The sequence below is a fragment of the Lethenteron reissneri genome, chromosome 10 (genome assembly GCF_015708825.2).
Source record: "Lethenteron reissneri isolate LAM-NWPU_2019-01 chromosome 10, ASM1570882v1, whole genome shotgun sequence".
Lineage (NCBI taxonomy): Eukaryota > Metazoa > Chordata > Hyperoartia > Petromyzontiformes > Petromyzontidae > Lethenteron > Lethenteron reissneri.
The window spans coordinates 8,107,743-8,172,387 of NC_083788.1; the positions used below are offsets into that span (position 1 = coordinate 8,107,743).

At 44.8% G+C, this 64,645-nt stretch overlaps 4 protein-coding genes across 4 annotated transcripts; all 4 read left to right on the top strand.

Annotated features, from left to right (window-relative positions):
- The first annotated feature begins 3,258 nt into the window (after positions 1–3,258).
- LOC133340764 (globin) lies at positions 3,259–4,695 on the top strand. The gene is made up of 3 exons (XM_061549148.1): positions 3,259–3,426; positions 3,764–3,995; positions 4,409–4,695. The coding sequence occupies exons 1-3, from the start codon at positions 3,305–3,307 to the stop codon at positions 4,505–4,507; spliced, it is 453 nt and encodes a 150-aa protein (XP_061405132.1). The 5' UTR covers positions 3,259–3,304; the 3' UTR covers positions 4,508–4,695.
- An 8,788-nt stretch (positions 4,696–13,483) lies between these two features.
- LOC133340765 (globin) lies at positions 13,484–14,938 on the top strand. Its single transcript, XM_061549149.1, has 3 exons — positions 13,484–13,668; positions 14,006–14,237; positions 14,652–14,938. Exons 1-3 carry the CDS (start codon positions 13,547–13,549, stop codon positions 14,748–14,750), a joined length of 453 nt encoding a protein of 150 aa, XP_061405133.1. The 5' UTR covers positions 13,484–13,546; the 3' UTR covers positions 14,751–14,938.
- A 3,472-nt stretch (positions 14,939–18,410) lies between these two features.
- LOC133340766 (globin-like) lies at positions 18,411–20,167 on the top strand. The gene is made up of 3 exons (XM_061549150.1): positions 18,411–18,602; positions 18,936–19,167; positions 19,862–20,167. The coding sequence occupies exons 1-3, from the start codon at positions 18,481–18,483 to the stop codon at positions 19,958–19,960; spliced, it is 453 nt and encodes a 150-aa protein (XP_061405134.1). The 5' UTR covers positions 18,411–18,480; the 3' UTR covers positions 19,961–20,167.
- Positions 20,168–27,479: 7,312 nt separating this feature from the next.
- LOC133340926 (elastase-1-like) lies at positions 27,480–49,659 on the top strand. The gene is made up of 8 exons (XM_061549427.1): positions 27,480–27,620; positions 27,855–27,946; positions 28,087–28,190; positions 29,558–29,686; positions 32,511–32,647; positions 39,064–39,206; positions 45,673–45,822; positions 48,090–49,659. The coding sequence occupies exons 1-8, from the start codon at positions 27,581–27,583 to the stop codon at positions 48,105–48,107; spliced, it is 813 nt and encodes a 270-aa protein (XP_061405411.1). The 5' UTR covers positions 27,480–27,580; the 3' UTR covers positions 48,108–49,659.
- The last annotated feature ends 14,986 nt before the right edge of the window (positions 49,660–64,645 follow it).

Genomic DNA, 64,645 nt, shown 5'->3' on the forward strand with positions numbered 1-64,645 from the left:
AGACGAAGGCGGTTTTCAGTGGGAAAGGTTTAGTGATTCAAGATACAACGATAGACTTCAAAAGAGGACAGATGGCCTCCTTGTACTCAATCCGGGCAGAAACAGGGAATGAGTGAAGCGTTTTCAATGAAGCAGAGGAGTCTGTAAGTTTCACCCTGTACCCAAGACAGAACGCAACATATTTTTTTGCAGTTACTTGAGCTTGGCAATGTTTTTTTGTGGATGTCTGTGTGAGTAGTTGAAGCAGGAACCTATGATACTGTAAGGACTTGAGTTATAGCGTGCCACGCATTCTCTTCCACTGTTGCTATGCCAGCGAGCAGAGTACAGTGGGGTGTATGTGAGGACACGGTTGTTGTTGTGGCATTAGGTGAGAGGGTCGTTAAGTGTTGAGACAGGTGTTTGGGGTAGCCGGGGGGGACACAGGCCAGCGATTGGCTAAGAGGGTAATTGGTTATTAGCTGGCGTCACTCTGGCGGCAATAACAAGGTCACGTGAGACTGGGGGGGCCAGGAGGTGAGTAATAAGCGGGGGGTTGAGATAATTAATGGGGATTAATTGGTGTGGGGATATAAGCCACAGCGCGACGGAGAGAGGGGCTTCTTGTCTTGGTCGGCGTCTTGGATGGAGCTACACGGACGGTGCCCGGGGAATCGCAGAGCAGGCAGTGACGGTAGTAGAGCAGAGAGAGAGTGGGTTAGCGGCGACAGACGGAGTAGAGTATAGAGAGACAGTGATAGCGAGTACGCAGTGTGCGAACAGGGGTAGCCATGCATCTGAAGGATGCAGTGTAGAGTAGCAGTGGAGTCGACAGACCTAGCGAGAGAGAGAGACGCGGAGGAGACGCGGCGCGGCGAGAGAGAGACGCGGAGCGACGCGGAGTGAGGGCGCGGAGCGACGCGGAGCGGAGTGAGGGCACGGAGGGACGCGGAGCGGTGGCGCGGCGGAGGTGGACTCTTAAGCAGAAAATAAAGAAAACAGAAAGACAGCCGAGTACGAGTCCTACAATACAATGGGCAAAAGTATTGGCTACACTGGTGGAAAGCAATGACAGGATGTCCCAGAAAGCTTTGAGATAACAATCACACGACCCGATTGTAATGTGTAACATAGTTTAAGGTCAGATTGCTTGAGTAAAACGTGTGTCGTACACTCTCCTCTACCCGACATAGCGAACGAATTTCTAAAATGGTAGCGTGAAGAAACATGCCAACTTATTATGCCATCATATGTGCTTCAGCACAGTGGTATGGGAGTGCAATCAACAACATTTAACATGCAATCTGACAAAAACATATTTTGGATCTGATTGTCATTTACTTAGTTGTCCATTTAAAGACATTGGTCATATTTAATAAACAAGGATGTTCAGAGTGGGTCAAGGACTGATGGAGGAGCCAGCAATGGATTAAGTTTATGAAGTGAAGTGACACTGAAACGTTGCCTGGTGCCCGTTATAAGTATTTTAGAATTTGGATTCAAGGTGTACCTCGATATACGTTTGGGTTGCATTCTTGAAGGTCTGAATGTAAACTGAAAAATCGTACGTGAAAATATATTTTCCCATAAGGTCCCATTGTGCAACCTAAGAAGAATTCTTAAGAAAATATTTTGTGACCTAAAACCTAAAAAAAATAACACTTTTCAACATAACTTAGATATTTCCATGCATAAATATGGAAAATAATTACTCTGAGGTGATTAAAAACAAATAGGGTGCATGGTAATATACTCACCTGAAATTGTGGTGCATGACCTGTGTGACGATGTTGCAGTGAGTGGTCGAGGCTTACTGGGAGGGTGAGGGAGGGGTAGTCAGAGAGTCTGCGTCTCCCTGTTGGAGAGGAGGTATAGTACATACAATCCAAAGTATGTTGGAAAGTGCAATAGTTTAAACTATAGTTTCAACTCCACCCTTGGCTTGAAAACAAGTTGTTCTGCTACGAAACGATGTATTACTAATGAACCCCAATGATCCGATCGAAATTAGTGATTTCGATCAGATAATTGGGGGGGGGCACGTGCCACCCCCCCCCCCCCCCACTGGCTCCGCCAGTGCTTGCAGATATTATAATACCCATCAACATTTTGAACAGCACGATGACTTTTCACAAACCCTATATCTGGAACTACCTACAATGTAATTTAACACAAATTTTAAAGAACCAAGAGGAACATGAAACTCTCATTTATCCAATTCACAACATATGTCAATGTTGACTCACAATAACATAACACTGGTGGATTTTTTAGTAATGGACAATATAAAATAAGGGTTAGGGTTAAAAATAATATAATGAGAAAATATGAGACTCATCAGAGCAGAAAATATGAAGATGACTTCTATTTGGTTATATGAATCCACTAACATTTGATTACATTGCCATGAAATACTAAATTTATGTAGGAAGAAACAATATTCTTTGTTTCTTTCGGTTAAGTCACGTTTAAAGATAAAATAATAAATTAAAATAATAGCATTTTATCTTTAGACGTGACTTAACCGAAAGAAACAAAGAATAATTCCTGCAGTCACGAAAGCTCCAAAATTAAGAAAGTAACAATATATTTTTTAAAGCCTTTGTATTTTTACAATTATTTTGCCACTATATATCTTATCAGAATTTCGCAGAAGAGAGTCCCATTACAACATCTGTTGTTTCTTCACTCATCGCTGACAGTGCAAATTGGGCCATAACCATATTGCATTAAAACTTGAAATCATAAAAATATTGTAAAACAAATAATCCTGTAACCTGTTCATAGATATTAATGGTCATCATAAAAAAAGAAAAAGTGTACTCGCATTTAATTAATGAACATTTTATTTCCGGTTATGTATCAAAATTGTACTTAGTAAAATTTGTGGAAAAAAAGTTCAATGTTTCATACCATATTTTCAGAATGTCGCAGAAGACAGCCCCATTACAACATATGTTGTTTCTTCACTCAAAACTGACGGTGCATATTGGCCCATAACCATATTGCAATAAACTACTATTTATAAAATATTGTTTAAATTATCCTGTTTCCTGTCAATATATAATGAAAATCATAAAAATGTAAAATGCATACGAGCATTTAATCCATGATAAGTTCAGATTATGTTATAAAATGTATTTCGTATTTAATGTCATCGTTCTTTATGTTGTTGCTGCAATCATTTCACATTATCTGCATCATCATGTATGATATTGGGAAAACGCTGATAAAATGGATATATAAGGAGGTTCTCAGATGAGTGGCTCATTACTTCAGACTCCCTTTGCAGGATCATCGCCGATCACCTCCAAAAGCAATCATCATGCCTATCGTCGACTCTGGAAGCGTTGCGCCTCTGAGCGCTGCTGAGAAGACCAAAATCCGCAGCGCGTGGGCCCCCGTGTACACCAATTATGAGACCTCTGGTGTGGACATCCTGGTGAAGTAAGGCAATCTTTCATTACGTAAAATGAACACCTTCAATTCATACATTTCATAATATAAAAACAGCAATCGTGTTGCGACGGATAGTGGGAACGAAAAGCAATTGTGCTGTTTTAATTGTGACTATTCTATATAGGGTACACGAATTATTCTAAAACTAAATATAAAAAATAAAAATACGTCGAAGTCGCGTAAAAATTACTTGGATTTTTGTCATTACCATGTCCCCCAATAAATTGCGTCTTCTGCTGCACAAACAATATTTTGTTTATGGTTAACTGTCTGGCCCACTTGACAAATCCATTTAAATCACATAATGTTCCTTCCTTCAAAACAGGTTCTTCACCAGCAACCCTGCTGCTCAGGAATTCTTCCCCAAGTTCAAGGGGATGACTTCGGCTGATCAGCTCAAGAAATCCGCGGACGTGCGCTGGCACGCCGAGAGGATCATCAACGCCGTCAACGATGCCGTGGCGTCCATGGATGACACCGAGAAGATGAGCTTGAAGCTAAAGGATCTGAGTGGCAAGCACGCCAAAAGCTTCCAGGTGGACCCCCAGTACTTCAAGGTAACGCATGCAGTGAACATAACGATCACTACTGGTTGGCTCTTGGGTGACTACTGGCTACAGCTGTTAGCAATATTGGTACAGGGTCACTAAAGAAGATACATCTCAATCCCTTTTACATAGTGCGTTTGCATCCACCAAAAACTTAATAAAGAGTAGTTCCATAAAATGTATTCTACTCAGTAGGTATGTAAGGATCCTCCACTCCCCTATTTGAATCATTTTCACGATTGAGTTTGCAATTTCATTCAATAATACGTTTTATGGCTTAGTGGTGGCAGGGATCATGGAAAGCCATTTTGCACAAAGTACAGTAATTTTTAAAGAAAGTTTACATTCACTATTAGATGCTTGTGTAATTAAGGATAACCTATTTTCATTGCCAAATTGAATTTTCTCTGATGTCTTTCTAGGTCCTGGCCGCGGTCATTGCTGACACCGTTGCCGCAGGCGATGCGGGCTTCGAGAAGCTCCTGAGCATGATTTGCATCCTGCTCAGGTCCGCCTACTAAACCAACGTGCACGGCCACTCCTGCAAGACTGCTATGCAACTGCCTTTGCCACATGATTTGCACCAGTTTCTATTGACAGAGATAACGAATGTCTTGGAGAATGAAGCATCTTTCCGAGTTGTTTTTGTCAATGACAATAAAATGAATGTAACTTCCCAATGAAAATCAATAAAACTTCCATGCATCCAGATTTTGGAATGTGTGCAATTATTAAGAAGTTGTTATAATGAATGAAATGTGTGACTTGCGTTGTGTGGATGCTGCTATGGTGTAATGGTTGACAGATCTCTCAGTGGCAGTGTCAAAGGAGCAAAGTTTGAGTGACACTTTACCAGAGATGTCAACGGTGGCTTGGCTGTTGCGTGTGCAGGCAGGGCAACTAAGCTGGTGCCCATAGTCTGGAATAATTGAGGCAGCAGGCTACGAAGTGGGCATGGGAGGAAATTGAACAAGGGGCACCTCGGTCTCGCCTAGGCATACTATGCCTTTGAACAAATATAAGCTAACATTTTTCAAAACTGGTCCGTTAATGCCCATTTGTTATTGAATTTTAACGCATTTCTTGTCGTTAAAAAAATGTTTATAGCTTGGGGCCATGCCAGTCGTGAGAATTAACTATTTTTTTAGAGACAATAACACATTCAAGCCTATTTTGAGTCGCCGAGGTGGCGACTCAAAAAAAAACTCCTAAGAGATTTAACTCCACTGACTTTGCAAATAACTCCTCTGCAGAAACAATTCTGGACTTGGGTCTGTGCCACCGTGGGGCATTACTGGTCATGCGTCATTTCCAAAAAAAATTGTAAGAGATACAATTGTAATAACCCGACAACAGCAGCATTTCAAGAAAGGGATCAGGGAGATGCAAGGTTCTTTCGGTAAAGTCACGTAGGTAGATAAAATATAATAGATCACGACGATTCGATCGCAACGCAAGCGACCGTCTTCAGAGAGAGAAAACCAAAGAGTACAGATTCCTGCAGTCACAAAAGCTTCAAATCAAGATAGATAAAAGGCAAATTAAACGAAACAGCAGTGAATCGGCAGAGGGGCAGTGAATGTGCAGGTGATCAGGTGACATCAACCCACGGTGGATTAACACAGAGAAGAACTAGACATGGTGTAGATGATTAAGTAATAATAATCGACCATTTATAACACACGTAATTTTGCGAATGGACAAAGAAGTTTACATGCGAATTTCAGGCGCGGAACTCAGCTCATACTTAGTGGGTGACTGAATGCTACGTATGTGAAGGGGAATGGAGGTTCCAGATGAATGGAGTTACCCTGGAGAAGTGTCGGAAAATAAGGTTGAGGGATGCGCTACAAAGACGAAGGCGGTTTTCAGTGGGAAAGGTTAAGTGATTCAAGATACAACGATAGACTTCAAAAGAGGACAGATGGCCTCCTTGTACTCAATCCGGGCAGAAACAGGGAATGAGTGAAGCGTTTTCAATGAAGCAGAGGAGTCTGTAAGTTTCACCCTGTACCCAAGACAGAACGCAACATATTTTTTTGCAGTTACTTGAGCTTGGCAATGTTTTTTGTGGATGTCTGTGTGAGTAGTTGAAGCAGGAACCTATGATACTGTAAGGACTTGAGTTATAGCGTGCTACGCATTCTCTTTCACTGTTGCTATGCCAGCGAGCAGAGTACAGTGGGGTGTATGTGAGGACACGGTTGTTGTTGTGGCATTAGGTGAGAGGGTCGTTAAGTGTTGAGACAGGTGTTTGGGGTAGCCGGGGGGACACAGGCCAGCGATTGGCTAAGAGGGTAATTGGTTATTAGCTGGCGTCACTCTGGCGGCAATAACAAGGTCACGTGAGACTGGGGGGGCCAGGAGGTGAGTATAGGCCGTAAGGTGAACAAGGAAAAAGTGGCTAGAAAATGATTTTCGTTCCCACACCTGGGAACTACTTTTTAAATGAATTTTTTCATAGACAAAACCATTTTCGACTTCATGTTAAAAGTTCTCCACAAAATACCCTGCAGTTATTTTTCAAAATCCATAAATGTATATAATTGTGAATTGGAAAAAACGAAAATCTTATGCTGCTGGTTTTGTTTGTAACTTAATTTATATACATTTTAGCAACACCAAATATCTCTCAAACTGACACTTATATATGTACCTAAACACTTGAGACAGGTTTTGGTGCATTATATACTCAAGTGTGAATGTAGACCATGAAATATGGCAAATTTGTAGAAAATATGCTTCAACTTCACGGATTGGCACTAAGCAAAATTAAACATAAACATTTTAAATTTAGCAAAACTGTGATGTTTTGTACATCAACATTTTCAGTAGGTACTGTGTAATCACAGAAAGATACAAATATAAGCACACTTTGGCCCAAGTTGGCTGAAATGACTCGAAATGCTACACTGTCCCCTTGTTTTGGAATGCTGCCAAAAAAAATTACAATTCTACCACAGATTCTTTACAGCTCAAAATCACCTTAAATTATAAGACAGCGCATATTTACTCATCGGTATCATCCCTATCACTATCAGAGCCATCATCCCATGTAGGTCTTCTGTTTCCTGTGAAACATTTGCACAATTTTGGCACCGACATAAATCAGTACAAGACAGTCTTGCAGACATACAGGAACATCTTCCAGTCTCACATTTGCTATGCTTGCAACTGCAGTGGACCGCCTGCAACACACTTTCAGGGGCAGGATTTCTAGTCATCCAGGTCACTGTTAACTCACCATCCTCGAGGTGCCATCCATTGCCGACGAGTGAAGGGGCACACATTATACCTTTCAGAGAATGTCTCATTATGGCTGCTTGGTAGTTTGCCCTTTTGCAGTGTTGGTACAGGGCGTCACTTGTAAGGGGCATGGATAGTTCTAGAAAAGCTGACGATGCCATACAGAATGCTTTGTATCTTGCATCGTTCACATTTTCGGCAGATGACTGCCCATACAGGTGGCACACATGTGCAAAGTAGCTCAAGGGTAGACTGGTCTAGGTTAAAACTGCTACCCAGATTTGTAAAAGCAGTCAGATATTCCTCTTTCTCACAAGCAACAGAAAATGCCTTCCTTTTGCCTTTGCCATAAAAGGCACTTGTAGAGTCACAACCTGAGAAGGTATGGATCCCAATAAGTGCCAAACAGACACTTGTGCCAAGAGCTGACGACACCTTAGCTAAGTCAATGAGCCTTGTTTTGTTGCCAACCCCCGTGAAAAAATACAACCTACATGGTAAATCTGGCTGCAGACTTAAAGCAATCACTGCCACATCAGCATCAGGGCTCTTGATGACTACAGTTTGATGTTCCTGTGCAGCATGTTGTGCATGTAAAAACACCCTGGTGTCACATTCCTCATGATCACATGTCAGATCTTCAACAGCACTGAGAGTATGTAAATCCTCCATTACAGTCACGCAGTGACACAGGTCTCCATGTGCTATGTACAAGCTTAAGTCCTTTCCCACAGTGGTAAGATCAGCCTCTCGCCACACAACATAGAGGAATTCTGCCAGTGCTTCTTTGTTTGTTCCATCTGATATAAACTTTTTCCATTGTGTTGATGTCTTATGATCCCGTCCATAAATTTTCACCAGTTGTGTACCACCACCAGCTCTACGTGACCGTTCTAGGTTTTTAATACTCATTTTTGGATACTGGTCAATCACAAAGTTTATCCGTGTACAGTTTGTTTCAGAGAAAGTTTGACTATGTACTGCAGTATGGTCTCTGCAAGCTCTCCAAAGGTACTTGGTATTGACCGAATGGCTTGAATGACTGCCATGCCATCAAAGAAAATAGCTCCACTGATCACTCCATTGATGGATCCTGGGGCAACAACTTTGGACTCAATGAGTATGTCTTGCAGTCCTGCATCTCCAAACCTTTTTCCTAGAATGCTCAGGTAGGACATGCATGTGTGAAATTCACCTAGTCTAATCACTTTACGCTGAGTAAAGTCATCATCTTTCCAGCAGATTTGCTGAGCTTTGGCATATATAGCTTTGTCAAAAACTAACACTATATGGTCCAGTTCTAGCTGATTATGAATTTGGACACTTCGCTTCAGAATTGTGTTTACTGTTGACATCTCTGTTGGTGAAGCCTCAATGACTGGAAGATAATACAGTGCTGACTTTTGCAGAGTGCCATCACCTTGAAGTAATGTATGTAAACCTGTCCAGCTTGGTATTGTGCATCTTTCAGCATCTATGGACTTTACAAAAACATATGCCAGTTCAGTTTGTACAGCAGACACCGTGTTCAATTTGTATGTGTCCGCCTGTAATGGAACACTTTCCTGATGAAACAAGTTATGTGGTCCTTGTCTATTAGACTGATGGTACTGTTCGACAGGGATGCTAGGGGGTACTTTCAATGAGGGTTTTCCCTTCTGTAGTGGTTGTCTGTTTGTTGTTGACACAGGTTCAACTACAGAACTTTGCAGCATAATCCCATTTGTGTGGTGGGTAGTTTTACGACCTGACAGTGTCTCCTCCGCAAAGTCAATATTGTCCCACACAAGTACTGTAGGAACCTTCTTTGAGAATCCCTTTGGTATTTTGTCTCTGCCTCTACTAGTTGAAGTTGGGCAAGGCTAGTGTCTAGACTGACAACTGTGTCCCATGCTGCACAATGTCCTAGTCTATTTAGAAGTGACACAAATTGTGATGAACCTGTTAAATGGCGAACCGTTAGACCAAGACACAATGATTTAGGGGTCTGCCTCCGACCCTTAGATGCAAGATACACAATGTCTTGACAGATACATATCACTTTTAGGTTCAAATCATCTGGAATATCAACATAATGGGCCAGTGTCGGTTCCTCAGTTGCACCAATAATCCAGGAAATCAGATTGTACAGTTCAATTGGAACGACAGATTTTGCCTCGCTCACATTTAGATCATCTGATGTGGGTGGCCACGGGCATTTCATACCGGGAGAGTCACACAGAAGCATCTTTAATATTAATGCCGCACTGTAAAGTGTCCTCGTGTCCTCTGCAGTATTGATGGAGGCCATTGAACTTGGTCTTTGTGGACCAGCTTTTGCACTAGCCCTGTTTTCACAGTCACTTTCGCTAGTTACCTCAGTTGACTCTGTTGTTTCTGTACCTGATGGATGAGGTAGCCTGTCTATCAGCTTATCTGCAGACAATGTCTCAACGAAAACCATCTCACTTATGTTGCGCTTCTTGGGGTAGTGAAACACCAGCTGGGGGAAATCACGGGCCAACCTCCTACTTTTGAAATGTGAAAATGTGAGGGAATTATTAATTAATATTTATTAATATAAAATATTACTAACTCACTGTTCTTCTGAGGTCACAGTAACTGATGCACGAGACTTTGTCAAGAACCTGGTGTACTGTCTATAACAGGCCTTGTGGTATCGCACCTCCAGAGACACAGTCTTTGTCTCGAATATGCACAAGAATGCTAGTGTCTTCCTTCATCTCAGCAGCTTTCAGCAAATTGCCTGTAAATAAATAAATACTAATTAAACTAATAAAAAACTGTGTTAAGAGTTAAACAATATTGAGTGTTCTGGCTGTAGCTGTATGCAAAACAATGCAAATCTGTCTCTGACTGTAAAATAAACATTACATAAATTATGTAATTGTAATTGAAAGTTATCCATGGTACCCAGCTTAAGGGAATAAAAGTTCAAACGTGTGTGTTTGTGTGTGTTTTGTTTTTACCTACGTGCTGACGTTTCTGCCTGTGAAAGATGGTCCTTCTGGCGTTTGCCTCCCACAGTAATGTACTTGTCCGTTTTCTTACAAATTATGCACAAGGCAGAAAGCACAGGACCAGCACAAGCTACTGGCAGGCCGGTCCTGGACCTAAGTTTTTTTGCGGGACATTGTCAAACTCGATTTCTAGACAATGTTTGTATGTTTCTGCTATTCTCCGATTCTCACCTGACAAAAAAAGCCTCCGTTTGACGCAGTTTATGAATGTATCCCACCGTGTGCGTGTAAAATCCTTTGTTTCTTCTTTCTTTATGGACATGAGATGTATGTAGCATTGTTTAAAATACTTTTTACAGACTTTTGAAGGAGGTCTGGCCGTAATTTCCTCTTCTTCACTACTCGATGTTGACAACAAGGGCGCAGACATCTTGGACTAATGTTTACCTCTCGTCCCAAAAAGCAGCCACCTTATTGGTCTAGCGGGAAGCACGTGACGCAAAGCCTAATCACTGACGATTAAAATATGATTACGCGAGGAAAGAAATATTTCCGAATTTAAACAGTAATAAAAAATAAACTGCAGGATTAGACATGGAGAACTTTTATTTTCACGGCCAAAAGCAATAGATCTTTTTTTTTGGAATGAAAAGAATGTAGTGCCCCATATATGGGAACGGGATTAAACGTAAAACGTCTTCACCTTACGGCCTAGTAATAAGCGGGGGGTTGAGATAATTAATGGGGATTAATTGGTGTGGGGATATAAGCCACAGCGCGACGGAGAGAGGGGCTTCTTGTCTTGGTCGGCGTCTTGGATGGAGCTGCACGGACGGTGCCCGGGGAATCGCAGAGCAGGCAGTGACGGTAGTAGAGCAGAGAGAGAGTGGGTTAGCGGCGACAGACGGAGTAGAGTATAGAGAGACAGTGATAGCGAGTACGCAGTGTGCGAACAGGGGTAGCCATGCATCTGAAGGATGCAGTGTAGAGTAGCAGTGGAGTCGACAGACCTAGCGAGAGAGAGAGACGCGGAGGAGACGCGGCGCGGCGAGAGAGAGACGCGGAGCGACGCGGAGTGAGGGCGCGGAGCGACGTGGAGCGGAGTGAGGGCACGGAGGGACGCGGAGCGGTGGCGCGGCGGAGGTGGACTCTTAAGCAGAAAATAAAGAAAACAGAAAGACAGCCGAGTACGAGTCCTACAATACAATGGGCAAAAGTATTGGCTACAGTGGTGGAAAGCAATGACAGGATGTCCCAGAAAGCTTTGAGATAATCACACGACCCGATTGTAATGTGTAACATAGTTTAAGGTCAGATTGCTTGAGTAAAACGTGTGTCGTACACTCTCCTCTACCCGACATAGCGAACGAATTTCTAAAATGGTAGCGTGAAGAAACATGCCAACTTATTATGCCATCATATGTGCTTCAGCACAGTGGTATGGGAGTGCAATCAACAACATTTAACATGCAATCTGACAAAAACATATTTTGGATCTGATTGTCATTTACTTAGTTGTCCATTTAAAGACATTGGTCATATTTAATAAACAAGGATGTTCAGAGTGGGTCAAGGACTGATGGAGGAGCCAGCAATGGATTAAGTTTATGAAGTGAAGTGACACTGAAACGTTGCCTGGTGCCCGGTAAGAGTATTTTAGAATTTGGATTCAAGGCGTACCTCGATATACGTTTGGGTTGCATTCTTGAAGGTCTGAATGTAAACTGAAAAATCGTACGTGAAAATATATTTTCCCATAAGGTCCCATTGTGCAACCTAAGAAGAATTCTTAAGAAAATATTTTGTGACCTAAAACCTAAAAAAAATAACACTTTTCAACATAACTTAGATATTTCCATGCATAAATATGGAAAATAATTACTAAAGAGGTGATTAAAAACAAATAGGGTGCATGGTAATATACTCACCTGAAATTGTGGTGCATGACCTGTGTGACGATGTTGCAGTGAGTGGTCGAGGCTTACTAGGAGGGTGAGGGAGGGGTAGTCAGAGAGTCTGCGTCTCCCTGTTGGAGAGGAGGTATAGTACATACAATCCAAAGTATGTTGGAAAGTGCAATAGTTTAAACTATAGTTTCAACTCCACCCTTGGCTTGAAAACAAGTTGTTCTGCTACGAAACGATGTTTTACTAATGAACCCCAATGATCCGATCGAAATTAGTGATTTCGATCAGATAATTGGGGGGGGCACGTGCCACCCCCCCCTCCCCCCCCCCACTGGTTTCGCCAGTGCTTGCAGATATTATAATACCCATCAACATTTTGAACAGCACGATGACTTTTCACAAACCCTATATCTGGAACTACCTACAATGTAATTTAACACAAATTTTAAAGAACCAAGAGGGAACATGAAACTCTCATTTATCCAATTCACAACATATGTCAATGTTGACTCACAATAACATAACACTGGTGGATTTTTTTAGTAATGGACAATATAAAATAAGGGTTAGGGTTAAAAATAATATAATGAGAAAATATGAGACTCATCAGAGCAGAAAATATGAAGATGACTTCTATTTGGTTATATGAATCCACTAACATTTGATTACATTGTCATGAAATACTAAATTTATGTAGGAAGTAATAATATATTTTTGAAAGCCTTTGTATTTTTACAATTATTTTGCCACTATATATCTTATCAGAATTTCGCAGAAGAGAGTCCCATTACAACATCTGTTGTTTCTTCACTCATCGCTGACAGTGCAAATTGGGCCATAACCATATTGCATTAAAACTTGAAATCATAAAAATATTGTAAAAAAAATAATCCTGTAACCTGTTCATAGATATTAATGGTCATCATAAAAAAAGAAAAAGTGTACTCGCATTTAATTAATGAACATTTTATTTCCGGTTATGTATCAAAATTGTACTTAGTAAAATTTGTGGAAAAAAAGTTCAATGTTTCATACCATATTTTCAGAATGTCGCAGAAGACAGCCCCATTACAACATATGTTGTTTCTTCACTCAAAACTGACGGTGCATATTGGCCCATAACCATATTGCAATAAACTACTATTTATAAAATATTGTTTAAATTATCCTGTTTCCTGTCAATATATAATGAAAATCATAAAAATGTAAAATGCATACGAGCATTTAATTCATGATAAATTCAGATTATGTTATAAAATGTATTTCGTATTTAATGTCATCGTTCTTTATGTTGTTGCTGCAATCATTTCACATTATCTGCATCATCATGTATGATATTGGGAAAACGCTGATAAAATGGATATATAAGGAGGTTCTCAGATGAGTGGCTCATTACTTCAGACTCCCTTTGCAGGATCATCGCCGATCACCTCCAAAAGCAATCACCATGCCTATCGTCGACTCTGGAAGCGTTGCGCCTCTGAGCGCTGCTGAGAAGACCAAAATCCGCAGTGCGTGGGCCCCCGTGTACACCAATTATGAGACCTCTGGTGTGGACATCCTGGTGAAGTAAGGCAATCTTTCATTACGTAAAATGAACACCTTCAATTCATACATTTCATAATATAAAAACAGCAATCGTGTTGCGACGGACAGTGGGAACGGAAAGCAATTGTGCTGTTTTAATTGTGACTATTCTATATAGGGTACACGAATTATTCTAAAACTAAATATAAAAAATAAAAATACGTCGAAGTCGCGTAAAAATTACTTGGATTTTTGTCATTACCATGTCCCCCAATAAATTGCGTCTTCTGCTGCACAAACAATATTTTGTTTATGGTTAACTGTCTGGCCCACTTGACAAATCCATTTAAATCACATAATGTTCCTTCCTTCAAAACAGGTTCTTCACCAGCAACCCTGCTGCTCAGGAATTCTTCCCCAAGTTCAAGGGGATGACTTCGGCTGATCAGCTCAAGAAATCCGCGGACGTGCGCTGGCACGCCGAGAGGATCATCAACGCCGTCAACGATGCCGTGGCGTCCATGGATGACACCGAGAAGATGAGCTTGAAGCTAAAGGATCTGAGTGGCAAGCACGCCAAAAGCTTCCAGGTGGACCCCCAGTACTTCAAGGTAACGCATGCAGTGAACATAACGATCACTACTGGTTGGCTCTTGGGTGACTACTGGCTACAGCTGTTAGCAATATTGGTACAGGGTCACTAAAGAAGATACATCTCAATCCCTTTTACATAGTGCGTTTGCATCCACCAAAAACTTAATAAAGAGTAGTTCCATAAAAATGTATTCTACTCAGTAGGTCTGTAAGGATCCTCCACTCCCCTATTTGAATCATTTTCACGATTGAGTTTGCAATTTCATTCAATAATACGTTTTATGGCTTAGTGGTGGCAGGGATCATGGAAAGCCATTTTGCACAAAGTACAGTAATTTTTAAAGAAAGTTTACATTCACTATTAGATGCTTGTGTAATTAAGGATAACCTATTTTCATTGCCAAATTGAATTTTCTCTGATGTCTTTCTAGGTCCTGGCCGCGGTCATTGCTGACACCGTTGCCGCAGGCGATGCGGGCTTCGAGAAGCTCCTGAGCATGATTTGCATCCTGCTCAGGTCCGCCTACTAAACCAACGTGCACGGCCACTCCTGCAAGACTGCTATGCAACTGCCTTTGCCACATGATTTGCACCAGTTTCTATTGACAGAGATAACGAATGTCTTGGAGAATGAAGCATCTTTCCGAGTTGTTTTTGTCAATGACAATAAAATGAATGTAACTTCCCAATGAAAATCAATAAAACTTCCATGCATCCAGATTTTGGAATGTGTGCAATTATTAAGAAGTTGTTATAATGAATGAAATGTGTGACTTGCGTTGTGTGGATGCTGCTATGGTGTAATGGTTGACAGATCTCTCAGTGGCAGTGTCAAAGGAGCAAAGTTTGAGTGACACTTTACCAGAGATGTCAACGGTGGCTTGGCTGTTGCGTGTGCAGGCAGGGCAACTAAGCTGGTGCCCATAGTCTGGAATAATTGAGGCAGCAGGCTACGAAGTGGGCATGGGAGGAAATTGAACAAGGGGCACCTCGGTCTCGCCTAGGCATACTATGCCTTTGAACAAATATAAGCTAACATTTTTCAAAACTGGTCCGTTAATGTCCATTTGTTATTGAATTTTAACGCATTTCTTGTCGTTAAAAAAATGTTTATAGCTTGGGGCCATGCCAGTCGTGAGAATTAACTATTTTTTTAGAGACAATAACACATTCAAGCCTATTTTGAGTCGCCGAGGTGGCGACTCAAAAAAAAACTCTAAGAGATTTAACCCCACTGACTTTGCAAATAACTCCTCTGCAGAAACAATTCTGGACTTGGGTCTGTGCCACCGTGGGGCATTACTGGTCATGCATCATTTCCAAAAAAAATTGTAAGAGATACAATTGTAATAACCCGACAACAGCAGCATTTCAAGAAAGGGATCAGGGAGATGCAAGGTTCTTTCGGTAAAGTCACGTAGGTAGATAAAATATAATAGATCACGACGATTCGATCGCAACGCAAGCGACCATCTTCAGAGAGAGAAAACCAAAGAGTACAGATTCCTGCAGTCACAAAAGCTTCAAATCAAGATAGATAAAAGGCAAATTAAACGAAACAGCAGTGAATCGGCAGAGGGGCAGTGAATGTGCAGGTGATCAGGTGACATCAACCCACGGTGGATTAACACAGAGAAGAACTAGACATGGTGTAGATGATTAAGTAATAATAATCGACCATTTATAACACACGTAATTTTGCGAATGGACAAAGAAGTTTACATGCGAATTTCAGGCGCGGAACCCAGCTCATACTCAGTGGGTGACTGAATGCTTCGTATGTGAAGGGGAATGGAGGTTCCAGATGAATGGAGTTACCCTGGAGACGTGTTGGAAAATAAGGTTTAGGGATGCGCTACAAAGACGAAGGCGGTTTTCAGAGGGAAAAGTTTAGTGATTCAAGATACGACGATAGACTTGAATAGAGGACAGATGGCCTCCTTGTACTCAATCCGGGCAGAAACAGGGAACGAGTGAAGTGTTTCCAACGAAGCAGAGGAGTCTGTAAGTTTTCACCCTGTACCCAAGACAGAACGCAACATATTTTTTTGCAGTTACTTGAGCTTGGCAATGTTTTTTTGTGGATGTCTGTGTGAGTAGTTGAAGCAGGAACCTATGATACAATGGGCAAAAGTATTGGCTACAGTGGTGGAGAGCAATGACAGGATGTCCCAGAAAGCTTTGAGATAACAATCACACAACCCGATTGTAATGTGTAACATAGTTTAAGGTCAGATTGCTTGAGTAAAACGTGTGTCGTACACCCTCCTCTACCCGACATAGCGAACGACTTTCTAAAATGGTAACGTGAAGAAACATGCCAACTTATTATGCCATCATATGTGCTTCAGCACAGTGGTATGGGAGTGCAATCAACAACATTTAACATGCAATTTGACAAAAACATATTTTGGACCTGATTGTCATTTACTTAGTTGTCCATTTAAAGACATTGGTCATATTTCATACACAAGTTTGTTCAGAGTGGGTGAAGGAAATATGGAGGAGCCAACAATAAATTAAGTTTATGAAGTGAAGTGACACTGAAACGTTGCCTGGTGCCCGGTAAGAGTATTTCAGAATGAGGATCCAAGGCGTACCTCGAAACACGTTTGGGTTGCATTCTTGAAAGTCTGAATGTAAACTGAAAAATCGTACATGAAAATATATTTTCCCATAAGGTCCCATTGTGCAACCTAAGAAGTATTCGTAAGAAAATATTTTGTGACCTAAAACCTGAAAAAATAACACTTTTCAACATAACTAAAATATTTCCATGCATAAAAATGGAGAATAATAACTAGAGAGCTGATTAAAACAAATAGGGTGCATGGCAATATACTCACCTGAAATTGTGGTACATGACCTGTGTGACGATGTTGCAGTGAGTGGTCGAGGCTTACTGGGAGGGTGAGGGAGGGGTAGTCGGAGAGTCTGCGTCTCCCTGTTGTGGAGTACGTATAGTACATACACTCCAAAGTATGTTTGAAAGTACAATAGTTTAAACTATAGTTTCAACTACACCCTTGGCTTGTAAACATGTTGTTCTGCTACGAAACGATTTATTACTAATGAACCCCAATGATCCGATCGAAACCCCTAATTTGGGGGGGCACGGGCACGTGCCACCCCCCCCTCCCCCCCCACTGGTTTCGCCAGTGCTTGCAGATATTATAATACCCATCAACATTTTGAACAGCACGATGACTTTGCACAAACCCTATATCTGGAACTACCTACAATGTAATTTAACACAAATTTTAAAGAACCAAGAGGCAACATGAAACTCTCATTTATTCAATTCACAACATATGTCAATGTTGACTCACAATAACATAACACTCTGGTGGATATTTTAGTTATGGACAATATAAAATAAGGGTTAGGGTTAAATATAAAATAATGAGAAAATATGAGACTCATCGGAGCAGAAAATATGAAGATTACTTCAATTTGGTTATATGAATCCACTAACATTTGATTACATTGTTATAAAATACTAAATGTATGTAGGAAGTAACAATATTTTTAAAGCCTTTGTATTTTTACAATTATTTAGCCACTATATATCTTATCAGAATTTCGCAGAAGAGAGTCCCATTACAACATCTGTTGTTTCTTCACTCAATGCTGACAGTGCAAATTGGCCCATAACCATATTGCAATAAAACTTGAAATCATAAAAATATTGTAAAAAAACATCCTGTAACCTGTTCATAGATATTAATAGTCATCATAAAAAGGGAAAAAGCGTACTCGCATTTAACTAATGAACATTTTATTTCCGGTTATGTATCAAAATTGTACTTAGTAAAATTTGTGAAAAAAAGTTCAATGTTTCATACCATATTTTCAGAATGTCGCAGAAGACAGCCCCATTACAACATATGTTGTTTCTTCACTCAAAACTGACGGTGCATATTGGCCAATAACCATATTGCAATGAACTTCAATTTACTAAAATATTGTTTAAATTATCCTGTATCCTTTCAATATATATAATGAAAATCATAAAAATGTAAAATGCATACTAGCATTTAATTCATGAATAGTTCATATTTTGTTATAAAATGTATTTGGTATTTAATTTCATCGTTTGTTTTGTTGTTGCTGCAATCATTTCACATTATTTGCATCATCATGTATGATATTGGGAAAACGCTGATAAAACGGATATATAAGGAGGTTCTCAGATGAGTGGCTCATCACTTCAGACTCCCTTTGCAGGATCATCGCCGATCACCTCCAAAAGCAATCACCATGCCTATCGTCGACTCTGGAAGCGTTGCGCCTCTGAGCGCTGCTGAGAAGACCAAAATCCGCAGCGCGTGGGCCCCCGTGTACTCCAATTATGAGACCTCCGGTGTGGACATCCTGGTGAAGTAAGGCAATCTTTCATTACGTAAAATGAACACCTTCAATTCATACATTTCATATTAAAATAGCAATCGTGTTGAGATGGACAGTGGGAACGAAAAGCAATTGTGCTGTTTTCATTGTGATTACTCTATATAGGGTACACGAATTATTCTGAAAATAAATATTAAAATAAAAATATGTCGAAGTCGCGTAAAAATTACTTGGATTTTTGTCATTACCATTTTCCCCAATAGATTGCGTCTTCTGCTGCACAAACAATATTTTGTTTATGGTTAACTGTCTGGCCCACTTGACAAATCCATTTAAATCACATAATGTTCCTTCCTTAAAAACAGGTTCTTCACCAGCAACCCTGCTGCTCAGGCATTCTTCCCCAAGTTCAAGGGGATGACTTCGGCTGATCAGCTCAAGAAATCCGCGGACGTGCGCTGGCACGCCGAGAGGATCATCAACGCCGTCAACGATGCCGTGGCGTCCATGGATGACACCGAGAAGATGAGCTTGAAGCTACAGGATCTGAGTGGCAAGCACGCCAAAAGCTTCCAGGTGGACCCCCAGTACTTCAAGGTAACGCATGCAGTGAACATAACGATCACTACTGGTTGGCTCTTTGGTGACTACTGGCTACAGCTGTTAGCAATATTGGTACAGGGTCACTAAAGAAGATACATCTCAATCCCTCTTACATAGTGTGTTTGGATCCAACTAAAACTGATATAGAGTATATTCTTGGTTCTTTCGGTAAAGTCACGTAGAAGGGAAATAATACAAAAATAAAACAATACAATTCTCACGACGTTTGGATTGCAACACAAGCAAAATTTATTACTGTGGTTTTCACACCTGATGATGATTGCTTGTCTTGCAATCGAAACGTCGTGAGAATGTTATTGTTGTATTTGTATTATTTTATTATTTACCTTCTACTTGACTTTACCGAAAGAACCAAGAATATGAATCCCTGCAGTCACGAAAGCTTTAAATCGAAAATTGACATAGAGTAGTTACGTAAAAAATTATTCTACTCAGTAGGTCTGTAAGGATCCTCCACTCTCCCCTATTTGATTCATTTTCACGATTCAGTTTGCGATTCTATTCAATAATAAGTTTTATGGCCTAGTGGCAGCAGGGATCATGGATAGCCATTTTGCACAAAGTAGAGAAGTTGAAAAAAAAGTTTAACATTCACTATTAGATGCTTGTGTAATGAAAGATAACCTATTTTAATTGCCAAATCTAATTTTCTCTGATGTCTTTCCAGGTCCTGGCCGCGGTCATTGCTGACACCGTTGCCGCAGGCGATGCCGGCTTCGAGAAGCTCCTGAGCATGATTTGCATCCTGCTCAGGTCCGCCTACTAAACCAACGTGCACGGCCATTTCTGCAAGCACGCCACTGTCATGCTTTCGCCACATGATTTGCACCAGGTGCTGTAGACAGAGAAAAAGAATATATTTGAGAATTAAGCATCGTTCTAAGTTCTTTGTTTTTATCAATGACAATGCTGGTATTAATAAAATGAATGTATCTTTCCAATGAAAAAATAATAAAACCTCCCTGCATCCAGATTTTGTAATGTTTGCAATTTTTCGTGGTATTGTTACAATCAATAAAACTAATGTCCTTTGTTGCGTGGATGCTACCATGCTGAAATGGTTAGCATAAATTGGACTTGAAATTCAGATGCCACCGATTATATCTCCTGGCTCAGAAGTTGATATAATGGGGAAGCTTATTGAATCCCCCAAACTCTGTTCATCCAACAGCAAAAATGGGTACACTACAGTTAATCGATAGACAGGTCGTGTTTGTTTGGGGGTTAAGTGTAGCTACATCCACCTCTTCAAAGATATCTTGCCATCCTGGAAGAGGACGAAATCCCCTCTTAGAAGGGCTCTCTAGAGCTCGCTGTACAATAGACCCTTTCGCCAGTATTGGCGTGATGAATTTTCATGCACGACAATGCTATTTTTTGTAAATAAATTAATCCAACATCACACCAGCCATTATTTTTTATACATGTAATCCATGGTGAAATGGTGGTGCAGTATTCAGCATCTGCTGGCACACATTTATTTGCCAATGAAAAACGTGTCATTTGCCAATATTGTCATTTTAGAAAGACTTGGCATATGCGGGTCCATCTGGAAAACTGGCACAGTAAAAACTGTTGGTCAATGTATCTCCATTGACCTAGACTATTGTGACATTTCTAGACACTTGCAAAAATATCAAGGGCCAAATTGTGGAAGCCAATAGTTGTGTTTTTGGGTAAGAGGAACAAACTACTTATTTAAATCTCCAGTACAGACAGTCCCCGGATTATGGAAGACCCGACTAACGGAAATCTGACTATGCGGAAATGTTGCGTTAGTTACATAAATGCAACTAGTGCAGCGCGGTGAGGTTGCGGATGAATACCGCGGAGCGAGGCGTAAGGTGGCCCCCGCCTTACACCCTGCCTTACATCTCGCTCCACAAAAATGATGCGTTCACCGAGACCAAGGTTCACTGGGATTAAGGTAAATGTAATGTTTTGTAGCGTTATGTAATTATTTTCCTTTAGTAGCATTATGTAATTGTTTGTTTTCTATGCGTAGAACTATATTTTTGCCATGTTTCTATTGCTAGTTTTCTTCATTTTACTATATGTACTGTGTGCATCTGTGTGTGTGTGCGTGCAGGTTAAGGCCACGTTAACGTGCACAAAGCCTGGCAAAAGCGCCGTAGTGACGTCACCACCACTTAGTAGCGAATTGCGGTTGTTGTGAGACATTGGTGGCTTCATTCGAGTGTAATTCCACGACCATATAGGCACGTGGAGTTCCTGCCGTTGCTCAGAAGTTCGTCTGGTCACACCTTACCCATTGGTACAATATAAATGATCATATTATTTCGGTCTTTCGGGAAAGTCACGTAGATAGGTTCAAAGAAAATAACAAAATGAACCTATCTACGAAAGACCCAAAACATATGAATTCCTGCAGTCATGAAAGCTTTAAGTCAAGATAAATTATATTCATATTCTTAGGTTTTTTCGGTAAAGTCACGTAGGTAAAACATTAAAATTAGTAAAAGTAAAATAAAATAAAAATCACGACGTTTCGGAAGCAACACAAGCTTCCGTCTTCAGGTGGAACCGTCACAGCCCGACAGCTGTATCAAGTAAATGAGAGATTACAGGAGATACCACTCCGTATATATAATGGTTGAGGGGGGGGGAAGGGGCAGGGATGGCCCACTCTTTATTATTATGGTAAGGTGCGGTTTGAGACTATGAATAGACTGCATAACAAAAGACTGAGCCTTTATTATAGTTATAGTGCATGTATGGCATCAGTAATACACAAATGTGAATGCTGGCACTTTGATCCTGGCAGAGATGCGCGTCAACGCAGACGCAGCTAACTGGGTACAAGTCAGAGCCTGGCTGCACCGCGACAGTCCCCATGCTCGCTAACAATGCAACGGGCCAGCTCACGTACGCCAAAGCGTTCAGTGATAAGCACTACGGGAAATTTATGGGTGAGCCCCGACAGAGATAGTATGTGTATGAATACAAATGCCATGCATATATGATAATGTGAACAAATTTGAGTGTGGATTCAGATGTGATCATTGGTGTTTGAATGCTGTAGAAACAGAAGTGCCAGCCTCTTGCCAGGCAAAAGCGAAACCCGATCAGTGTCAATCAAGGCTGGCTAAGATAAAGGGGGTAACACAATATGGGTGCAATGGTCCTGCCAAGCTCTGCCTCTTTTAAGTCTGTAAACAACAACAACCGCCATTCGCCACTAAGTGGAGGTGACGTCACCACGACGCTTGTGCCAGACCATGTGCACCTTGAGGCCACGTGAAGTGTTAAACGCCCGCTGGCAGGAGGTCACGGGGCAGACCCAGGTGCCACGGGTCGACTGACTGAGATGACCGAGATGTGCCCCCTACTGTGCAACTTGCTGTGCTTCAGCTACCCGGCGCTCCGCTCGTTGTTGTGAGCGTCGCTCCTCCGCCCTCCGTTGTTGTTGGAGAGCGACTGCCTCCAACTGCCCAGTAGCGTCCTTCACGAGCCTCCTCCACAGAGGCCGATCTTGACACCGCTTGTACCAGTCATCGGCAAGTCCACTCAGCTCCACGTCCTCCTGTACCACATCACTCCATCTCTTCTCTAGCCCGTGCCGCGCCCGTTTAGCCCCCTCGATCCGGCCGAACAAAAGCTGTTTAGGCATGCGGTGGCTGGGCATGCGGGCTACATGACCCAGCCAACGCAGCCTTGCCTGCCGGAGGAGCTCACCGATGGGACTTTGCCCAGATCCTTCAAGGATTTGTGAGCTCCTCACACAATCCAGCCTGGTTAAACCCAGGATGGATTGTAGGCAGGCCAGCCTAAATGTTTTCAACCGGCGAAGATGCTCCATTAGGGGGGTCCACGTTTCGCAAGCGTAAAGAAGGGAGGGAATGACTTTGGCCGAGAAAACCTGAAGCTTCGTGCGGAGCGACAGACCAGGTAGCTTCCACACAGCATTATGCAACCGATGAAATGATATTGCCGCTCAACTGATTCGGAGTGAGACCTCTGCTGTTAAACTGGAGCCGGTCATAAGCACACTGCCCAGGTATTGGAAACTCTCCACTCTCTCCATTACTGCCCCATCACCAATTGGGAGTTGTGGGGGTGGAGTAGAGTGTCCGATGGTACAAAATACCCAGGCAGGTGCTTGGTTTTGGTGGGGCTGATGGTAAGGCCCCACCTCTTAGTGGCACGCTCCAGTCTCAGCAGCAGCATCTCCAACTCCTCCTCTGAATGAGCAGCTATTACCAAATCATCGGCATACATAACGTGGTTGACCAATAGGGAGCCATCCCTTGATCGCACCCAGGCATCGATCAGCCTCCCATTATATCTGTACCAAATGGAAATTCCCCCGGTACAGCTATTGAAGGCTTCACGGACTGCGTGGTCAAAATAGATGTTAAATAATGTGGGAGCCAGAGGACATCCTTGTTGCACCCCAAGGTATACAGGGAAAGGCTCTGACTCCCGGCCACGTAGTTTTACCCGGGCCCGCTCACCATCATGAAGGTCCTTAATGATCGTGAGCAGAGGGCCAGGGACTCCGAAAGCACGAAGAACAACCCAGAGCCCAAGTCTGTAAAGCACATATTGCCACATGCATCTAGCCATCCACTCATTAATAAATAAAATATGATGACTGTGTGGAAGATGTTAATTGAAGGGATCTCAAATGTAGCTTCAATATCTGCTTTCACGGCTGCACTGTAATACAAAAGATTGCACCACTCTGCAAGATAGCCTAATGAATACTTAATTTCACGACATGATGCCAACCCAGAACAGGGAGTCCTTGATTCAAGTCGATTTTATCAACGCTGTTTCGTTATATCGTCACCAATACAATAGGGAATGTTCCCTGATAAAGTCGCGACCGCGACGTCCGCTTTTACGTCATCGCTGCTAAGAACGGTAACTTTGTGGGGCAGAGAGCATAGCTTGTCGCGCGAAGCGCAACGTGCCACAGTCCCATCATCCTTTGTGTCCCATCTCAGTATTTGTTCCGCTAGATCAGCAGTGGCCAACTCGCGTCTCCCAAGCCAAATGCGGCTTTATAGAAGGGGCATAACGTAGAACATATACTATCACAGTATTAAAGAATGTCTCCCGTGCTGTGCTAAAAACTGTCAATATTGACTTATATATTAACTGGACTCTTTGCAGAAGTAATGGGCACTTATTGGCTCTTGGTTTGTTGCAGTTTGGTCACCCCTGCACGACGTCATATTGTTGCGTGCAAACCGCGATTTGGAAAACGTTAATGCCTCTGAACTACGAGCCAGAAAGTGGCATTGGTGGATCTGGTCAAAAGAAAACCAGGAAAACTACAAATTTGGAATGTTAATTAAAAAGCAACGTTAACAGAAGCTGAAGCATTGGCTTCTGGTTGCTGAACGAATACATTACAAGGTCGCACCCATTACATACGAAGTGCTTACCACAAATGAACCACAACACCTTGCTGATCTCATCAAAGAGCATAAACCATCATGCAAACTCCCGTCATTCTCGCAGCGGCTTTTGGCTAGCCATCGAAAGATAGTCACTGCATCGCCCGCTTTCAGAAGCGCTTCTGCGGACCGTCTGGAACACTGGAGCTATGCACTCTTAAATCTCCATTCATAAAAAATTTCTTTAGAAGTGCTTTTTGTGTTTATTTTATCCTTCCCCTGCACCTCCGATTAGTACGGTTGGCGGTGTACGGTGTGAAAGAAGCTCTACATACATGTGGTTGGAACAGCTGTGGAGTGAAGATATTTCTCGAAAAAGGACTGCTGACAGATGTTATTTTGTTTGTACACCTGTGATGCCGCCGCCACGAAGCCGTTCAGCAGGCGCCCTAGCTACGACCTCGCCACCACCAAGCGACGGAGCCAACCCCGCGTCCCCCTCATCTCACCTCACATGAACACACCCGCACGCATTTCCCCCCCCCCCCCCCCATAGAGCTCCGAGGGGAGGTCACCTGGCCGACCGGTTTTAATCCGAGAAGCCCTTATCGGGATAACTTTCACGGTTTCCGGTGACCAGGGAATTGGACGACCTCCTCCGATGCTACTGCGCGGTGCTGCGACCGGCATTAAGATTGCAAGGTCGCAGCGAGGGGCCACTCGGCCACCGCGGGTGAAACGCACCACACACACCCCACACACGCAAGTATCGACTTGGCAGTATGAATAATCAGGAGAGCGGAGGCACGCGGGGAGCCCGTACACAAATTCCCACGGCGAGCCTTTGTGATGGACGCCGCCGCAGAATGTGCATAACCAAGGCACCCGGCATAAGAAAGCGATTGAATAGCATATGCCCCACACACATGGCAGGAGAGAGAGCGAAGAGTACGTGGGAAGGGGGGAGGGGCCTGAGTCCGGGAATTAGGATAAAAGGGAGCGTAGCAAGGTAGAGAGATCTCAGTTCGCTTCAAGAGGCCCGCGTTCAAGTCGGCTCCCAGCTCTGCCCTCCGGACGTCCGCGTGACGTGTCCAGACGAGCATCGAGGAAAAGTCACAGGACGCCGAATACTTCGAACCGTGAGTAGCAAGGTGAAAGGGTATCGTAAGCCGATAAATAGGGAATAGGTCCAGGGGTAGTAGGATAGGCCAGCCTCGTCAATACGTACTGATTTAACAACAAGTCCCAGGTAGCAGACAATAAATCATTGGGGTAGTAGGATAGGCCAGCCTCGTCAATACGTACTGATTTAACAACAAGTCCCAGGTAGCAAACAATAAATCATTAATAGCTGATCGTGGCCTCGTGTGATCTCGTTGAGAAGTGTGAACGCGTGTGGTGCTGCGTATACAGCGGCTCGCCTCGTGGGAGCGCTGCGCAGAGCGGCGCGAGAGTGGGTGTCGTGTGTGGAGCTGCGTGTGTGCGCGTGCGTTCACTCCGTGTATGATACAGGTGCGCGATCATAACGTGAGTAGTCAGTGTTGAGTTGGAGTGCACGGAGCTGCGTGTGTGGGTGTGGGCGTACGTTCGCTACGTGGAGGATACAGGTGCGCGATTAGGAAAGGGAGGTATCGTGGTAGCGTGAAGGGGGGCATAATATTACTCGGTAACTAACCGTGCCTACTACGCGGACCCGCGGTGGAAGGGAATCCTCGAGCGACGGCTCCCACACCATGGGTGAGGAACCCAGCAGCGGTTCGCATAGCAACGGGGGGGCGAGTAATGATGTTAGCCCGGCCGTTAGCATTATCGAGGGAGGGATCTCGGGGGCCAGCGACCTCGACACACCAAGGAATTTAAGCTTACTTTGGTTCAAAGCTGATTTGATTAAGAATTGTGGTGATACAAGTGTCATGTTGCTCCGGGGACACTTTGTAGGGGACACGTCTTTATTAAACACACGCACCCTAACTACTAAACATCAACTCCTCATACAGTTTATCTCGAGCATTTCTTCCACTTGGTATATTATACACCTCCTATGCAGCGTGCCTACCCCGGCTACGCTCCAGGTCCTCCGGCTATAATATCCTATGGGAGGCTACCTGACCCGACCCAGCCAAGCTACAGGTCCAACACTGACCTCACAGAGCTTCGGCCCTTAAAAGGACGGCGAAGCTAGGCGTTCAGAGTCCTATTCTAGCAGGTTTTCTTGCTTCAACTGGTCGTCTTCAACTTCAACTGCCACGAACCTTGTCAGAGGTCCGCTTAATATACGCTTCTCAGCCGAGTGGCGGGGCTCTGTGGGATCGCAGTCCCCAACCGCTTTTAGGCTGTCTGCCGTTGCAGGCAATTGCAGCCGTAGTCCTCAGCCGTTGGGAGGGGCTGCAGTGGATCCTAGAACCCCCCACAGCCCCCAACCGTTTCTGCAGGCCAGTGCAGCCGCAGCCCCCCAGCCGTTGGGAGTGTTTGCGAGGGATCGTAGAATCCCTCAGCCTCCAACCCAGAGGTCGCAACCGGGTACCTGATACCCATATCCTACCCGATACCCGGCTACCCATACCCGGCCGGGTACGGGTACCCGTTTGCGACCCTGGTGCGGCCGGGTACGTGTAGGCCGTGAGTCACTGGTGAGTACCGTTTGTCACTCATTTCCCAACGTCTTGTCTCTTCTCACAATTCAAGTTCCTAGAATCAACCCACCCGCGCCTGCAACATGGCTTCATCCCAGAGGTCGCAATCGGGTACCCGTTTGTGACCCTGGTGCGGCCGGGTACAGGTACGGGTTAGGAATCAAACCCCGTTTGCGACCTCTGCTCCAACCGCTTCTGGGCTGCTTGTCGTTGCCTGCAAGTGCAGCCCATTTATGGCGCTACACAAGTTTGACCACATTTTTTAAAAATACATTTCCTTGTAAGATGATATATAAGCTGGGTTATCGCCACCTGGGTAATTTTCTGAAAGTGCAGAAAGGTTTCAAGAAAGCATTACAAAACATATTAACAACTTGTGAAGAAATCATGATTTATTTTATGATCTTCGTTTTTCTGCTCAATAAATGTAAGTATAATTACAGTTTATTTACACGTCAACTGTTTATAAATATAATTTGTAATGCATTTCAGAACGAATACATTCAATAACCTACACGTACAACCAGTTTAGTACATATGAGACCGTCCCCATGCCTTGCGTATCTGACCTTACTTCACCACAATGGTCAATGCGGGTTCATGAAGGTGAGGATGGGGTGAAAAGTTGTAGCCTTTTAAACATGAATTTGCTTTTTCACAGCAATTGTCTCAGCTCAGAATTGTGGTCAAGCACCTCGACAGAACCGTGTGGCAGGCGGCTCTGAGGCTACTCCTCACAGCTGGCCTTGGCAGGTATGAGAGCATGTTTACCTTTCATATTTCTCCATGTCCCTGTTATTCATTAATGTCATGCATTACAGTAACGCATTTCATCTGTTTAAGATGTCTACACAATTTAACCTCTCTGTTTTACTTTGCTTTGGTGACAACAGGTTTCTCTACAATATTATGGTGCGAAAAGTCAGGCATGGTTCCATGACTGTGGAGGAACACTCATCCATCCACAGTGGATTCTCACATCTGCAGCCTGCGCCGAGTACGTTTTTAAATTGAGAATGGAGACTATATTATGGCCTCTTGGTCGTTAATCTATTCCAACACTCTGAATTCCCCCATCCTCAAGAATTTTAGATTTTAAAAATGTAGGCTAGATATTGGTCTATAATTTGCTGGATTTTCAGGGTTTAGATTTGGTTTCTTAAGTAATGGAATGAGGGTGGCCAATTTTAAATCATTAGGTACCATACCAAAGCTAAATGATTCACTAATTATATATAATGCATATTATACACCTGCGTATTATACAATTATATATAATTAGTGAATCTTTTAGCTGGTCTACAGCCAAAATGCTTCCGAAATAAATGTAGTTCAACTTTACTAATTCTGGGTCACTGAGAATGCAAATTATGCTTAAAATTGTTGATTGGCTACTGGGTCAGTAAATACAACCCTTGACTTGGGAATAGCGGAGGATAAGTGAGTTATAAAGGGAAGGAATCTCAATTTAAACCAGATATTACTAAAATACGTATTTGACTGGATCTATGAATAAATCTATGACTGGGTTTGTACAGTACTTGTTTTTTGAGCAAAACAATGAATGATGCAATCTGAACCTGGTATTGCGTCATACAGGATATGAATTGCATCATGTTATTCCTAAAAGTCATGGATGATGCAATCATAACTAGGCTTACATCCCACTGCTGAATAAATTGCCCTATATTAGCTCTAGAAATCATAGTGTCGTGCTGTCTTATTTTTCAGTGTTTGATTTTGCAAAGGAAAGCATTTCTGTTTAGCCAAAGTGAGCAGTGATGCCTCGTACTTGTGTGAACAAAGCAGATAACTTCTGCTGTTTGTGGTAAAGTGATTTTTGCATCACAAAAGTGCAGTATAACCACTATGGTTAAGAAAGCCTCTCACCTTTATTTTGGCTGCAAAATTGGAGATCAGGACAAGACGTGGGCCTAACACATATGCTGCAACACTTATGCAACAAATCTTCGCCAGTGGTTGAACAAAAAAAGGAAATATATGCCTTATTAACAGCTATTCATTAAATCATTTGAAGGGGTACTTTAATTGATGGCATCGCTATTATACAACTCCATAATTTTCTAAGTTAATTCCTATGTTTTATTATTTTGTGTAATTGACAGCAGGTGTATAATAAGCGTTATAGATTGTAAATATAAGAAAGACTTGTGCCATGCTTATATTGAGAAAACTGTATTTGAAGAATGTTTAAGTAATCTTTAGTTGTATTGGAAGTAGAGCGAAGCACAATAAAACTATATCTTGATAATAATTGATTTATTTATATGGCAACCTGAATTACTGTATAGCATAATTTATAACTTTACTAATATTAGCCTTCTGTTTTTGTGACCTCTGCAGTACATTTGGTTTATACCCCCGTGCAGTGCTAGGCAAGCACAATATATATGTACCAGAATTTGGTGCACAAACATCAGACATCCTGCTCGATGCTGTCCATGTGTTGTATAATACAACCAAAAAGTACTCGTAAGTTTTTATCAACTTTTACATATTTCATATTCGTCCTTTCAGAGAAAATGTGAAGATATATAGAGTAAATAATACCAAAATGATACGTGCATTAAAGGATTTTGATTATTTGTTTGTATGACATAATCAGCTCTCAAAATGAACCTTATTCTATGGTTCTATCGATAGTCATGTAGATAGAAAAAATAATAGCAATCTATCTATATATATGAAAAAGTCCAAAATTGTTTGTGTGTGAGTTTGTGGCGAGGTCTGTGGGTTTGTTCGTGTGTTCGCACGCTTGCGAAGGATTTTACTCTCCAACGGCGGGGTTGACGTAAAATACAAATAGCCAGGTACCATGCCGTAAGCCCCGCCGTGAGCAAGCGCTATTCCTTTTTCATATCCGTCAATTATTAATTCGTTTAATTAGCGAATTAGTGCGATTTTTTGTGCTTCATTTTTTATTTTTTTACTTTTTTATTTATGACACGTGCACAACCATACCAACTCACGCGCCTTTGGTCGGGGGGACGGCCCATGCCAAGTCGCACGCCTTCGGTGGGAGTGAGGGGGACATTTTCTTTCACGTAAAAAATGCGATAAAAATACAATAAACGCTCAGGTAAATTCTTCACTGTGGGGGGGGGTCGGGGGGAGGGTCGGGTGTAGCAGCCCAGCCCCAGCCTGCCAAGGTGCCACCTTGGCCGGCTGGACAATCTAGGCGAGGCCGGAGGCTCTGCGCCGGACTAGGCCTCACCACTCCACTCTGTCAAGTGGGTGCTTTGTACTATAAAGACGATAAATACTGCTATAGAGTCAGCATGTACTACTGTAGTGATAGCAGGTACCACCATAGTCGGTATGCACTGCTGTAATCATATCAGGTACCACCACAGTCGGTATGCACTGCTGTAATCATAGCAGGTACCACCACAGTATGCACTGCTGCAGTGAAAGGAGGTACCACCACAGTATGCACTGCTGTTAGATTTTTAGTTTAGAAATATTTTTTTGGCCCGGGCAACGCCGGGTTTATAAGCTAGTAAAATAATAAAAATAAAAATTAAGTGAATACAAAATAATGAAAATATCACGACGTTTTGATCACAACACAAGCAAACGTCATCTACATGACTTTACCGATAGAACCCTAGAATATTAATTCCTCCAGTCACGAAAGTTTTAAGTCAAAACAATAAACCTGTTATCATAAAAAAAATCATGTCAGGTTCATTGTTATATTTGTAGTGTAATAGCGTCGTCTGTTGTCCAGCAACGGCAACTGCGGTGGACGAGCAGTACACACGCCGGTGAGCACTTATACGGGTGTGTTGGCAGGGTGGAGGAACTGGGGAAAGGGTCACAGAGACCCCCTTGGGAAGCCCCTGGAACCCGCTCGTGGATTTAAGAAGGGAGGCGTGGCCAGAGTGGAGCCAGGCCGCGCCGGGTAGGATAAAAGCAGCGGAGAGCGAGAGCTCATGGCTGCTAGTTCTGGGAAGTGGAGTCGTCTCGTCGTCACTGTCGTCTTCGCCGCCTTCGTCGCTGCCGTCTTTGCTCGACATTGCGTGGCCGGATAGTTGTTGGCTGTCTCGGTCAGTGTAACGCGGTCAGGGTTGTGTCTATGCTAGGCTATATGACTTGGGAGAAGCGAGGGCCAACCTGTAAACCTGAAGAGTGTTGAATAAAGAAGGTGCCTCCTCAATAATCATGTTTCCCGCTCCGCTGACACTACATATGTATTGAAACTTTTTCCTGGCAAAGACAGGCCTCATGAACTAGTACATATTAAAATAACTGATGTAAAATAATCTATATTTTATCATCAAGGATGCTTTGATTCAACAGGCATTAAGTATGTTCAATTATCTCACGTATAAACATGATGTATTTACATGTTGTTGATTTTCAACTGCTTGTGCCTACTGAATCAATAACGATAAATACACTATTTTAAATCTGTTCAATTCGGCTTGCATAGTGTGTGGTATGCAATGCTGTACTCTGCCAAAGACCCACATTCCCACCAAATGTAGGATGCCACTTTCGTAGATGCAGTGTGTGTGGGAAACAAAAGCTTTAAAAGATGTATTCGGCCGTGTTAATGCAAAAATAACGTACATTTATTGTGGAATTAATTAAATACGATGACAGTTCCTGGCTTAAGATTGCTTCATTAATGATTTATGATGGTAATAATATAGAACCACGTTTACAGCCTGTTTTCCCGATTGTTTCCCCTGAATTGAAATGGCCTCCTCAGCTGACTGCATTCCCCTGCAAGTGCAATCTCCTCGGAGGGAGACTATTTATGTGCATAGGGAGTTAGAGGGGGAGGCAAAACATCTATATACATGTACGGTACATCTATATACTACACAGTTGTGCGTATAAAACACAAATTGGTGTAACTTAATTTAGACATTTTATTATACTTTTTAATAATTTGATCCATAATAATAAATAAAATGCAAGGTAAGGTGCCACTGGCCATGCAATTGCTGGCAGAAGGGTATCCACAAGAGGGAACTCTACATAGCCCCTCGAGAGGGTATTTGACCGACTCTTCGATGGTGGCCAGACGTATTGGAAGAAATAGAAATGGCCTCCTCAGCTGAAGCCTTTCCAAGGTGAAAAGGCTCGACTGCCTTATTCTACCTGAGTAGGTATATATACCGGATAAGGGGGGCACCAATACCAATCAAGTACTCAGTGAGAGGCGAGGGAAAAAAAGTATTCCCTTCAAACGCCGCTGACCGGAGGAATTGAGTCGCTGTAAAGTCTCTATATTTTGATGCTAATCACAGCTTTTATCCATCTGACTATAATTCCTCTACTTTAGGAATAGCATTGCACTGATAAAGCTGAGATCACCTGTGACCTTGACGGACAAAATTGATATTGCTTGCCTTCCCACTCAAGATGAAGTCTTGCCAGACGACAGTGAGTGCTATGTCGTTGGTTGGGGCTCCATTTTCGGTAAGTCTCAGCGATATAATAAATGCTCACACACACAAGAGGTGGTCAATATATTTTTAGAACAGGCTATAAAAAATAAGCACACTCTCACTTTAGTCAACTCTCTATTTGCAATGGGGGGAGGGAAGGGGGGAGGAGAAAACAATAAAAAGGATAAGGCAAAAGATGTAAAAGTAGACTATTTTAACTATTGTATTTTTATTTTACCAGGTAAGACCCACTTAGTTATATAGTGATTTTTCAGAAGTGACCTGGACACAAATGGTAGTCCAAAGAAAGCTTATCATGTGGAAATGTATAGCAGCCAAATACTCTAAATGTGTGTTTATAAATATGGAGGGGAAACCCCATAGGACCCAGAGAAAAATCCACGTGACCACATTAACATGCAAACTCGAAATATACAAGCGTTAGGGTCGGGATCGAACCCACGACCTTCTGTATACCAGGCGAGGTATCTGACATCGCGCCACAGTGTAAAAGGGCAATATAAACATGATCTATAAGTAAGATTTCTTAGTCATGACGTCAAAAACCCGACGTTAGCTATCTTTAGGGGCTTTATTTTACTTTCTTGTCTGAGTGTTACTGAATGTGTGCTACTTTCTGGTGCAGTGCATGTTAATGAAGGTGGTTGCGTGTGTTTGAGTGAGTGCTGTGTCATGTGTTTGTGTGTGACTAAGTATGTATGTCAAACTTATTTCGCATGGCACATAGCCAACGATGCTAATCGGAGGTGTACGGGAAGGACAACACACTAAATACAATAAGCAGTTCTAATTAAATTAGTTTTCAATCTAGATTATTTAAAAGTGCATAGCTCCAGTGGCTTCCTAATATAGGAAGGAAGAGCGTTCCAGACGGCCACAGAAGCGCATCTGAAAGCCCACGATGCAGTGACCGTCTTTGTTCGATGGGTCGCCAAAAGCCGCTGCGAGGATGACCGGAGTTCGCATGATGGTTTATGCTCCTTGACAAGATCAGAAAAGTATTGTGGTTCATTTTTGGCAAGCACTTAGTGAGTAATGAGTGCGACCTTATAAAGTATTCGTTCGACAACCGGAAGCCAATGAACCTCAGTGAGCACTGGACGGACATGGTAGGATCTTGCAGTAGCCGTCACGACACGTGCCAAAAAATGTTGTAGACACTGCGGCTTGGTAATGTTTTTGCCAGACGTCCTGTAGAGTAGTGAGTTGCAATAATTGAACCTTGTCGAAACTCTCTCGTTCGTTCATCATAGTTGATGATGACGATGACACGTTTGTCATTTTGGGGGGTTTTGATGAGTGCGCAGATGGCTGAACAGGCAAATCCGAGCCCGGAATTCTCTGTGGCACACTGGACAGGTCAGGGAGGATGTAGAGCTCTGAGGTGCAGCCACAAGTCCTTCCTTCACCATTGGTACCTAATTTGCCAGTAAAAAATACGATAATTGGTTTTTTACCCTTTTATCTGGCAACAAAACTGACACCTTTTTTACGAGGAGTCATGTTTGCATAGACCACAATACCTGCAGTCATGCAAACAAAAAAACATAACTCTGATAATGTATGCACTGTCCTTGAAGTTGATTGGTCCACACCCGAGACAGCTTTCCTTAGAGCCTAGTCTCACATGGGTTGGACCAGATGACGCCAAAAGACGCACAACTCCAAGACAATGCACCATCAGAGTATGAGCGCTCGGGGTAAAAGCATTTACACCATTGGTACCTCATTTGCCAGTAAAAAATATGATAGTTGGTTTTTTACCCTTTTATCCGGCAACAAAACTGACACCTTTTTTACGAGAAGTCATGTTTGCATAGACCACAATACCTGCAGTCAAAATGCAAACCAAAAAAACATAACTCTGATAATGTATGCACTGTCCTTAAAAAAAGGTGTCAGTTTTGTTGCCAGATAAAAGGGTAAAAAAACAATTATCAAGTCCTTCCTTGGTAAATTTGCGCTGCTGCCTCTTCAAGACAGCACAGGAGCTTCTCCTGCTCTCACAGAGGACTTCACCGTGCTGTACTTTTATTCTCCAGGCAGGTCGGTACTGAGCTAGGGGTTCCTAGCTTTTCAGGTCGAATCCAAAGCTCTTCAAGGAAGCTTTCAGGGTGTCCTGGTAGCGCTTTTTGGGGCCACCTTGCGCTCGCTTGCCATTCTTCAGCTCGCCAAAGAAGACTTGTTTTGGCAGTCTCGCGCAGGGCATTATGGTCACGTGGCCAGTCCATCTAAGCTGTGTCTTCACAAGGTGTAGATGCTGGGGATATTGTCCTTGCCGAGGACTTCCGTGTCAGGGATTCTGTCTTGCTACTTGATCCTCAGCAGTTTCCTCAGACAGCTCAAGTGGAGACGGTTCAATTTCTTGGCATGGTGCTGGTAGACTGTCCAGGTTTCGCACCCATATAGAAGAGTTGGTAACACAACAGCCTGGTAGACCTTCAGTTTTGTCTCCTGCTTGATGCCAGTCCTTTCCCATACCGAGTCACGTAGGCGTCCAAAGGCTGCACTGGCCTTGACAATACTGATGTTAACTGCATCATCTATGTGCACAGCACGAGAAGAGTACTACCAAGGTAAGTAAACTTGTCAACGGCTGAAAGCTTTTACCCATTCACAAAGATGGTAGGCTCTGTGCAGGGTTTCCCAGGAGCAGGTTGGTATAAGACTAGTCTTCTTTGTGCTGATTGTTAGGCCAGTTGTTACAAGCTAAGGAGAAGTCCTGTAGATCTTTATTTGAGCCAGCAGCCAGAGCACAGTCATCAGCAAACAAAAGTTATCGAACAGTGACTTCCTCCACTCTAGTTTTGGCTTGCATCCTCCGCAGATTGAATAGCCCACCGTCAAAACGATAGATGAAGCTAATCCCAGTGTTGTGATTCTGGAATGAGTCTTGCAGCATGGCAGAAAACACCATGCTGAAGAGTGTTGGTGCTTAAACGCCTTCTTGCTTTGCCCTGTTTGTGATTGGGAATGGATCAGAGAGTTCTTGGTGGTCTCTGACGCAAGCCATCATGCCATCATGGAGTTTGCGCACGATGCCAATGAACTTGTCTGGACACCCATACTTGGCCATAATCTTCCATAGGCCCTCCCGGCTGATGGTATCGAATGCTTTTGTTAGATCAACGAAAGCCATATATAGATCAGCATTTTGTTCTTGGCATTTTTCCTGTAACTGCCGGGTAGTAAATACCATGTCAGTGGATCCGCGGTCTTTTCTGAAACCACACTGACTCTCAGGTAGCAGACCCTGGTCTAGGTGGACAATTAGGTGGTTCAGAAGGATTTTTGCCAAGATTTTGCCAGCGATTGATAGTATGGAGATGCCTCTATGGTTGTTGCAGGCCTGCCGATTGCCTTTCCTCTTATAGAGATGGATTATAGAGGCATCCTTGAACTCCTGGGGAACGGCTTCTAATTTCCACAGAGACTGGAATAAGTCGGTCAGTTTCTCGGCTAAGCGAGGCCCTCCAGCCTTGTAGATTTCCGCTGGAATGGCATCGGACCCCGGAGCTTGGCCTGATGAGAAGAGGCTTATGGCTTTGCTGGTTTCCTCAATGGATGGTAGAACAGCAAGGGACTGGTTGATTTCAACTTGAGGCAGTTTCGCAATTGCCTCCTCATTTATGTATGATGGCTGGTTGAGGACTGCGCTGAAGTGTTCAGCCCACCTTGCAAGTATGTTGTCCTTCTCTGTGAGAAGTGTTGTTTCATCGGCATTCAGGAGAGGTGAAGTTCCTGAGTGTTGCAGACCATAGACTTGCTTAATTGCATCATAGAGGCACTTGGTGTTGTTGCTGTCAGCTTAGGACTGAATCTCCTCAGCTTTTGCACACAGCCAGGTGTCTTGCATGACTCTGAGTCTCCACTGGACAACCCTGCGAATGTTGAGGAAGGCAGTTTTCTTTAAGCTTGAGCTGCTGTCATTCAAATAGGCTTCATGCAGGTGATGTTTTTCGTCAAGGAGTGCTTGGATTTCTGCATCGTTCTCATCAAACCAATCTTGACGTGTACGTATGGGAACACCAAGTGATTCAAGGGCTGTAGAATGCAGCACGGTCTTGAGAGCAGTCCAGTCTGCCTCAGCGTCTGTATGCTTGAAGCTTAGAGACTCCAGGTGATGGTCTGGAGCCTCAACAATGGCCAGTCTGGTGTATTCCTGTTCTAGGCGAGTGACATTAAGACGCTTGACAGGTCTTTTTTCTTGTGGGCGTCTGGGAGGCTTAATCCGGATGTTACGTTTGGAGATGATGAGACGATGGTCAGTCCAACATTCTGCACCACACCTTGCCTTGGTCACCCTGACATCGTGCCGGTCGCTCCTCCTCATGATGATGTAGTCAATCAAGTGCCAGTGGTGTGAACGAGGATGCATCCATGAAGTTTTCTTGTGCTTTGGTGGTTGGAATATCGTGTTGGTGATGAGCAGGTCAAATTCAGAGCATGTTTTCAGCATCAGAAGTCCGTTGCTGTTACATTTTCTAATGCCATGTGCACCTATGACTCCATTCCATGATTGATGGTCACTTCCTACTCTGGCATTAAAGTCACCAAGTATCAGGAGTTTGTCAGTGCTGGCTGTGGCAGCAATAACGACTTCCAGGTTATTATAAAACTTGGTTTTGATTTTGTCATGGTAGGGGCATAGGCACTGATGATGGTGGCCTCCTTTTTACCCAATAGGTGGAGCTTTAGGGTCATTAAACGGTCGTTTATACCCTTGGGTAGGCCATTGCCACTTGGTTGCCTAGGTGGTTTTTTTACTGCAAAACCAACACCAGCATCACGTCTCTCCTCCTGGCCTCATCCGCTCCAGAAGAATGTTTAACCTGCACCCACTTCAGTCACCTGTCCAGTATTGGCCAGTCGGGTCTCACTAAGGGCAGCAACATCCACATTGTATTGAGTTAACTCTCTGCCCACGAGGGCGGTGCGTCTCTCAGGTCTGTAGAGTAGTGAGTTGCAATAATTGAGCCTTGTCAAAACTATACTACACACCACTGTCTTGGCTATGTCACAACTCAATCGTGGCTGAATGTGTCGTAAAGTCTTAATATGAAAATTGCAGGACCTGACTATTTGCATGTGGTGATTCAGTGAGTGTTATTGACTTCGTGTGTGTGCTGTGTGTTACTGAGTGTATTACCGAGTCTGATCCTGTGCGTGTGTTAATAAATGAGTTTGTGCAGAGAGTGGAGAAGCGCCCATAATGGGGCAATGTGCTTATGGCCAGGTCTAGTTTGGCACCAGAGGTCTCATTCCGAATCAGTGAAGTGGCATATTTTCATCACCTGCATAAAGCTGTATAGAGGCTATCTGGCTTATTGCGCCACATGAAGCGCTGAGTGTTCTCGGCCACAGTTATCTCCTCCCTTCTCTACGCTTGTGAAACCTGGACCCATTTAAGTAAACATCTGTTCCAGTTTTAAAAATGCAGGCCTTCCTCCCTATGATCTAGCTGGGCTTAACCAGACTGGACCACGTGAGGAGCTCACAAGTCATCAATATCAACATCAGCAGCATCATGTGTCCCAATTCTACAATAACATACCAGGAAGTTATGGGAAATATACATTTTGAGAAGTTTCTGGCACAGATTTGCAGAATGGAGATAGAAAGGCCATATTAACAGCAAAATATGGTCACAACAATCTAATCTGCTCAAGCTACAAATTTCTAGGAGGCTCCATAGGAACACATGGAGAGCTGGCCACCCCACAAGTCAGACCTTCCTAATTTGGCATATCCATGCCCACTCACACAGTGAGTGGCCTCATTGGTCTTTCTGACGTTCTGGCCTACATTTCATACGCCTTGCCTATCCTCTGCAAACCCTACCCACTATTTAAATAACCCCATCCTTTCCCTGCATCATGAGTAGACCACAAGGTCAGAATATTTTAAACTTGGGTCAAATACAATTTTTAGCAATTTAGTTGGAACACTGAGACAGCCTTTCTGAAACTGGAATTATCTTGATATTGTTACTTCTCCCATTTCGCCATGCATAATAGGCTGCATTTTTGCAAAATGGACATTACTCTGAAACAAATTAGGCAGAATGACAGACAAGAATGCTTCATCAATTGGACGTCATCGAAATGACTACAATAAAACAATACTAAAACTACAATATTGTGAAAAACGTTGTCCAACATTTACCTGTCAAAATACATTATAACAGTCGTATTCTACATACAATATTCACATTGCCGAAACTGCTCTATTGTTACTGTATTGGAGGAGTAACTCTCATTGTCAACAATCAACCACTTTCTCATGGATGACTTTACAAACTGCTTTCCCTGTGTTGAACCAGCCAAGGCCCGTATGCAGCAAGCACTGCATTCTGCAAATTATGAAGCTGCAGCCTGTCTTGGTGCCAACTGTCCATTGTTTTGTCGTTTACTCCATTATGAACAGCCAATGGCCCATTATCCAGCAATCTTCAGCAAGCCCAGCTGCCAAGGGTGTCGTATAGCTTGTGCAGTGACACGTATTGGTGGACACCTGCCTTGCCAGACAAAACTATCTGCGCTGGCAATACTGCACACGGTGCATGCACGGTAAGAATGATTTATGTCTGAATCTTACCGATAAAAGGCATTTTTTGTCTGTCTGTCCGTCCGTCTGTCCATCTGTCCGTCTGTGGATGCACACTTGCAAAGGATTTGGCTCGCAAAGCGTGGGGTTGACGTTTTGAAAAATAGCCGCTATTCCGTTTTCACATTCGTCAACTTTAAAGTAGTTAAATAAACAATTGAGTGCTATTCATTTTTTTATTTATTTTTTCGCTCCGCGAGCGACACAGCACGCATTTGCGCATGCGCGAAAGGCTGCCCAGGGATTGCCCCTAGTATCACACACACGCCATCGGTGGAGGGTTGGGGGGATTCTGATTCACGTTAAAAATGCAATTCAAATACACAAAACGCTGAGGTAAATTCTTCACAGTGTTATGTCCTCCCCCCCCCCCATCCCAATGCGTGCAGTTACTACTATAGAGTCGGTAGATGCTACTACTATAGGCCGTAGATTTTACTGCAGAGCGGGCGGGGAGATCGTGGCTGGGGAGGGGGTGGGTAGCAGCCCAGCCTGCCAAGGTGCCACCTCAGCCGGTTGGGCAATTTAGGCGAGGCCGGGGGCTCTGCACGGGACTAGGCCTCACCACGGCAATGTTAAGTACTATTTTATTGCTTTCGATAAACTCACGTAGATAGAAAACGAATATTTTTTAAATAAGTTTGTAAATATTGAAATAATAATGTTTGTGTGTAGACAACTAATATTTCAAAATTAAGTTGGTAAATTTTAAAATATTAATGTGCGTGAGTCGATTGTGCGTGTCTGCCACGATGTGTGTGTGTACGTCCGTGTGTATGTATAAGTCGATGTGTGTGTGTGCGAGTCAATGTGCGTGAGTCAATATGTGTGTGTGTCAGTCGATGTGTGTGTGTTAGTAATGTGTGTGCGTGGTGTGTGTATGTAGACAACTAATATTTAAAAATTAAGTTACAAAATTTTAAAATGTATGTGTCTAAGTCCATGTGTGCGTGTGAGTCGATGTGCGTGTCTGCGTCGATGTGTGTGTATAAATCGATGTGTCTGTGTGTGTGAGTCGATGTGTCTGTATGTGAATCGATGTGTGTGTGTAAGTCGATGTGTGTATGTGTGTGAGTCGATGTGTATGTGTACGTCCATGTGTTTATGTGTGTGTGTATAAATCGATGTGTGTGTGTAAGTCAATGTGTGTGTGCGTGAGTCGCAATGTGTGTGTGTCAGTCGATGTGTGTGTGTGTGTGTTAGTCGATGTGTGTGTGTGTGGGAGTCGATTAGTGTGGGTCTATGTATGTATGTGTTTGTGAGTCGATATGTGTGTGTAAGTCATAGTGTGTGTGTGTGGGTCCATGTGTGTGTGTCAGTCTATGTGTGTGTGTGAGTCGCTATGTGTGTGTGTAAGTAGGTATGTCTGTGTGTATGTCGATGAGTGTGTGTGGCTCTATGTGCATGTGTGAGTCTATGTGTGTCAGTTTGTGTGTTCGGCAAAACAACCCCCTACCTCCTCGTGGTGCCGGACGGGCAACGCTGTCGTGGGCAGTGCCGTGGGGGGGAGGGCCAATTCAGATTAGCCTTTCCCCTAATGGTGTTTGTCGCCACCACAGTGTCCAGATGGGGGCTCTGAATGGGTGCGAGGGGCTGGTAACCCCTCCCCCTTTAATTAACTACCACTAAACTATGAGGTAAAACATTTATTAAACTTGTTCCGGAGGCCCCAGGGGAACAGGAGTCTATGGCGTCTCCTAGCCAAACCCCATTTGGCGGAGCCAGGAGACTGAATCCTTACCCTCGGGGCTCCTCCAGAAACAACAAAAAACCACTGCGTATGGCCACATGGAATGTTTGAACGCTCACTGCGGAGGAGAGGCTGCCACTCCTCTATCGGGAACTGGACCGGTACCGCCTGGATCTCTGTGGTATTCAGGAGGTCCGGTGGACCGGCTCTGCCTCCTGCCACCATGAGGGGTGGACAGTCCTCTACTCGGGGCAGGAGACTGCCCAAAACAACAGGGTGTGGCTCTTCTTCTGAATAAAAGAATGAAGGGGGCATGTGAGCGTGGCGGTGAGGTGTGGGAAGCTGTAAGCCCCAGACTACTTTGGGCTCCCCTTCCCATCAACAAGAGATGAGGAGTGGTGGTCGTGATTACTTATGCCCCCACTGAAGACGAACATCCGTAGAGGGATGCCTAATGAGTCAGATGCCTTCTATGACCTCCTATCACAGATGCTAGCTAAGTGGCCCCTCGGGATAGAGTCATCTTGTTGGGTGACTTCAATGCCCGAGTTGGTCATGATGCTGGCACCTTGTCTGGAGTGATTGGAGGGCATGGGCCAGATCAGCTCAATAACAACGGTAGGAGGTTGCTAGATTTTGTGCAGCCCATGGCCTTGTAATTACCAACACGCTCTTCCGGCATCGGCGCATCCACACAACATCATGGATGCATGCCGGGTCCAAGCAAAAACATCTGCTGGACTACATAGTGATGGACCAGCGGATGCGAGCCCATGTCTTTGACTCCAGGACCTACCGTGGAGTGGATCTGCCCTTTGATCATCGACTAGTCATCTGTAAGATGCACCTGCCATTCTTCAACTCCGGTGGTGGGTGTACACCCAGGACCCCATTCCAACCTAAAGTGGCCTGGTCTCAGTTAGCTGATGAAAGTTGCAAGCGAGAATTTCATCATCGCTTGCGGCTGGGGTTGGCATCGTCCCCCACTCCTCCTGATGTCGAGGGTAAATGGGCGAAATTTAGGACTGTGACTTATGCAGCTGCCTATGGCTGCTCTGGGTACGCAGTCCAGACCTCCCCAAAGACCCTGGCTGACAGAGGAGGTGTTCAGGATAGTTGAGAAAAAGCGACAGGCCCACTCTCATCGGCTACAGCATCCCACGTCAGAGAATGAGGAGGCTTGCCACAGCCTTCGCTCGGAGGTTCAGAGATCCGTAAGGTGCTGCAAGGATGGATGGTGGTCATGGGTTGCTGAGGAGATGGAGTCTGCCTCAGTGGCCCACAATCACAAATCACTATTTAACTCCATCAAAAAAGTAACCTGCAGCGCCACACCTATTACCATCATTAGGGGAAAAAATGGTTATCCAATCTCCGACCCCTAGGAACAGGTTTGCAGATTTGCTGAACATTTCTGTGAGGTCCTGGGGGAGGGGAAATCCCTCAGCCAGGAAAACATCATGGCACAAAGTGGGGGTGACCCTGCTAAGGCTGCAGTGCCTCAATTATTGGAAGAAGTCACCCTCTGTGAGTGACTGGCTGAAATGCCATCTGTTGAGGAAGTAATGAAGGCGATCCGGAGTCTGAGACCAGGAAAGGCAACGGGCAGAGATGATCTCCCAAGAGAAATGCTGAGGGAGGGTGGTGTTTGTGCACAGACTGGCCCTTCTTCATCTTCTTGGTTCTTTCGGTAAAGTCACGTAGAAGGGATGTAATAAAATAATAAAAATAAAACATAAAACATAATAAAATTATTATTCATCTTCTTGGTTCTTTCGGTAAAGTCACGTAGAAGGGATGTAATAAAATAATAAAAATAAAACATAATAATTTTATTATGTTTTATTGTTGTTATGCTATCATATAGGGCCAGTCTGCAGGGATTCATCTTCTTGGTTCTTTCGGTAAAGTCACGTAGAAGGGATGTAATAAAATAATAAAAATAAAACATAATAAAATTATTATGTTTTATTTAATAAAATAATAAAAATAAAACATAATAAAATTATTATGTTTTATTTTTATTATTTTATTACATCCCTTCTACGTGACTTTACCGAAAGAACCAAGAAGATGAATCCCTGCAGACTGGCCCTATATGATAGCATAACAACAGTCTGAACCACTGGACGGGTTCCACAGGATTGGAAGGATGCCCTGGTGGTCCCCCTCTTTAAGAAGGGGGACCGCACAGACTGTAACTACAGGGGCATCTCACACCTCAGTGTTCCAGGAAAGGTCCTGGCAAGGATTATTCAACATCGCCTTGTTAGGCATGCTGAGGAGAGGCTTGCGGAGCCCCAATGCGGTTTCAGGAAAGGGCGGTCCTGCACAGATGCCATATTTTCTGTCAGTCTGCTACAGCAGAGGTGTAGGGAATTCGAACAAGACCTACATCTCTGCTTTATTGACCTGGTCAAGGCCTATGATACCATCAGTAGGCCTTGGCTCTAGGTTGTTCTTCGTGCTTTCGGAATCCCTGACCCTCTGCTCACGATCATTAAGGACCTTCATGATGGTGAGCGGGCCTGGGTAAAACTACGAGGCCGGGATTCAGAGCCATTCCCTGTACACCTTGGGGTGCGACAGGGATGTCCTCTGGCTCCCACATTATTTAACATCGATTTTGACCACGTAGTTCGTGAAGCCTTCAATAGTTGTACCGGGGGAATTTCCATTTGGTACAGATATAATGGGAGACTGATCGATGCACAGGTGCAATCAAGGGATGGCTCCCTATTGGTCATCCACGTTATGTATGCCAATGATTTGGTAATAGCTGCTCATTCAGAGGAGGAGTTGGAGATGCTGCTGCTGAGACTGGAGCATGCCACTAAAAGGTGGGGCCTTACTATCAGCCCCACCAAAACTAAGCACCTGCCTGGGTATTTTGTACCATCGGACACTTCACCCCCACAACTCCCAATCGGTGATGGGGCAGTTGTGGAGAGAGTGGAAAGTTTCCCATACCTGAGCAGTGTGCTTATGACCGGCTCCAGTTTAACAGCAGAGGTCTCAGTCCGAATCAGTCGAGCAGCAATATCTTTTCATCGGTTACGTAATGCTGTGTGGAAGCTACCTGGTCTGTCGCTCTGCACGAAGCTTCAGGTCTTCTCGGCCACAGTCATTCCCTCCCTTCTCTACGCTTGCGAAACGTGGACCCCCCTAATGGAGCATCTTCGCCGGTTAGAAACATTTAGGCTGGCCTGCCTACAATCCATCCTGGGTTTAACTAGGCTGGATTGTGTGAGGAGCTCACAAATCCTTGAAAGATCTGGGCAAACTCCCATCGGTGAGCCCCTCCGGCAGGCAAGGCTGCGTTGGCTGGGTCATGTAGCCCGCATGCCCAGCCACCGCATGCCTAAACAGCTTTTGTTCAGCCGGATCAAGGGGGCTAAACGGGCGTGGCACGGGCTAGAGAATAGATGGAGTGATGTGGTACAGGAGGACGTGGAGCTGAGTGGACTTGCCGATGACTGGTACCAGCGGTGTCAAGGTCGGCCTCTGTGGAGGAGGCTCGTGAAGGATGCTACTGGGCAGTTGGAGGCAGTCGCCCTCCAACAACAACGGAGGGCGGAGGAACGACGTTCACAACAATGAGCGGAGCGCCGGGTGGCTAAAGCACACCAAGTTGGCACAGTAGGGGACACAGGTGGTACATCAGTCAGTCATCTCGGTCATCTCGGTCATCTCAGTCAGTCGACCCGTGGCACCTTGGGTCTGCCCCGTGACCTCCTGCCAGCGGGCGTTCGACACTTCACGTAGCCTCAAGGTGCACATGGCCTGGCACAAGCGTCGTGGTGACATCACCGCCACTTAGTGGCGAATGGCGGTTGTTGTTGTTGTGTGTGTGTCAGTCGATGTGTGTGTGTAAGTCTACGTGTGTGTGAGTCGATGTGTGTAACTCCATGTGTGTGTGTCTAAAATTGATGTCTGTGTGTGTGAATCCATGTGTGCGTAAGTTGATGTTTTTCTATGTGTGTGGGTCGATGTCTGTGTGTGTCTAAGTCAATGTGTGTGTGTGTCTTTTTCGCCCGGGCAACGCCGGGTACTTCCCGCTAGTAGTTTATAAATGACTTAAAATATATACAGAATCAATTATTCGTATTAATACATATTGTAACATGTTTATGCTTCAATTATATGGATTATTATTGCTTTACATATGTAGTGACATGGAATGGGTCACTACGTAGCATAGCGCTGGTTGCTGACAGAGAAGGGGATCTGCAGTTGCAGCAGCCCTGTCTGACAGCAGGTCACGTGATAAGCCAGAGATAGGGATGTAGGGGAAAGGTTACAGAGGGGGCACGTGAGGGAAGCCTGGGAACCCGCTAGTAGGTTCGAGAAGGGGGGGGGCGTGGCTGGGGCGGAGCAAGGCCACGCTGGAAGGATAAAAGGGGACCCCGAGCAAAGGCTCGGGGCTGTTGCCTGGAGTGGGATCCCCTCGTCGTGCTGCTGGAGTCTTCGCCACCATCTACGTCTTCACTTTCTCTGCATCGTCAGTCAGGCAGTCTGCCAGCTGTCCTGACTGGGAGCTGTAGTTGCTTATTGTGGACTGTGAAGGCTGTTAATAAATAGAGTGCCTCCTACTTCTAGTGTCTCTGAGTCAGTCACTACATATATATAAAATTGCAAAAAATACTTCAGAAGTAATGCATTGAGTTCATGCACACTATATTCGTTGTGGTTGAGAATGGTATTTGAGAATGGTGGCTAATGGTTACTCCCTTCCATAGGGTGATTATGGAGGACCACTAATCTGCAAGAAGATCAATGCATGGACTATATATGGTATCGTGAACTTTATAAATGGAAAAAATTGTTTGGGCGTTGGTACCCCTACAGTCTTCACTCAAGTATCTGCATATATTTCCTGGATTCAAAATGTAAGTTGCATATTCACACTTCACAATGTTCAATTGTGTAAATTTAAACAGAATTAGTGTCCTACACACTTTTCAGATGTCAAGTGGGCCAGTCGGTAAGCTATGGCTGACAAACAGGTCTGGCTCACATAAAGAGATACAGATATAATGACCACGTCGGAAAATCATTGCAGATGAACGGAGATGTGGTTTATTCGTAAGTGATCAACTTCAAATAAACTTGAACGACGGTTAAAACAAATCTCAGTCTTATGTGTTGTTTATAAAGCCAAGTCTCCCCCCACCCCACCCCTATTTAAAAAGCAACACCACCCACTTAACAGCCATCAGGCTTTGCACGTTTCTTCATCCCATCCTTGGCTTCAGCTACTGTCCCACTTCAATCTGCATCTGTGCCATCTATATTTATACCATTGCTAATTAAGCCTCTTCTCACTCTCTCTTCTGTCATGCCTGGTGGATCCAATTGCCTTGTAACATTATCACCTCACCCCCTTACTTAGTGCCAGCCAAGGCTATGTTAATTTAAATCTTGGTATACAACCTGCCCTTTTAGCTCCACCTACCTTATTGTTTTGCACAGCCTGATACTGTCTCCCTGCACGTATTGTTTAATTTTTATTATTTAACTTAATCTTCCCTGTAGACATGTATTATTTTTACTCAATAATCGGTTTATATACAGATCAGTGGGATGAAAGAGGCAACAGGGTTAGAACTGGGTTTTAGAAATACATTTAAGTTATCGATTACTCTTCTTATTGTCAGCTTGATTACTGGACTCACGTACTAACCTTAAAATAGTTGGGGAAATGTCTCACTTGTCTTCCCACGTGTGCAAATGAGAGGTGACAGGCGAAATTTCGCAGCATCAGCTTGTAGGGGGGTGTCCCCACCTTTGAGAGGCCAGATATTGAGCAGCTGTAGACAAGAGATTAAAAAGTACACATTCGTGGTCACATGTACAGCGACAATAACGTCACGATGTGTAATGTGACAATGGCTGCACATTAAATTACGTGACCCATCTCAGCACAAGCTAATTTTATTATGTGGACCATCGGAAATATTATTTTAAAACCCTTGTCTAATGCACTTTCTTTCCTTGCATTAATAATCAGTAAAGTTTTTTTTGGGCGTGGAGATATGTGCCGTTTAATTGAACACTTTGGAGATGTGGTTGGCAGATTATGCTGATATCACTATGTACGTCACTCCCATTCTGCAAAGTAATGAGGTGAATAGGCAATGAATGTACAGAAAATGGGTTCATGCATATATATCTGTGCAGACTTTGAATTATATCACCTCCTGCATGCAAATCTCTCATTCACGAATTACCCAATTAGCCAAATACAATTTCCGCCAAAAATTATTGAGATTCATTACGGCATTTCCTGACATTCTTCTTCATAATATTCATGTCAGATGTTTATATTCTTTGTAGAGCCTTCACAATATACATAACAATTTCCCAAATAAAAAGCAAAGAGGCAAATTAAACTGTATTACAATGTTTCGTTGCACACTTTCCAAGTTTTAGTCCATTTCCTTTATCAGTGTCCATATTTCTGATTCATGTTATTGCAGATAATAATGAATTATTATATACGTTCTTCCTAAGGCACATTAAAACGTTACTTTTTATTATCAAGGTCAACTTTCAAAAGTACTCCAACTTGCTCTCATCCGCCTCTATGTACCTCACTTTATCATTGTCAGCCTTCAAAAACTTCCATGGTATACATTATCATGTGTTCTCAACATGTTGAACATTACTCTTTTTTTCCTCAAATTGATCTTAAGCTCAAAATCAAAGACTTCTTCATTAAGTTATCCAATAATTTCATGCACTGTATTTCATTTCCATTTTGCTGTTATAATGACCATGTCACCTGTTAAGAATCATGGAGAGGTTCATGCTTGGAATTACATTCAGAAATAGAAAGAAAAACATGAACTGGAGAAAACAAGTGAGATATTAACTTTTAAGAAAGTGGGATTTTGCAGGACGTATCGTGAAGAGGGTGATGGGTGGTGATCATAGCTATCAATAGTGGCAGCCAGAGGGTACAAGCCTGTCAGGACATTTACCGAGAAGACAGCAATTGTTTCAACACAAGACTATGAGGGATGACAACTTGGGGAAGCCTTCATCCAATCGTGGATAAAGCATGCCTGCTGATGATATAACACCTATTATTTGACAAAATGTTTAATACAAATATATACATGTTCTTATGTGTGTGAATTTCTAACATATGCAGGTGATGGCACGTTATTGAAATGGGCAGGACATCTATCTGGTTGAAGATCTTCATCCACAGTCTTCAATTACTTCACTAAACCATCAACAGGGTCATCACCATCCTTGCATTACCCATACTGGATTTCCACAATTTTGTAAATGCTCTTTCCCCTGGACTACAATAAAAAAAAAATCTGCTCTGCTTTGCTATCTCAGCCAGATCAAGGCTTTCCATGCGTTTTATTTTGTTTGCACTTCTGAACTGCAGTTAGCGCTTGATTATCCGGGTTGTGAACAATGAGCAAAATATTGTACTGTATGTTTAACTATAGGAAGCAATAAAACGTTACGTTCTTCGTGTTCACCCCATTCTACGTAGGTATGCAATACAGAAAATGTTTTAATAGCCTAATTTACATGTTTTGCTCATCCATGTTTATGTTTATCCTGCTCAACCTTCCCCTAATGACCCCGGATTCTTGAGAGTTGACTATGAAACTCACTCCCTGCATGTTTTTGCCCCCAAGTGTGGATCTATTCTAGACAGATAAGGACTAATCCTTGAAATTCTTAAAATATATTAATATATTAACAATATATTCATCACACGTATGTAATGCAAACTTTTAGAATGAGGGACAGTGCAAACGAGAAAACTAATCAGGAACATACTAATTATAGACAGTAATGAGATAAACTGTAAAGACACTACAAATAACATGCACAGTGCATTTAAGATAGCAGATAGTAAAACTAGACAAAGCAAATGTGTCAGTAAAACAGTACTATACCAAACGTAAAAATACACAGCAAATATATACAGTATGTTACAGGTAAGCCAATAGAGGTAAGAACATCGTCACATGGCCAAGTTGATGTGTTGCTTGTTAGAGGTCTGCAGTTTCAAGGCCCTGGCCGCGCCTAGTTAACATTGCGAATTAGTTTCAATCAAGGGCAAAGTTTGTTTGACGCGGCGAGGTCTCAAGAGTCTAGGACAGTTCTGATTCGCAAGTGACCTGGGTTTACCAAAATGACAGCAAAAAAAAAACTGTCTTGACTTGAAGCTTTCGTGACTGCAGGAATTCATATTCTTGGGTCTTTCGGTAAAGTCACGTAGATAGGTCATTTTCTTTGAACCTATCTACGTGACTTTCCCGAAAGACCCAAGAATAGAAATCAACGTGTGCCATGGACAGAATGAGTGAATTTTGAGTGAGTGACTTCACAACACACTCGTCACATGTTTTATTATGCAATGTAATCCAACAACGCATGCCGTTTTATTGTTACATGGCCTACCAAAAAATATATAGTTGAAGAACCCTGCCTTAAACTGACAAAAGTCATAACCTCGGCAACCTTACCCTAATGGTACTGTATATCACTTCTGAACATTAATATAATCAATACAATTATTAAAATGTACCTGTATAACTAACATGTAATGGGACGTGTTAATGGGATGTATTTGGATTTTAACGTATTGTATACACGTTCTATATATAGCAGATTTTTTTCAATGTTGTAATAATACTCTCTGGATCTTTCAGTAAAGTCACGTAGGTATAAAATAAAATAAATCACGACGTTTCAGGCTCAACACAAGCGTCTGTCATCAGGTGGGAAAGCAGGGTCTGCTGCTGAGGCAGACTTTTAAAAGGTTTGAAATGGGTGTAGTCCAAGGGTCATAAAGAAGTGGCCGGGGCTGGTGATGTTAATGTGAGAGATTAGCATGTAACTGTAGAAAAAAAGGAAAGCGGCCTCCTCAACGAGGGCACGGAAATGGCTATGTTAATGTGAGAGATTAGCATGATGTTAAAGTGATAAATTAGAGGGTACGGAAGTGGCTATGTTAATGTGAGAGATTAGCATGATGTTAAAGTGATAAATTAGAGGGTACGGAAGTGGCTATGTTAATGTGAGAGATTAGCATGATGTTAATGTGAGAAATTAGCATGTAACTGAAGAAAATGAGAGCGGCCTCCTCGACGAGGGAGTGCAACCCATCGGGTGTAATCCAAAGGCCGTTCTCCGTGCCTTCTGTATTCGTTAATCCGTCTGACCTTTTTGCTATTAATCTGTCTTATTGGATAACTTTAATAAAGAAGGATACATTTGAGGGAAACAAATTGTAATGTTCAACATGTTGAGAAGACATGAGAATTTATACCGTGGCAGTTTTCGAAGGCTGGCCATGACGAAAGTGAGGTGGACGAAATCAGGTTGGAGTACTTTTGCAAGGTTGACCTATATAATGAAAATCAACATTTTAATGTGCCTAAAGGTTTCAAATAATTTCATAGAATCTACTATGTGGACCATAAATATGGACACTTGACAAAGAAAATGGACTAAAACTAGAAAAGTGTGCAAAGAAACATTGGAATACAGTTCAAATGACCTCTTTGCTTTGTATATTGGAAACTATTCTGTGCATTGCGAAGGCTCTACAAACAATATAACAATTTGAAATGAGTATTATCATGAATAACAATGTCAGGAAATACGTTAATGAATCTCAATATTCTTTTTGGAGGATTTTTTTTTTATTTCAACTTGACCTTGATAATGAAAAGTAACATTTTAATGTGCCTCAAAAAGAACGTTTATTCTGTCGTTTCAATTAAATTCAATGCTTATATGTTACTAGCGGTTAGTACCCGGCGTTGCCCAGGCGAAAAAGGCAGACACACATGTAGTTACACACGCAAATCCATTGATACACACACATAGAGTTACACGCACAAATGGACTCACATACATACATAGACTGAACAACAACAACCGCCATTCGCCACTAAGTGGCGGTGACGTCACAACAACGCTTGTACACACATACAGCGACTCACACACCGACTCGCACACAGCAATACGTGGACTAAAACACACATTGACGTAAACACACATATGTAATTACACACACACATATTGACTAAGACACACACACATGAACTTACACATACATAGACTGACACACACATAGCCCTACACACACATACACATATGGACTGTGACACACAGACGCATTGACTTACACACACACATCGAGTGACACACATGTATAGACTTACACACACATGTGGACTAACACACACACATATAGACTGACATACACATCGACGTACACGCACACAGATCGACTGACACACACACATGGACTAACACACACACATATACACTTTGACGTTGTCCGTTCGAAAAAGACACCCACATGGAGTTAAAGACACGCATGGCTCTACACGCACACACATATGGACTCAAAGACACACACATGGACTCACACACACACATCGATGGGCACAGCAATCCCCGATGATGGCACAGCTATCAGTATCGCAGTACTACGTATGAGTAAATAGTGTGACGTGAGCGATGGAAACAATATAAATGCATTTAAGAAATAAGCAGAAATCACAGACTGGCAGTAGACCGTGGCAGCGTTATAAAAGCGCAGCAAAAAAGGGGAAATTGAGCAACCCAAAAATCCAAAAAGAGTTTTGTGTACACAAACATAATTATTGTAACATGTCAACTTGTTTCATAATGGTAAACAATGAACCTGAGTTGTTATCTTCACAAAAACATAATTATTGTAACATCTGTGAACTTGTTTCATAATGTTGAACAATGAAGCTGAGTTTGTATCTGCACACAAACATTATTATTGTAATGTTTGTCAACTAATGTGTTTAACAATAGTAAACAATGGACTTGAGTTGTTAGCGTAAGAAACAAGGAAATTTGTACTTACCAAAGGCGTGTTGAGGCCTTGTGCCATGCGTAGCCCCCCTCCTGGCCTACATTAGCGAGGCGGTGGAGTTGGCACGTTGGCAGGCTAGGGGCTGGGCCGCTACCCCCCCACCCCAGCATCCCACGCCCGTGCAAGAATAATGGTATGTAAGCAGTAAAATATTATTATCTACGGAGTCTGTAGTATAAACTGGACACATCGTGTTGGGGGGGGCGAAGAGGACATGACACTGTGAATAAATATCCGCAGCGTCATGTGTGTATGTGTTGGCTGTAAAACGCGTAAAATAAAATGTCCCCGTGAGCTGGAGCGAAGACGCATGACTTGGCAGGGTCCGCCCCCCCACCCCACGCAATTGGCGTCACTTGGTACGGTTGACGTCGAGTAATAAGTAAATAAATAATAATAGAAACGGCACAAATGTGTTAATTAAACTACTTTAAAGTTTAGGGATGGGAAAACGAAATAGCCTATTCCCACCGCGGGACTTAGGGCGTGCCGCCTGGCAAATTTTTTTCTATATAAACCCCACCGTCCGAGAGCCAAATTCCCCGCAAGCGTGAGCGCGCGGAGACTTTTATATATAAGAACTAGCGGAAGTACCCGGCTTTGCCCGGGTGAAAAATATCTTTCTTAAAAACCTTACATATATATACACAGATACTAAGGTATTGTCAAAGCCCGGTGGGCTGTTTATACATTTTTCCACCAACAAATATATAAGAGACTTTCACAAGTCCGAAAAGTTGTAGAAAGTGTGGGGTAAATAGTTGATGTCAAAATGTTTCCGAAAATTGTGGTCTCCCCCCCCCCTCAAAAAATATCTTTACCCCTCGTAGGTATATATACTAACAACACCTTACATACAACAGAGGAAGTGGTATCTATTGACTCTATAGTAGTATCTACTGACTGTACCGTAGTATCTACTGAGCCAGTAGTAGCTACTGACTGTGTAGTAGTATTTAGTGACTGTAATAACTACTTACCATAGTAGTATTTACTGGGCCTACAGTAGTATCTACCGACTATATACTCGCAACGACTAACTGTATAGTATCTGCTGACTCTATAGTGTATCCACTGACTATAGTAGTAACTACAAAATCTATAGCAGTATCTACTCACTCTATAATAGTATCTACTGACTCTAGTAGCTACTCACCGTGGTAGTATGTACTGACTGTATAGTAGTATGTACTGACTGTATAGTAGTATATACTGACTGTAGCAGTATTGACTGACTGTAGCGGTATATACTGACTGTTTTAGTATTTACTATAGCGGTATCTACCAACTCGATAGCAGTATCTACTATCACTACAGCAATGTATACCGACTGAGGTCGTACCTGCTATCACTACAGCAGTGCATACTGCTGTGTTGGTACCTGTTATGATGACAGCAGTGCATATTGTGGTGGAACCTGCTATGATTACAGCAGTGCATACTGCTGTGGTGGTATCTGCTATGATGAGAGGAGTACATATTGTGGTGGTAGTACCTGGTATGATAACAGCAGTGCATATTGACTGTACTCATCATTCATCTCACCATTCACCACTCACAACTCACCCTTACCACTCATCCTCACCACTCACCACTCCCACTCACTATTCACCATTCACCCTCACAACTCACCACTCACCAACCTCCCTCACCAATCTCCCTCACCACTCACCCTCACCACTCACCCTCACCACTCACCCTCACCACTCACCAATCACCACTCACCCTCACCACTCACTCTCACCACTAACCCTCACCACTCTCACTCACCACTCTCCCTCACCACTCACTCTCACCATTCACCCTCACCATTCAGCCTCACCACTCACCCTCACCACTCACCCTCACCACTCACCGTCACAACCACCACTCACCCTCACCACTCAACTTCACCCTCACTACTCACCATTCATCCTCACCAATCACCACTGACCAATCACCACTCACCACTCTCCACTAACCCTCACCACTCAACCTCACCACTCACCCTCAAAACTAACCACTCTCTCACCACTCACCCTCACCACTCAGCACTCACCCTCACCACTCACCCTCACCACTCACCCTCACCACTCACTCCTCACCGCTCACCACTCACCCATCACCACTCACAACCGCTACTCACCCTCACCACTCACCCTCACAACAACCACTCACCCTCACCACTCACCCTGACCACTCACCACTCATCCTCACCAATCACACCCTCACCAATCACCACTCACCCGCACTGCTCACCCTCACCACTCACGCTCACCCTCATCCCTCACTAATCACCACTCATAACCGCCACTCACCCTCACCACTCACCACTCACCCTCAACACTCACCCTCACCACTCACCGTCACCACTCACCCTCACTACTCACCACTCATCCTCACCAATCACACCCTCAACAATCACCACTCACCCTCACAACTCACCCTCACCACTCACTCTCACCACTCACCACTCACCCTCACAACAACCACTCACCCTCACCGCTCAGCACTCACCCTCACTACTCACCCTCACCACTCACCAGTAATCCTCACCAATCACACCCTCACCAATCACCACTCACCCTCACCACTTGCCACTCACCCTCACCACTCACCACTCACCCTCACCATTCACCCTCACCACTCTCCCTCACCACTCTCCCTCACCACTCACCAGTCACGCTCACCACTCACCCTCACTACTCACCACTCACCCTCAACACTCACCCTCACCTCTCACCACTCACCCTCACCCTGACCACTCACCCTGACCACTCATCCTCACCAATCACACCCTCAACAATCACCACTCACCCTCACCACTCACGCTCAACACTCACCCTCACCACTCATGTTCACCACTAACCCTCACCACTCACCCTCACCACTCACTAATCACCTCTCACAACCGTCACTCACCCTCACCACTCACTCTTACCACTCACCCTCATCACTCACCCTCACAACAACCACTCACCCTCACTACTCATCCTCACCAATCGCACCCTCACCAATCACCACTCACCCTCACTGCTCACCCTCACCGCTCACCACTCAACCTCACCCTCACCACTCACGCTCACCCTCACCACTCACCTCTCACTAATCACCACTCACAACTGCCACTCACCCTCCTCACTCACCCTCACCACTCACCCTCACCAATCACCACTCACCCTCACCACTCACCCTCACCATTCACCCTCACCACTCACCCTCACCATTCACCCTCACCACTTTCCCTCACCACTCTCCCTCACCACTCACCCTCACCACTCACCAGTCACTCTCACCACTCACCCTCACTACTCACCACTCACCCTCAACACTCACCCTCACCGCTCACCACTCACCCTCAACACTCACCCTCACCGCTCACCACTCACCCTGACCACTCACCACTCATCCTCACCAATCACATCCTCACCAATCACCACTCACCCTCACTGCTCACCCTCACCACTCACCCTCACCACTCACGTTCACCCTCACCACTCACCCCTCACTAATCACCACTCACAACCGCCACTCACCCTCACCACTAACCCTCACCACTCACCCTCACCACTCACTAATCACCTCTCACAACCGTCACTCACCCTCACCACTCACTCTTACCACTCACCCTCACCACGCACCCTCACAACAACCACTCACCCTCACAACAACCACTCACCCACACTACTCACCCTCACCACTCATCCTCACCAATCACACCCTCACCAATCACCACTCACCCTCACTACTCACCCTAACCACTCACCCTCAACACTCACCCTCACCGCTCACCACTCACCCTCACCACTCACCCTGACCACTCACCACTCATCCTCACCAATCACACCCTCACCAATCACCACTCACCCTCACTGCTCACCCTCACTGCTCACCCTCACCACTCACCCTAACCACTCACGCTCACCCTCACCACTCACCCCTCACTAATCACCTCTCACAACCGTCACTCACCCTCACCACTCACTCTTACCACTCACCCTCATCACTCACCCTCACCACTCACCCTCACAACAACTGCTCACCCTCACTACTCATCCTCACCAATCGCACCCTCACCAATCACCACTCACCCTCACTGCTCACCCTCACCGCTCACCACTCAACCTCACCCTCACCACTCACGCTCACCCTCACCACTCACTAATCACCACTCACAACTGCCACTCACCCTCCTCACTCACCCTCACCACTCACCCTCACCAATCACCACTCACCACTCACCCTCACCATTCACCCTCACCACTCACCCTCACCATTCACCCTCACCACTTTCCCTCACCACTCTCCCTCACCACTCACCCTCACCACTCACCAGTCACTCTCACCACTCACCCTCACTACTCACCACTCACCCTCAACACTCACCCTCACCGCTCACCACTCACCCTCAACACTCACCCTCACCGCTCACCACTCACCCTGACCACTCACCACTCATCCTCACCAATCACATCCTCACCAATCACCACTCACCCTCACTGCTCACCCTCACCCTCACCACTCACCCTCACCACTCACGCTCACCCTCACCACTCACCCCTCACTAATCACCACTCACAACCGCCACTCACCCTCACCACTAACCCTCACCACTCACCCTCACCACTCACTAATCACCTCTCACAACCGTCACTCACCCTCACCACTCACTCTTACCACTCTCCCTCACCACTCACCCTCACCACTCACCAGTCACTCTCACCACTCACCCTCACTACTCACCACTCACCCTCAACACTCACCCTCACCGCTCACCACTCACCCTCAACACTCACCCTCACCGCTCACCACTCACCCTGACCACTCACCACTCATCCTCACCAATCACATCCTCACCAATCACCACTCACCCTCACTGCTCACCCTCACCACTCACCCTCACCACTCACGTTCACCCTCACCACTCACCCCTCACTAATCACCACTCACAACCGCCACTCACCCTCACCACTAACCCTCACCACTCACCCTCACCACTCACTAATCACCTCTCACAACCGTCACTCACCCTCACCACTCACTCTTACCACTCACCCTCACCACGCACCCTCACAACAACCACTCACCCTCACAACAACCACTCACCCACACTACTCACCCTCACCACTCATCCTCACCAATCACACCCTCACCAATCACCACTCACCCTCACTACTCACCCTAACCACTCACCCTCAACACTCACCCTCACCGCTCACCACTCACCCTCACCACTCACCCTGACCACTCACCACTCATCCTCACCAATCACACCCTCACCAATCACCACTCACCCTCACTGCTCACCCTCACTGCTCACCCTCACCACTCACCCTAACCACTCACGCTCACCCTCACCACTCACCCCTCACTAATCACCTCTCACAACCGTCACTCACCCTCACCACTCACTCTTACCACTCACCCTCATCACTCACCCTCACCACTCACCCTCACAACAACCGCTCACCCTCACTACTCATCCTCACCAATCGCACCCTCACCAATCACCACTCACCCTCACTGCTCACCCTCACCGCTCACCACTCAACCTCACCCTCACCACTCACGCTCACCCTCACCACTCACTAATCACCACTCACAACTGCCACTCACCCTCCTCACTCACCCTCACCACTCACCCTCACCAATCACCACTCACCACTCACCCTCACCATTCACCCTCACCACTCACCCTCACCACTCACCCTCACCATTCACCCTCACCACTTTCCCTCACCACTCTCCCTCACCACTCACCCTCACCACTCACCAGTCACTCTCACCACTCACCCTCACTACTCACCACTCACCCTCAACACTCACCCTCACCGCTCACCACTCACCCTCAACACTCACCCTCACCGCTCACCACTCACCCTGACCACTCACCACTCATCCTCACCAATCACATCCTCACCAATCACCACTCACCCTCACTGCTCACCCTCACCCTCACCACTCACCCTCACCACTCACGCTCACCCTCACCACTCACCCCTCACTAATCACCACTCACAACCGCCACTCACCCTCACCACTAACCCTCACCACTCACCCTCACCACTCACTAATCACCTCTCACAACCGTCACTCACCCTCACCACTCACTCTTACCACTCACCCTCACCACGCGCCCTCACAACAACCACTCACCCTCACAACAACCACTCACCCTCACTACTAACCCTCACCACTCATCCTCACCAGTCACACCCTCACCAATCACCACTCACCCTCACTGCTCACCACTCAACCTCACCACTCACCCTCACCACTCACTCCTCACTAATCACCACTAACAACCGCCACTCACCCTCCCCACTCACCCTCACCACTCACCCTCACCAATCACCACTCTCCCTCACCACTCTCCCTCACCACTCTCCCTCACCACTCTCCCTCACCAGTCACGCTCACCACTCACCACTCACGCTCACCACTCACCCTCACTACTCACCCTAACCACTCACCACTCACCCTCAACACTCACCCTCACCGCTCACCACTCATCCTCACCAATCACACCCTCACCAATCACCACTCACCCTCACTACTCACCCTAACCACTCACCCTCAACACTCACCCTCACCGCTCACCACTCACCCTCACCACTCACCCTGACCACTCACCACTCATCCTCACCAATCACACCCTCACCAATCACCACTCACCCTCACTGCTCACCCTCACTGCTCACCCTCACCACTCACCCTAACCACTCACGCTCACCCTCACCACTCACCCCTCACTAATCACCTCTCACAACCGTCACTCACCCTCACCACTCACTCTTACCACTCACCCTCATCACTCACCCTCACCACTCACCCTCACAACAACCGCTCACCCTCACTACTCATCCTCACCAATCGCACCCTCACCAATCACCACTCACCCTCACTGCTCACCCTCACCGCTCACCACTCAACCTCACCCTCACCACTCACGCTCACCCTCACCACTCACTAATCACCACTCACAACTGCCACTCACCCTCCTCACTCACCCTCACCACTCACCCTCACCAATCACCACTCACCACTCACCCTCACCATTCACCCTCACCACTCACCCTCACCATTCACCCTCACCACTTTCCCTCACCACTCTCCCTCACCACTCACCCTCACCACTCACCAGTCACTCTCACCACTCACCCTCACTACTCACCACTCACCCTCAACACTCACCCTCACCGCTCACCACTCACCCTCAACACTCACCCTCACCGCTCACCACTCACCCTGACCACTCACCACTCATCCTCACCAATCACATCCTCACCAATCACCACTCACCCTCACTGCTCACCCTCACCCTCACCACTCACCCTCACCACTCACGCTCACCCTCACCACTCACCCCTCACTAATCACCACTCACAACCGCCACTCACCCTCACCACTAACCCTCACCACTCACCCTCACCACTCACTAATCACCTCTCACAACCGTCACTCACCCTCACCACTCACTCTTACCACTCACCCTCACCACGCGCCCTCACAACAACCACTCACCCTCACAACAACCACTCACCCTCACTACTAACCCTCACCACTCATCCTCACCAGTCACACCCTCACCAATCACCACTCACCCTCACTGCTCACCACTCAACCTCACCACTCACCCTCACCACTCACTCCTCACTAATCACCACTAACAACCGCCACTCACCCTCCCCACTCACCCTCACCACTCACCCTCACCAATCACCACTCTCCCTCACCACTCTCCCTCACCACTCTCCCTCACCACTCTCCCTCACCAGTCACGCTCACCACTCACCACTCACGCTCACCACTCACCCTCACTACTCACCCTAACCACTCACCACTCACCCTCAACACTCACCCTCACCGCTCACCACTCACCCTCACCACTCACCCTGACCACTCACCACTCATCCTCACCAATCACACCCTCACCAATCACCACTCACCCTCACTGCTCACCCTCACTGCTCACCCTCACCACTCACCCTAACCACTCACGCTCACCCTCACCACTCACCCCTCACTAATCACCACTCACAACCGCCACTCACCACTCACCCTCACCACTCACCCTCACTACTCACCACTCATCCTCACCAATCACACCCTCAACAATCACCACTCATCCTCACCACTCACGCTCAACACTCACCCTCACCACTCATGCTCACCACTAACCCTCACCACTCACCCCTCACTAATCAGCACTAACAACCACCACTCACCCTCCCCACTCACCCTCACCAATCACCACTCACCCTCACCACTCAACCTCACCCTCACCACTCAACCTCACCCTCACCACTCACCCACACCACCACCACTCTCCCCCTCACCACTCTCCCCCTCACCACTCTCCCCCTCACCACTCTCCCCCTCACCACTCTCCCCCTCACCACTCTCCCCATCACCACTCTCCCTCACCACCACTCTCCCTCACCACTCTCTCACTCACCAGTCTCCCCCTCACCACTCTCCCCCTCACCACTCTCCTCCTCACCACTCTCCCCCTCACCACTCTCCCCCTCACCACTCTCTCCCTCACCACTCTCACCACTCTCACCACTCTATCCCTCACCACTCTCCCCCTCACCACTCTCCCCCTCACCACTCTCCCTCACCACTCTCTCCCTCACCACTCTCTCCCTCACCACTCTCCCCCTCACCACTCTCCCCATCACCACTCTCCCTCACCACCACTCTCCCTCACCACTCTCCCCCTCACCACTCTCCCCCTCACCCCTCTCCCCCTCACCACTCTCCCCCTCACCACTCTCCCCCTCACCACTCTCACCACTCTCCCCCTCACCACTCTCCCCCTCACCACTCTCCCCCTCACCACTCTCCCCCTCACCACTCTCCCCCTCACCACTCTCCCCCTCCTAAAGGAATCTACAACCTTCGATGATTCCTTTGCGCGATTCAAAGAATCGATTCCTGGCGCATAGGAGGTTTCCATTTTGAATGACAGAGTTTTATTTTCATTGATATGTTATGTTTTAATGTTTTCAGGAGTTTTTAATAACATTTTTGCCCCGGTCAACGCCGGATATTTCCCGTTCGTAGCAGTTTATATCGACTTTAACCAACTTATAGTAAACAGGAATCGTCCGAATCTAAAGGAATCTACAACCTTCGATTCCTTTGCGCGATTCAGAGAATCGATTCTTGGCGCGTCGGGTTTATAATTTTAATTACACACTTGTATTTTCATTGGTATGTAATGTTTTTAAGTTTTCAGAAGATTTTAAATGTATTTTCCCCCCGGGCAACGCCGGGTATATCGAGTTTATACCACAAAGTCGTCGCTTGACACGGGTGGGGTGTCGAGGCCTAGTACCGTGCAGAGCCTCCGGCCTTGCCTAGATTGCCCACCCGGCTGAGGGTGTGTACTGGGGCCAATACCCCCCCCCCCGCGCTACAATAATACTGTCTAATCGCTATAATTTTATTATCTACCGACCCTATAATAGTAATTGCACACATTGGGGTGGAAGGGGAGTGAAGAGGACGTGAAACTTTGATGAATTTACCTCAGAATCGCGTGTTAATGCGTGCGCATATTTTTAATGGTAATTCAAAATGGCGTCCACCCCGCAGCGAACGCGTCTCTACCCGTTGCCAGGGGCAACCGCCGTGGTCCGCGCCGGCCGGCAAGAGTAAATAAATAAATAAAGCGTTAAATAAATAAATAAAGATCTATCGCACTAAATCGATAATCGGTCCGATTTAAAGTTTAGAGACAAAAAATCGGAAATGCCTAAGTTTACCGCGGGGCCGGGGGCGTGCCCACCTGCAAAATTTAATCTCGCCGAACACCACGGTCCGAGAGCTAAATCCCCCGGTAGGGAGCGTACGCGGACGGACGGACAGACGGACAAAAAATGAATTATATAGGTTAGATAAATATATAATAATATAATATATATATAAGAAGACAGAAACATCCAAATGAGCCATTTACCCAGCCAGTCAGGGTGCCAACTTTCCACAGCCACTAACAAGTTTATTGTTGAGGTGGATAGGAGCCCAGCAGCGAACAGGAACTCAAGGCATAGATTATTTTTTGTAATAATACAGGAATAGTATTTTATCTAATCTAATTTATAGAGCGCCTCCTTCACTTAAGGCGCTTGACATAGCTTGTACAACGGTGCCACGGAATGGAATGATTTAGGTGGCAGGGGCAACGCTACAAGGATCGAGGATTCGATGAATGAGTGACAAGAAAGATGGAGGGGTTACTACTTAGGGATCACGAAAGGTGAAGGGACGGGAAGGAGTGGAGGGGCGAGGGGCGGGAAGAGTTTGGGGCGGGCAATGGAGAAGATCGGAAGGAAGTTAAGAAGGGGACTGCTTAATGTGGTTCAAATGTCCTGGTGACCCCCCCCCCCCCCCCCCACCAATCCATTAACCGCTCACATCGTTTCTGTTTTAAATTAACCTCACTTTAAAAAAATACGTTTTAGAGAGTTAAACGGGGGTCACAAGACATCTGGACCAGTATGTATAAGGGAGATAATCATGTGACTGAGCAACAAAAAAGATGAGTTGGCAATCTGTCCAAAGTTATTACGTTCACGTAAAATTAAATTGGCTACGTTAGTCGATTTCTATTTTTACAGTCGAAAGAAAGATTGTAAATGCACAAAGTCATGTGGGAAAAGCCACAAGAGTCGATTCCGTTCGTGATGGATCACAATTATCAAGCCTCTGCCACTGTGGATTAAACGTGAACCGAAGATATCGACGCTTGACAGATGCAGGATTACTGCAATCTGACGAAAAATGTTTCAGTGCTACCCAAGGATTTCAACAACAAAAAACATGTGTCACTGGCAACACCCGAGTTGACTCCAGCGTAGGAATAAATAATTCAATTAAATTATTGACCCTCAATCCTGACAATTCATTTGCCTCATGGAAAAACAAGTATAACCCGTAAAAACAAAGTTTTTCACTATAAATCCTTTATATGCGTGGCGGCTAGAGTCCTCTCGTCCTCTGGCTTGAGATGGCTGCCACCTATGGGTCAGATGATTGCATTGCACCATTAAGCAATTGGTAATTCAATATATTTTTATCCTAAAAAGTGTAACATTTTGGAGAAAATTTTTTCACGAACATTGTCACGCACAACGAGTCTGTGTGGAAAATGTCAGCTCGATTGGATCACGGGAAGTGGGTTAAAAAAACGAACGAAAGATTTGCACAGTCCTAAGCAAGTAAACTTAATATAAAGGATTTAAAAAGACAAATCCACTGATGTCTCTTTTTTTGCTCTCAATTCTCTTTAACTTGTCTCCACGTCTGTCTCTCCAGGTCTTTCTCACTCAATGCGTCCGTCTCAACGCCTGTTTTGTCCTTTCTCCACGTCTACCTTTCATCGTCTCATTCGATTGCCTCCCGTTTTGTAGGGGCCCATCTGGGCTTAAGTGACAGATCCCCCCAAGCCACTTTGGGCCCCCAAATGCCCCTGGATAACCCAATGTTCTCACACACAATTCTGGAATCCGCATAACAACCGTCGTTGGTGGCAGGTTTAACGACACATTTACTGTATATATTTACGCCATCAAACCCCCCCCCCAAAAAAAAATAACCTGCACTTTGGATATTGGTCGCGAAAGCCTACGTGTAAAACTAAACAACCGTCGTTGTTGCCACACGCTAGCGAGTTTAAAGCCACGACGGCCGCGTCTCTGGTGGCATCTATCAAAGACTTCTTCATTAAGTTATCCAATAATTTCATGCACTGTATTTCATTTCCATTTTGCTGTTATAATGACCATGTCGCACCACCATCATCATCATCACCCCTCACCTCGACGGAGCTCCACCTCGAGTTTACGAAAAGGGTTATTGGAGAGGGACGGGGAAGGAGTGGGTGAGGTGGCCGGTGTCCTCAACACAATTAGAAAGCCACTGGAACGATGTGCTTTTAATAAATCTAGGCTGAAAACTCATCTTATTTTAGATTAAAATTTGTTGTTGTTGTGTTTCATTAGTTCCCCCCTATTAGCACATCCGATTAGCACGGTTGGCTACGTACGGTGCGAAATAAGTTCTGCATATATACAAAATGGCGGCCGTTTTGACGGGAAACGGTCCCCCCCACCCACCAATCACGCGGCGGCTGATGTCCCGCACCTGTCAACCCCTTATCAGTGCCCCCTACCTTAGGGGCCGTCCATAAATGACGTCACGCACCTAGGGGGGGGGGTGTCAGACATTTGTGACGATGTGTGACAAGGGGGGGGGGGGGGTTGAGAAATGTGACGTAAAATAAAAATGCGCAACTTTAAATACATATAAACAACACGTTCTACTTAATTAAATATACTTTTTAATAAATGTTTTCTCCTACAACATCAGAGTGCAGCGGCACATTAAATATGCACTACAATGACAATAGTTTAAAGCGATTTGAAGCATGTTTTATTTTGGGGGGGGGGGGGGCAGAGCTCTGTGACGTCATATTTGAGGGGGTCTGACTTTTTATACGCCGTGTGACGATGGGGGGGGGGGGGGTCAAAAATCGTCCAAAATCGCGTGACGTCATTTATGGACGGCCCCTTATTACAGACCAATTCAGACATTCTTGGTCACCCCGTGCCCCTAATACATCTCAAAGTTCATCCGACAAAGTCCCATCACAAGGGAGAAACACAAACATATAGACAAAAATACGTATTTTTGTTATTGCCCCTATACTGAAACGGCTATACGCCATGTGGACATGAAAACACAATATCCCTGTACAAGAATAGGGGGTTAAACTGTATGGGTTGACACGGTATGATGTCCTCAACATTAACTGGCGACCGTTTTGG

Coding starts and splice junctions, on each gene's coding strand:
- LOC133340764 (XM_061549148.1), top strand. CDS start 3,305: ATGCCTATCGTCGACTCTGGAAGCGTTGCGCCTCTGAGCGCTGCTGAG. Junction 3,427..3,763: donor GGTGTGGACATCCTGGTGAA/GTAAGGCAATCT, acceptor CCTTCAAAACAG/GTTCTTCACCAGCAACCCTG. Junction 3,996..4,408: donor TGGACCCCCAGTACTTCAAG/GTAACGCATGCA, acceptor ATGTCTTTCTAG/GTCCTGGCCGCGGTCATTGC.
- LOC133340765 (XM_061549149.1), top strand. CDS start 13,547: ATGCCTATCGTCGACTCTGGAAGCGTTGCGCCTCTGAGCGCTGCTGAG. Junction 13,669..14,005: donor GGTGTGGACATCCTGGTGAA/GTAAGGCAATCT, acceptor CCTTCAAAACAG/GTTCTTCACCAGCAACCCTG. Junction 14,238..14,651: donor TGGACCCCCAGTACTTCAAG/GTAACGCATGCA, acceptor ATGTCTTTCTAG/GTCCTGGCCGCGGTCATTGC.
- LOC133340766 (XM_061549150.1), top strand. CDS start 18,481: ATGCCTATCGTCGACTCTGGAAGCGTTGCGCCTCTGAGCGCTGCTGAG. Junction 18,603..18,935: donor GGTGTGGACATCCTGGTGAA/GTAAGGCAATCT, acceptor CCTTAAAAACAG/GTTCTTCACCAGCAACCCTG. Junction 19,168..19,861: donor TGGACCCCCAGTACTTCAAG/GTAACGCATGCA, acceptor ATGTCTTTCCAG/GTCCTGGCCGCGGTCATTGC.
- LOC133340926 (XM_061549427.1), top strand. CDS start 27,581: ATGATTTATTTTATGATCTTCGTTTTTCTGCTCAATAAAT. Junction 27,621..27,854: donor CGTTTTTCTGCTCAATAAAT/GTAAGTATAATT, acceptor GCTTTTTCACAG/CAATTGTCTCAGCTCAGAAT. Junction 29,687..32,510: donor AATACAACCAAAAAGTACTC/GTAAGTTTTTAT, acceptor CCTCTACTTTAG/GAATAGCATTGCACTGATAA.